Here is a 72,089-nt window from a genome sequence, read left to right as displayed (position 1 = left end):
ACAACCTATCATATCTATATGTTTTTGGAATCAGGAAATGATAAAGAATAAGATGAAATCATTTTTGGATCGATTTCTTAAATTTTAATCGTAAGACTAATTAATCTATTTTCGTAAATTATGATCACATTTTAAGAGTAAACATGACATATGTATATATTTTTAGATTCAGAATGTGATGAAAAATACGATGCAATCAGTTTTAAATCTGTTTGCGAAAAATCGATTTTAATGACAACTTTAATGAGCAAACTCATTAATTAAATTTTAAGCCTCCAAGCTGAAATGCAATACCAAAGTCCGGGCTTCGTCGAAGATTTCTTGACCAAAATTTCAACCAATTTGGTTGGAAAATGAGAGCGTGACAGTGCCGCCTCAACTTTCACGAAAAGCCGGATATGACGTCATCAAAGACATTTATAAAAAAAATTAAAAAAACGTCTGGAGGTACCATACTCAGGATCTCTCATGTCAAGTTTCATGAAGATTAGTCCAGTAGTTTTCTCTGAATCGCTCTACACACACAGACACACACACATACACCACGACCCTCGTCTCGATTCCCCCCTCTACGTTAAAACATTTTAGTCAAAACTTGACTAAATGTAACAAGTCGCGTAAGGCGAAAATACATTTAGTCAAGCTGTCGAACTCACAGAATGAAAATGAACGCACTGCAATTTTACAGCAAGACCGTACACTCGTAGCATCGTCAGTCCACCGCTCGTGGCAAAGGCAGTGAAATTGACAAGAAGAGCGGGGTAGTAGTTGCGCTGAGAAGGATAGCACGCTTTTCTGTACCTCTCTTCGTTTTAACTTTCTGAGCGTGTTTTTAATCCAAACATATCATATCTATATGTTTTTGGAATCAGGAACCGACAAGAAATAAGATGAAAGTGTTTTTAAATTGATTTCGAAAATTTAATTTTGATCATAATTTTTATATTTTTAATTTTCAGAGCTTGTTTTTAATCCAAATATAACATATTTATATGTTTTTGGAATCAGGAAATGATGAAGAATAAGATGAACGTAAATTTGGATCATTTTATAAAAGATTTTTTCTTTTACAATTTTCAGATTTTTAATGACCAAAGTCATTAATTAATTTTTAAGCCACCAAGCTGAAATGCAATACCGAAGTCCGGCCTTCGTCGAAGATTGCTTGGCCAAAATTTCAATCACTTTGATTGAAAAATGAGGGTGTGACAGTGCCGCCTCAACTTTTACAAAAAGCCGGATATGACGTCATCAAAGACATTTATCGAAAAAAAGAAAAAACTTCCGGGGATATCATTCCCAGGAACTCTCATGTAAAATTTCATAAAGATCGGTCCAGTAGTTTAGTCTGAATCGCTCTACACACACACACGCACAGACAGACAGACAGACACACACACACATACACCACGACCCTCGTCTCGATTCCCCCTCTATGTTAAAACATTTAGTCAAAATTTGACTAAATGTAAAAAGGGAGAGCTGAAGAGTGTTCTTGTATTCATATAACCTAAATTCCTGCGTCACCAACTACGAAATATAGGTTTTAAACAAAGGCTGCTGTCCTAGATGTCATACTCGAGCTGTTGATGTTGTTGTTGTTGTCACCGTCGTCGTCTTTCACGGCCCTGCCCAATCCCATCCTCGTCCAATTCATCTTCAGCCACCGCTACTACTACCACTGCTTATGCAGTGAGGCTGTTGACAGCTACTCTGTGCGAATCCTCTGCACTATTACAAGTTTTGCTGTATCTGTTGCCACAACTGCTGAGCTCTTGATGTCAGTAGGAGTTGCAGCAGCAACAACGAAAACAAAAGACTGCCCTTTTCTCCGGTACCTTGATTTGATTCACCAAGAGTCAATGTTCCGAGTTTAGCATCACAAAAGGTGAACAGAGTATTTTGCTGAAAAGGCAAGCCGCATACCCCATCAAAGGCTGTGTGATCGGTCTTCTGTATGATGAAGGACATATTTTTTGCGGAAAATAAGAACAATTTCTGTAGAGAGAAACGCGCACTGGAAGTTCTGATGCAGTTAGATGGCTGATGGCATTTTTACTTTTTGTTTTAAATTGTTTGTATTTATTCGTTTAGTTCAATACATTTTCAGTTAACATTGATGCGTGGCCTGTGAATCGTAATATTAACAGTGCATCTTTTATCCGATTTCAGCCAATATTTGCAGCATCCGAACAAGCCTTTCTCTATATCAAAGAGATGCAGAGCAAGTCAGTCAATCCGATGCTAACGCATCGGTGTGTTAAAAGCCTTATAGGAACGAAAGTCATTCATCTCAGAGAATAGGATTGGCCTAGAACTGTCAAACTGTGTGAAAGCCAATTGCATGAACGGACGAAAGAGAAAAGAATGCAAGCAAGCAAGAGCTAACAAAATTACGCCTACTCCCATTCCAACATTGGGGACAAAAAAGGCCAAGAACAAGGGACACGGGATGAAATGTCAGCCTTACTAAGGAAGAAATGTCCCACGTTTTCCTTGTTTTCAGTAAAAGGTTATGAGGTCAAAGAAAAAGAGAGAAAGGCAATAAATCAAACATATGAGGTGGTGAAATGAATTTAGAAACAGAATTAAATCCTCCCCCCCACACACACACCCCTACCTCACTCCAAACCAACCCCCTCCTTCCTGTAACTTGGAAACAACAAGAAATTCCTCCGAGGTAGGAAAAACACCCCCGTCCTTACCATTCTAACTGCCACCAACTGAGAAGGTTATTTCCCTTTGACCATTAATATGTTCCTCTATAAGCCCTTGTAGAATCTTAATCCACCAATAACTCCATAACCGTGTGTTTGACTGGTCCCAATTTTTGTAAGGACCGTCTCAGGAATGTATAGAACCTGTTCACCAAGTTTGGTGACGATCGGTCCGTTCATTCTTGAGATCTATATGCGAACACAAACACACAAACAAACAAACAAACACATCGACCGAATCCTATACACACCCCTATACCGGGGGTGTAACAAGTCGCGTAAGGCGAAAATACAACATTTAGTCAAGTAGCTGTCGAACTCACAGAATGCTCTTTCTCCTGCTGTCCGCAACCTAGGTGTCACTCTTGACCAGTCCCTGTCCTTCCATCAGCATGTTGCCAATGTCTGTCGCACTTGCTTCTTTGAAATCCGCCGCATCTCCTCCATCCGTCATCTCCTCACCGAGGATGCCACTAAAACTCTGCTCTGCGCCTTTGTCCTATCCCGACTCGATTATTGCAATTCCATTCTATCTGGCTCTCCCAACTACATCATCGAAAAGCTTCAGCGTGTTCAGAATCATGCCGCCCGCCTCATCTTTCGTTCTTCCAAGCATGACCACATCACCCCTCTTCTTCAAACCCTACACTGGCTGCCTGTTCAACAGAGGATTCAGTTCAAGATCTCCACACTCTGCTTCAGAAACTTTGATCTATCGTCCCCTAGCTATCTTTCTGACCTTCTTGATGTCTACTCCCCCTCTCGCTCCCTAAGATCCTCCGCAGACACCCGCCTTTTTAGGATACCATCAGCACGCACCAAAACATATGGCCAGCGCACCTTCTCCTACCAGGCCCCATCCATCTGGAACCAACTCCCGCATTCACTCAGGCACTCCACATCTATGCAATCATTCAAAACCTCACTCAAAACACACCTCTTCCCTCACTAGTCCGTTAATGACCACACATCACCCTCTCCTGCTGGTCCTTGATCTGTCTCTTTCCTTCTTCTTCTTCTTCCCTTTCCAGCTCTATTCTCTCAACTAACTTTATGTATCCAATACTTTATTTATTTATTTACGACTGTTTTTCCGTCTAGAATGCATGTGCCTGTAGTTGGTATGAGTGAGTGCGTCGCGTTCTCGCTGTGCGCCTGTCTGCGAGTGTATGAGTCCTTGTCGATTTGTGTTTCGTATAATGTTCACTATGTATTTTATATTTTGTAAGCGCCTAGGGCTATATTTAGATTAGGCGCACAAATGTTCATAATAATAATAATAATAATAATAATAATGAAACTGAACGCAATGCAACGCAGCAAGACCGTATATTCGTAGCATCGTCAGTCCACAGCTCACGGCAAAGGCAGTGAAATTGACAAGAAGAGCGGGGTAGTAGTTGCGCTGAGAAGGATAGCACGCTTTTCTGTACCTCTCTTCGTTTTAACTTTCTGAGCGTGTTTTTAATCCAAACATATCATATCTATATGTTTTTGGAATCAGGAACCGACAAGAAATAAGATGAAAGTGTTTTTAAATTGATTTGGAAAATTTAATTTTGATAATAATTTTTATATATTTAATTTTCAGAGCTTGTTGTTAATCCAAATATAACATATTTATATGTTATTGGAATCAGCAAATGATGGAGAATAAGATGAACGTAAATTTGGATCGTTTTATAATTTTATTTTTTATTTTTACAATTTTCAGATTTTTAATGACCAAAGTCATTAATTAATTTTTAAGCCACCACGCTGAAATGCAATACCGAAGTCCGGGCTTCGTCGAACATTACTTGACCAAAATTTCAACCAATTTGGTTGAAAAATGAGGGCGTGACAGTGCCGCCTCAACTTTCACGAAAAGCCGGATATGACGTCATCAAAGACATTTATCCAAAAAATGAAAAACACGTCTGAGGATATCATACCCAGGAACTCTCATGTCAAATTTCATAAAGATCGGTCCAGTAGTTTGTTCTGAATCGCTCTACACGCACGCACACACACACACACACACACATACACCACGACCCTCGTCTCGATTCCCCCCTCGATGTTAAAACATTTAGTCATAACTTGACTAAATGTAAAAATGAAACTACCCCCCTTCCCCTCTCTGTCCCACAGACTTGGTTAGGTGATGTGGATGGCTAAGGAAAAAAAAGGGCAAGGGAAAGATGTGCATACTCTTTGATCCTTCTTCTTCTTCTTCTTCAGCGTTCCAGAATGTTCTGGTTACGTGTGAGCTCGTTTACCCATTTGGGTTCCCCACACTATACTCTGAGAGCATAGTCAGCTCACTCCGCTTTCGTTGAGTAGGCATGCTGGGTATTTTCGTGTTTCCATAACCCACCGAACTCCGACATGGATTACAGGATCTTTTGCGTGCGCACTTGGTCTTGTGCTTGCGTGTACACACGAAGGGGGTTAAGTCACTAGCAGGTCTGCACATAAGTTGACCTGGGAGATCGGAACAATCTCCACTCTTAACCCACCGGGCGGCAGCGACCGGGATTCGAACTCACGACCTCCCGATTAGGAGGCCGACGTCTTACCAACACGCCACTGCGCCCGTCTACTCTTTGATTCACACACACACACACACACACACACACACACACACACACACGCCTTCCCCCACACAAACACGCCCCCCTCCCCCTGCACACACACACGCACGCCCCCTCCCCCCGCCTCACACACACATACTTCTCTGCATTCTCATTATCAAAACAAGAGGCGAAGCCTTCAAGGCTCACGTAAGAAATCGACAAACAGTAACACAAACTCAATCACTCCGTCACACATACACACACACACACACACACACACACACACACACACACACACACACACACACACACACACACACACACACACACACACACACACACACACACAGAGTAATATAAGCATAGGTGAAACTGTGCAAGAAAGCGAGACCCTGGATCTGCCAACTAGTCTCGGCCCGCTCACAATAACAATGACCGAGACTTTCAGTAATTCCTTTGCGTGACGTCTAACCCTCTTACGTCATAATGTGACGTCTTCAAATAGTTTCTATCACACACGTCAAACACTTTTGACCGAGACGTAATCTTCTTATGCGAGCTTTATCCATAGACTCGGAAATGTTAAAGTTTCTATCACACACACACACACACACACACACACACACACACACACACACACACACACGCACGCACGCACGCACGCACGCACAGACAGACAAAGTTTATCATCGCATAGGCTACACTTACGTGAGCCAATGAGCAGACATACGCACATAATTATATGAAAAGATGAGACAAACAAGAGGCGAAGCCTTCAAGGCTCACGCAAGAAATAGACAAACTCAATCACTCCGTCACACATACACACCCACACACACAGTAAGCTTAGGTGACACTGTGCAAGAAAGAGAGACACTAGATCTAGATCTGTCTGTCTGCACTACTTACAGGGACACGACTGCCAAATAGTCTCGGCCCGCTCAAAATAAAAATGACCGAGACCACACACACCACGCGAGAGAGAAAGACTACATGATGCATTAATTGACGTCAAACACTGACTTTTGACCGTGACGTAATCTTATGCGAGCTTTATCCATAGTCTTGGATAACCACTCACACATAGACTCGGAAATGTTAAAGTTTCTACCACAGACATACACACGCACAAACACACACACACACACACACACACGCACACACACACGCACACACACACGCACAAACGCACAGACAGACAAAGTTACGATCGCATCGGCTACACTTCGTGAGCCAAAAACACAGTCACAACCAAGCTTGTTGACAAGGTAAGGGGATGTTGCTGTCCTTTGAGAATCAATGGAAGTTTGCCAGAGAGTGAGATTACGGGCATCGAACACAACATACCACGACCCCTTATTTGCCGAATAAAAAGGCTTCTTAATTACTGAGTGTGCACTTTCCGGTCATCGAAAATGTACTATAACAGTTGGCTTAGACTGAGAAACTATTGGGCCAGAATCCGTTGAGAACGTCTGGAAAGACTATAGTCCAGGCATCTTAGCCACTTTAGTGAAGGGAACGTTGAAGTGACAATGACTAGGTTTAAAATGTCCCTTATCAGAAAGTTCAACCTCAGTCCTTTGATGTTTATTAAACACATTTTCATATAAAGTTGGCGCTTCATACGGAAAAATGGCTTTGAAATTGACCCAAATCCTTCTTTGGGCTCTGTAAATGTCGTTTGGGGGTATGGTTGTAAAATGGTATCTACTGGTCACCCCAATGTATAAACTGAAAACTCTTTCTGCACCAGAACACGCAGAAAGGATTGTATCTGCCTGATGTCTGATGCTTTTCAAAATCCCCAACCACTAACACCTTCAAAACGGACTTTAACTGACACTGTTGTTTTTCCCTATATAATCCTTACTATTTTTCCGAGACGTCGTCGTGTTGTGTATTTAGCTTGCCACAACCTCATACATGGTCCTAAAAGTTAAAGTTGAAGAAAATACTAAAGATAAATGAAAAAGCTGACGCAGTGTCATTCGCACCGTGAATCCCCCCATGGGAACATACTAAAGTCTGGTTCCAAATAGGCTCAATTTCCTTCTATTTCTTTGTATTTCTGCCTCGTAGGGGTAGGGGTGTTCAAACCAAAGGCACCTTTAAACCAAAATTCAAATCACACATCTTACAATACTAAGACACTCAGCAGTAAAAGGGTGTCTGCTGGTAAAAAATTCCAAACAATCCTAAAAGTACTTCACTACTAAAAGTGCTTTTAAAAAGAGCCGTTATTTTTCCCTCTATATTCAGTATTGTGTTTTCTGCGAACATGTAGTCTATTTAGATGGTTGTCGTGTGCACTTGAGTTGCTAAAGCGTTTTCAGTTGGGCATATGTCGAAAAGCAAAGAATTAGCCCTTTGAAAACCATCAGAACTGTCACACAAAAATAACATTTACCTATCTCACCAACTGACCAAACATAGGGCTTTTCCTTATGTATTATGTATTGTCGTGTTTTTTGTAGCATACTTGTGAAAACAGCCACCACTGTTGTAAATGATACTTTAAAGAGCATTATTTCATTTTTACAGTTGAAGGACAACCTGGACTGCCGTATATTACAGCTGTTTTACAATCAGCCACAATTTTCTTAACAAACGTATGTTAAGAACAACTCCCATTGTGAAATTGAAGGAAAACAAATTGAAAATCCCCCTGCCATAGAGGAGCTAAAGAATCAACAATAAACGACTGCATGGATAGCTTGATGCACGAATGCATTGCGGACATGTTTGTCTCCAACCAAGAGAAAGTTCCAAAAAATCCCTTTTGTGCTTCTTATTATACAGTGACGTCAAAGACAGCCTTTTCTGCTGTTCATACATTCAGGGGTTATGGTTACACTAAACGACGTAGTTGTAGCCATACTGCCATCCAGATTTATTTTTTCCTTGCGAGCAGTCACAGGGTGTTTGTGCTGTCTGCCAACCGTTAGATGACCCCGCCCAAGTCTGTTAAGGGACCGTTTGACCGTTATAGAACGCGTCTTTTTGATTTTTTGGCACAGTTGGAAACGGTTGATTTTTATCCCTACCATTGTTTCCAAACATTATATAGGAATGTTTTGTGAACAACGGATAATAGCCGCTACTCGCATGTGTAGCAAAAGTGAGCGTACATACTCACCCTGGTCGTACAGCCGTTGTCCGTTGCCCGTCTTTATCTGTCTGTACTGAACATTACCTTTGGATATTTCTCCAACGCTATGAAGTGAAGAAACACCAAATGTTGCAAAATGTTGTATGACCCCAAGAGCTCAAAAAAGATACTTGAGAACCTTGACCTTACCATAAGGTCAAGGTCACAGGGAGAATTAATGTGGTCTAAAAACTGCAAAATTTCACATTGTGCCAGTTTTCTGGAAAACAAATTAAAAACAGCGGGCTTAGTTTTGTATGGTATACAAGAAAAAGAAAGCCTTATCTTCTGATACCATTTTGGTTGACCTCGCTTCAATGTCAAGGTCAGAGGAGCCCTTCAAAGTTGAATTGTAGACATATTTTGATGTGAGCTTGCCCCTTTAACTTTACTATGGACGATATCTCTTACAAACTTAAACACTTAGTGGGGCGTTTGTTAGAATTTCATAGTGAGCCACATCTGGTCACATATCGTTAGGGTCAAGGTCACATTGACCCCTATGAAAAATGTGACCAAGCCGGGTAAAGAAATCCATGTGTCTTGGTAAAAAATCTTAACAAAGCAAAGCCCATGCGACTCTCATGCTTGACCTTTGTCTTAAAGTGACCTTGACCTTCAGGTGACCTTGAAGGTGAAGGTCTAACAACTGAAGCTGGCAAGGACATTGTACACTATTAGAACTGTTTTACAGATTTTTCCTACCAAATTACACATGACCTTTGGCCAAGGTCAAGATCATCAAAGGTCACACATCACAAGGCTATCAATTCAAGACATAGGAAGCATAAACATACTTATTGGCACTTTCTACAAAGAGACATTGTCACTTTTAGTGATTCAATTGCCCGTTTCAGTCACATTTCATAAGGGGCAAAGTGACCTTGACCTTGATGATATGTGACTAAATGTGGCTCAATATCAGTATATAACATGTGCCCCACACAATTATGAAGTTTGAAAGATTTTTTTCATAGTTCAGGGTCAAGGTCACTTCAAAACATGTATACAATTCAACTTTGAAGGACTCCTGTGACCTTGACATTGAAGCGAGGTCAACCAAAATGGTATCAGAAGATAAGGCTTTCTTTTTCTTGTATACCATACAAAACTAAGCCCGCTGTTTTTAATTTGTTTTCCAGAAAACTGGCACAATGTGAAATTTTGCAGTTTTTAGACCACATTCATTCTCCCTGTGACCTTGACCTTAAGGTAAGGTCAAGGTTCTCAAGTATCTTTTTTGAGCTCTTGGGGTCATACAACATTTTGCAACATTTGGTGTTTCTTCACTTCATAGCGTTGGAGAAATATCCAAAGGTAATGTTCAGTACAGACAGATAAAGACGGGCAACGGACAACGGCTGGACGACCAGGGTGAGTATGTACGCTCACTTTTGCTACACATGCGAGTAGCGGCTATTATCCGTTGTTCACAAAACATTCCTATATAATGTTTGGAAACAATGGTAGGGATAAAAATCAACCGTTTCCAACTGTGCCAAAAAATTAAAAAAGACACGTTCTATAACGGTCAAACGGTCCCTTAACAGACTTGGGCGGGGTCATCTAACGGTTGGCAGACAGCACAAACACCCTGTGACTGCTCGCAAGGAAAAAATAAATCTGGATGGCAGTATGGCTACAACTACGTCGTTTAGTGTAACCATAACCCCTGAATGTATGAACAGCAGAAAAGGCTGTCTTTGACGTCACTGTATAATAAGAAGCACAAAAGGGATTTTTTGGAACTTTCTCTTGGTTGGAGACAAACATGTCCGCAATGCATTCGTGCATCAAGCTATCCATGCAGTCGTTTATTGTTGATTCTTTAGCTCCTCTATGGCAGGGGGATTTTCAATTTGTTTTCCTTCAATTTCACAATGGGAGTTGTTCTTAACATACGTTTGTTAAGAAAATTGTGGCTGATTGTAAAACAGCTGTAATATACGGCAGTCCAGGTTGTCCTTCAACTGTAAAAATGAAATAATGCTCTTTAAAGTATCATTTACAACAGTGGTGGCTGTTTTCACAAGTATGCTACAAAAAACACGACAATACATAATACATAAGGAAAAGCCCTATGTTTGGTCAGTTGGTGAGATAGGTAAATGTTATTTTTGTGTGACAGTTCTGATGGTTTTCAAAGGGCTAATTCTTTGCTTTTCGACATATGCCCAACTGAAAACGCTTTAGCAACTCAAGTGCACACGACAACCATCTAAATAGACTACATGTTCGCAGAAAACACAATACTGAATATAGAGGGAAAAATAACGGCTCTTTTTAAAAGCACTTTTAGTAGTGAAGTACTTTTAGGATTGTTTGGAATTTTTTACCAGCAGACACCCTTTTACTGCTGAGTGTCTTAGTATTGTAAGATGTGTGATTTGAATTTTGGTTTAAAGGTGCCTTTGGTTTGAACACCCCTACCCCTACGAGGCAGAAATACAAAGAAATAGAAGGAAATTGAGCCTATTTGGAACCAGACTTTAGTATGTTCCCATGGGGGGATTCACGGTGCGAATGACACTGCGTCAGCTTTTTCATTTATCTTTAGTATTTTCTTCAACTTTAACTTTTAGGACCATGTATGAGGTTGTGGCAAGCTAAATACACAACACGACGACGTCTCGGAAAAATAGTAAGGATTATATAGGGAAAAACAACAGTGTCAGTTAAAGTCCGTTTTGAAGGTGTTAGTGGTTGGGAATTTTGAAAAGCATCAGACATCAGGCAGATACAATCCTTTCTGCGTGTTCTGGTGCAGAAAGAGTTTTCAGTTTATACATTGGGGTGACCAGTAGATACCATTTTACAACCATACCCCCAAACGACATTTACAGAGCCCAAAGAAGGATTTGGGTCAATTTCAAAGCCATTTTTCCGTATGAAGCGCCAACTTTATATGAAAATGTGTTTAATAAACATCAAAGGACTGAGGTTGAACTTTCTGATAAGGGACATTTTAAACCTAGTCATTGTCACTTCAACGTTGTTCTCTAATATGCCTGGACTACTAGTAATTAGCCAGTGTTCATTTACACTAATGTGTGTGTTCGACTTTGCTAGTTACCCACATACAGCTCCTGGGTAATTACTTACATTTTGCTAGATGAAGATTAGGTATATTAACCCGTCGGACATGAGCCACTATTAAGGCCAGTGGTAGACCAATGACGTGCATCGGCTTAAGGAAATCCTTACGTGATCAGACTAATTACTACTAATTATTAAGTCGTCAATGTTGTCTGCTTTTGATTTCACCACCAACAACAGCAATTAGTTATGCGGGGTCTATTGTTACCAGGGGTGATAATAGTCCACGGTGGATATTGTCTTTTTGTTGACATCAGTCAAGAAAAGTGAACTTTCGACCTCCTCCCGAAAATACACAAACCCAACACCCCAGGCAGACCCATCGTTTCTGCCTGCAGCGGTCCAACAGAGTTCATTTCGGAATACTTGGACTTCCTCCTTCAACCAATTGTACAGTCACTGCCAACGTACGTCAAAGACACAACACATACCCTCAACCTTCTTGAACACCTCAACAGCCATCCCAGTTTTCAGCCCCAATTGTTGTTCACGTTGGATGTTGTGTCCCTATACACATCCATACCCCACACTGACGGACTCAAAGCCCTTACATTCTTTCTGGATCGTCGTCCCACTGATTCTGCCTACCCACCAACCACAACACTTGTTCGCCTGGCTGAGCTTGTTCTCACTTTGAACACTTTTGAGTTTGACGGACAGGTGTTTGAGCAGATCAGCGGAGTCGCCATGGGTACGAAGATGGGACCCAGTTATGCATGTCTTTTCATGGGTCATCTTGAGCACCTCATTCTACAGTCTTATTCTGGCCCAGTTCCAGAACTGTACAAGAGGTTCATCGACGATGGTTTGGGTGCCACTTCTCTGTCTGAACCCCTCCTTCTCGATTTCATTCACTTCATCCAAGCATTCCATCCCAGCATCAAGTTCACATTCAACATCTCTTCCTCATCTGTGGTCTTTCTTGACATCTCCATCTCCATCTTGCATGGTCGCTTCACCACCTCTGTCTTCTACAAAGAAACTGACGCTCATTCATACCTTGATTTCAACTCTTCTCATCATCCCGCCACCAAAAGCAGCATTCCTTTCTCTCAATTTCTTCGTCTTCGGAGGCTCTGCTCTGAAGACGACGACTTTCACCAACAGTCCGTCTTGATGACGTCTTTCTTTTTGGCCCGCAACTACCCTGATGCACTCGTCCGTGACGCCCTACTGCGTGTTACCCAGGTCTGTCGAGAGTCCGCATTCAGTCCTACACCATCTAGGGACAGTGACAGACACGTCGTTTCCCTACTATACTGTTTCATTCCCACAACATGGCAATAACTTTTTCTTGCCTGTGTTATTGTTGGCTTCCCCTCGAGTAGCTTCCCTTGCTTCTCTGTCTTAGTCATTTGTTGGTTTGTGCAGTGCAGTTGTTTTGTCAGTTATTCTCCTCTTTATCTGTTCTATCGTCTTTCTTCTTCTTTTTTGTGTGTGTACTTTTGTGTTTTTGTGCCTGAAGAAGACCCTTAGGACGAAACGTCGCTGTTATTCGTTCCGTGTACGTCATTTTAACGTGAGTACATTGCTTTTTGGTCTCTTTATTGTTCCCTCTCACGTGCAGTCGCCATTGTTCAAGAACTTTCGTCCGTTTTAGTTTCCACTGAAGCGATGTCAGAGTATAACAAGCAAACATGAATCCCGAGTCGTTTAAATGGGTGGGTTTCACCAGAGAGTATAATATTTCACTAACCAGAGTACTTGTTACAGAAATGTTGCAGTGGTAACTGGATGTCGGAAATACCATGTTAGATGTGCATACAACAAACATGCGGCACCTTTCCGCATCTTTAAAAAACGAACAAAAAACATTCTGTTGATGGACATGTAGTCCTTATGGACCCATACACTTTTATCACAACCTGTCAAGATGATACTGATCTGAGGTGTATCCCGCAGTGGGGCACTGCGGTTATGAAATAAAGGCCCCTCCTGTTTTTGGAACCGCAGGAGCTTTCTAGTTTGCTGTTAGGTAGATTTTTGGTTCCTCTTTCCTGTCATGCTCTCTTTTTCTTCATGAATTCTTTTCTTTTTTCTGCCTTCTTGCTCATTCACCTGTATTTTTTCCAAAAATCTCTTCTCTTGCCGCTTGTCTCGCGATTCATGTATAGTTTAATCTGTTAGTGTTCTGATGTAAGTCCAGCAGTAGATAGGTTAAGCCTATTTTAACATACTGGAAACTGGTAATCTTCCAGTAGGTATTAATTTAGTTTTACTAAAGCCTGCTGGGACACAAGTAATGGGTTAGTGCATTTGTAAACAGGAATCGCTTGACAAGTGGCCCCCTTCATCCCCCCCTTCCTCGTCCTGATATGGCTCTGCGTAGTCGGCTGGACGTTAAGCAACAAATAAACAAACAAACAAACAAACAAACAAAATCTGAGGTGTATCATAGTCTCGAATGTGTTGTCTCGCCAAACATTTAGATTCTGTGTCACTGACTGCCATGAATTGTGTGCCAACGCAATACTTCTTGCTGAAAGCGGACCGAATGGTATTCACGTCCTATTAGTCATTGTTTGACGCGGAATGTCTCAGCTCTCTAAGATTTCCCAAATGCTTTACAGAATAAATTGATCAATTTTGCTGACGTCTGCCTGCACCGTCTGCCTAGGGTATGTTGCATTTTGTTGTTGTCATTCTTGATGAGATGGAAACCCAGGAAAAGCTCTCCTGTCTGGCTTGGCGCTACAGACTGTTCTTGTTGGTTTCCGGTACAATTTGCAATATGCAATATTGAGGAGAGTACGGTCTGATACCGCAAAGTAGTGTCTTGTATCGAGTGCAAATTATGGTACACTACGTTCGACTGTTGTGTGTTAAAAAGTGTGTGTGTTTGCGCTCTTCTTCTTCTTCTTTTTCGTCTTCTTCTTCTTCTTCTTCTTCTTCTTTTTCTTTTTCTTCTTCTTCTTCTTCTTCTTCTTCTTCTTCTTCTTCTTCTTCTTCTTCTTCTTCTTCTTCTTCTTCTTCTTCTTCTTCTTCTTCTTCTCTCCCCTCCACACCAACACCACCCCTTCTCTAGACTGATTTCCTCCACCTTCCCGCCTACAGAAGTCTTTTTTTCTTTTTTTTTATAATCTTTTTATCCTGTTCTTGTTTATTCACTTGAAGCCTCGCCAAAGCTGTTGACATGTTGAGGGGAATTATTAAGATTTAGTTTATATGTAAGGAATCATATGTTAAATAAGCATGATGATTTGAAAATGGTTTCATTTAAAAAAAGTGTGATATATATTTATTTATTTCTTTTGTTTAAAGCAGAAGTGTTGCTTCAAGCTGCAACGAACAACTCATAGGTGTTTGCTTCAATGGTTTTGTTTACTTTGGTGAATTCTTTGTCTACTATGTACGTCATTCAGAACTGTGGAGTCTGTATATATCGGGTTGTTTGTATCATGTGCAGTGCGCGTGCACATGTGGGATCTGTCGGGTAGCAATGAATACATGGACGTCCGCAACGAACTGTACAACGGCTCTGACGCCATCTTTGTCACCTATGACGTCACCAATGCTACGACATTCGAGGCGTTGGACGGCTGGCTCCGAGAAGCACACCGCTTCGCTACAGGCAATCCTGACATCTTCATCGTCGGCAATAAGGTCGAGAGTGTGTGGCTGCGTAGATGATTAAAGTACTGCGAGTGAAGAAGATTATGCTGGTACTTAGCTTGATTGATAGTCCCTGGACTGTGTTGGGGATGGGGGAGGGGGGGGGGGCATGCGATGGAGGTGAGAGAGAGAGAGAGAGAGAGAGAGAGAGAGAGAGAGAGAGAGAGAGAGAGAGAGAGAGAGAGAGAGAGAGAGAGAGAGAGAGAGGCGGACGGACGGACAGACAGAATGAATCATTAATGTCATACCTCGCACGGAGGATTTTTATTTTTAACCCAGCCATCCTCCCCCCCCCCCGCCCCCCATTAACCCCCGCCCCAACCCCATGAGAGCGACAAGTCCTTAAAAGGTTCAGTTGAAGTGAGAGAGAATGAGACAGACAGACAGTGTGACGGACAGACAGACAGAGTCGGTTGCTTCTCGCACCTAAAACTAATGCAACATCCAATGTCTGATATGATGGGTAACTGTTGCAGACTGACCTGAGCAAGAAACGAACAGTGCCATCATCAGAAGGCAAAAAGTTCGCACTCCAGAACCGATGTTTGTAAGTATATACACGGGGTGAATCTTCTTTTTCCTCAAATTATTCGTCTGTCACTGTCACTTCTTCCTCTTCCATCTCCGCCTCCTCCTCCTCCACTCCTCCCTCATCTGAAAATACGCCGGGCAAAAAACAACAACAACAAACAACAACAACAACAACAACAACAACAACAACAACAACAACAACAGCAAAGCAAGCCAACAATCCGGGGAATAACTATGGTGCAATAAAGATTATTCAACTGCTGACTTTTGATCAACATGATTGGCTTAAAAGAAATAGTTGTGGAATATATATATTTGTTTCTATACGTCAGGTTCTTTGAGACGTCAGCAGCGACAGGGGAGGGCGTGGACACTATGTTCGATCAGATACTACAAGAGATCGCTAAGAAGAGAAAGTCTACGTCGGCCAACTCCAACAAGCGATCCAGATAGCACAACAAGAAAACACCGAACTGAAGAGGTTGCAGAAAGCCAAATAACCAACGTCGGCTAATTCCAACGTGAGATCGAGAAAATATTCATGAATGAGGAATACCATACAGGAAGGGAGGGGAAAATATTTGCATCGGCTAAGTAATACAAACGATCGAGATTGTAGAAAATGGATGGACGGTTGTTTTATTGATCTGACTTTTCTACTTGGTCACAGATGGCTGTCCGTGTTTGACTCGTTGTTGAGTTCATGAATTAATCAACATTTGTTTTAATTGACATGGAAAGAGAGATGGATTGATGGATAGATTGATGGGTGAAAGGAGAAATGAATGAATGAGTGAATGAATGGATTGTTTGGGTATTATTTCAAATAGAGATCGAGACAGTCATGGGTGATGAGTTGTTGCTGTTTCTATGCTTGGTTGGTTTGGCGTGAGAACGATATTGGAGTTTTGTGTGGATTGTTTTATCATAGCACGTGCATTCGTTCGACAACAATAAAAAAAGTAGAAAAAAAGTAAAACTTCTTGCCGCGATTTCTTCAGGAACGTGAACCCATTGATGGATGGATGGATGTGGTATAATTGTTGGAACAAGTGATCGATATAGACTTCTATATATATATACGACTTGTGTCTGTCTGTGTGTGTGTGTGTGTGTGTGTGTGTGTGTGTGTGTGTGTGTCCGCGATGCACGCCCAAGGTTCTCGATGGATCTGTTTCAAATTTGGTGGGCATATTCAGGTAGACCCCGGACACAACCTGCTCGATGAGATATTTCAACACGTGCTCTCAGCGCGCAGCGCTGAACCGATTTTGATTTTTCTCTGGATCCATTCCCAGTAACTCTTCCTTATCTTCTCCAGTGTTTTCAGCGTTTATCTCCCTTCCTTCGTGTGGCGTCAATCCATATTCCCGTTTCTATTTTTAGAAGGTCACTGTCGACAACGCTCAATCCATATTCCCGTTATACTATTTTTACTCTTCTCCAGTGTTTTGCGCGTTTATCTCCCTTCCTTCGTGCGGTGCGCCGGCGAAGCCGGCGTACACCCGGCAAAGCCGGGTCCCCGGCGCAGCCGGGTATTCGGCTTGACTTCTTCCCGGCGAAGCGGGTATTCATCTAGTATCAGATAAACTAGTGATTGTGTTTTCACCTGGCTGGATTTGTCGGAGAATGTCATTCGTGCTGTGGTTGCTTTGCAGAATCATTCGTGTATTCATTTACAAAACAAAAACACCTTTATTTAATTGTTATGTTGAGTCTTGTAGGGAGGGACGCATGGGTGAATGAATGCATGCAGTGATTATGGATTTCATTTCATTTCACTTCATTGCATACGTTATACAATTGGAAATTCGGGTCGCCTTCTCCCAGTAGAAGTTCATGATGAGCAGCAAGAGTCTCGCTACCCATGTGTTTGTGTGTAGAGATGTATAATGAACCATCCGCACTTCTGACAAAATTACCGAGGTCATTTACGTGCCATAATAGTGAAACAGGGGTGGGACATGGATATCGTCTGTGGGTCATCACATGCAGTTGCCCTATGTCCGTTTCGGCCTGGATTCAAACCTGTGTATGGCCCTAGGATCACAAGTCAAGTGCTCTGCCAATTGAGTTAGCAGAACACCCCCACACTCTCTCCCTACATTAGATATTACTGTACTAGTTGGATTTCGAGAAAACCTGCGGAACCAGCGTTGAAAAAACTAGGCCCGTCTGTACCCTTATTCCAAGCTACACACCAAATTTGAGCTCAATCGACCCATAAGTACCAGATATCTAATCTATAAGCCCGGACAAGCAGGGAAAAAACAAACAAGCAAACAAACAAACCAACTAACAAAAAGATAGACAGAGTCCTATTCATCCGCGAACATATGGGGGAGCACCGCAAAATAAGATCCTGCCTGTCTCGCATAGGTCTCATCATGCAGCCACCAGCGTGCTAATTGCATCGGACGAGGAACGCCTACACAAATCTTCGTTCGCGAAGTCAAGCCAAACACTTGGATGGAAGGATGGAGGGATTGTAATACAGGAGATCGGAAAAAGATGTTTTCCAATAAAAAGTGTACACTACATTGGGGTGTGCACGTTAAAGATCCCACTATTGACAAAAGGGTCTTTCCTGACAAAAATGTATAGGCATAGATACAAAATGCCCACCAAATACTCGTGTGACTTGGAATAATAGGCCGTGAAAAGTAAATATTCGCCGTAATGGCTTGAGATTTACTGGCCGATGTGAATGCGTGATATAATTATTGTACAACAAATTCCATCTCACACGGCAGAAATGAATATGTAAAGCGCGAAGAGCACAGTTAATTATGGTTCGCGCTATATATTGTGCACCTTGAGTCGCCTTGTGCTGAGATATGTGGGCCTTATAAATTCTCGTATTTTTATAAAGTCAGTCAGCAAAAATGGCCTTCAATACTTACAAACAACGAGCATCAATGAAGTGAATATTTAACGATGCATACTCCTTTGTTTTTATATATTGATTTTGTGGTTAACAGCTGGCTTAGTTCAGACCTTTATCATAATCAGTTGACGTCTAATTCTTACTCGACAGCAGCACAAAAGCAAGCATGAAAGTGAGTTCCCCATGCAAAGCTCATTGCTTAAAAAAAGCCGTTCTTGTTGAATAATTGTTTTATTTAACTTAATTCCTTGTTTTGTCTTAACTCGAAATGACGGCTACGTAAAAAAACGTGGATATTGTCATATATAGTGAACTAGAGGAATACCCGGCTTTGCCGGGTGAATCGCGAGACAGAGACAGACAGCGTGGCGGTTCACCACAATCACCTTTGAAGGCGAAGTCCTCTGAAACGGGATTGAGAATTTTAGAGCTTATTTCTAAGCCCTATATTAACTGTTATGGCTTCTCAAAGGCCAGAACATACAGACAGAAAATGGCGCCAGACCCCATCACAAACAGAACTCTACAATCCACAGGTGTTGCCTACACACACACACACACACACACACACACACACACACACACACACACACACAGAAGCCGTATATATCTATCTATCTATATAAATATATAGAGATAGATGACAGTGGATTTTTCGATAAATAGATTCGACCTTTGCACTTTTACAGTGAGGACAACTTAGGGGTACATGCAAGGAAAGCCCACAACTTCTAAGGCGAACAACTCTGCAGAGTCTGCTGTGAAGGGCGACGGTAGTATCCCTGTCACACTCGACCCCCTTTGAATGAACTTTGTCCCCAAAGTTCCGAACCATGGACCCGCCAAGCTTAGGTCCCTCCCAGGTGGAATGGGAACAGCACGAAAAGGATTCAATGGCCTGAACATTTCATGTCGAGTCCCATCGCTGTCGACGACGCCAAATGTAACTGAGTGCCGAAACACCACAATCACCTTTGAAGGCGAAGTCCACTCAAACGGGATTGAGAAGAACTGTTATGGCTTCTCGAAGGAAGGCCTGAACATGCAGACACACCAAAAGCCGCCAGACCACATCACAAACTCTACAATCCACAGGTGTTGCCCACACACACACACACAAAAACTTTCAAACACACACAGAAGCCGTATAATATATGTATATCTATAAATATATAGAGATAGATGACAGTGTATTTTTCGCGTGGCTATAAATTGATTCGACCTTTTCACTTTTACAGTAAGGACAACTTACGGGTGCAATCGTGACATTCTAAAAATAGTAACGTAGTAACGGGAATATGGATTGACGCCACACGAAGGAAGGGAGATAAACGCTGAAAACACTGGAGAAGATAAGGAAGAGTTACTGGGAATGGATATAGTGGATCTACAGAAAAACCAAAATCGGTTCAGCGCTGCGCGCTGAGAGCACGTGTTGAAATATCTCATCGATGAGGTTGTGTCCGGGGTGTAGCTGAATACGGTCTCCAAATTTGAAAAAGATGGTTGAAAACGACGTTAAACACCAAATAAAGAAAGAAAGAAAGACCGAGAACTTTGGCCGTGCATCGCGAACAGACACACAGACACACAGACACACAGACACTAGTCGTATATATATAGATATATAAACTAGATGATTACCCGCTTCGCCGGGTACCGGCTTCGCCGGGAAGAAGTAGAGCCAAATACCAGGCTGCGCCTGGGACCCGGCTTTGCCGGGTGTACGCCGGCTTTGCCGGCGCACGAAGGAAAGGAGATAAACGCGCAAAACACTGGAGACCTTCTAAAAATAGTAACGTGCAGTGACCTTCTAAAAATAGTAACGTAGTAACGGGAATATGGATTGACGCCACACGGAGGAAGGGAAATAATCGCGGCTGAAAAAACTGGAGAAGATAAGGAAGAGTTACTGGTAGTGGATCCACACCAAAAAAAACAAAATCGGTTCAGCGCGCACAGCACTGCGCGCTGAGAGCACGTGTTGAAATATCTCATCGATGAGGTTGTGTCCAGGGTGTAGCTGAATACGGTGTCCAAATTTGAAAAAGATCCACCGAGGACTGGCCGTGCATCGCGAACAGACAGACACACAGACACTAGGACAAGATCTGTATTCTCGTGTCATTATTTTCGGTCTTATTGAATTTATTCTAAAAACAGATATTAATAATAACAAGTCGCGTAAGGCGAAATTACTACATTTAGTCAAGCTGTCGAACTCACAGAATGAAACTGAACGCACTGCAATTTGTCAGCAAGACCGTATACTCGTAGCATCGTCAGTCCACCACTAATGTGGCAAAGGCAGTGAAATTGACAAGAAGAGCGGGGTAGTAGTTGCGCTGAGAAAGATAGCACGCTTTTCTGTACCTCTCTTAGTTTTAACTTTCTGAGCGTGTTTTTAATCCAACCATATCATATCTATATGTTTTTGGAATCAGGAACTGACAAGGAATACGATGAAATAGTTTTTAAATCGATTTTGGAAATTTAATTTTGATCATAATTTTTATATATTTAATTTTCAGAGATTGTTTTTAATCCAAATATAACATATGTATATGTTTTTGGAATCAGAAAATGACGAAGAATAAGATGAAATTGTTTTTGGATCGTTTAATAAAAAAATAATTTTAATTACAAGTTTCCGATTTTTAATGACCAAACTCACTCATTAGTTTTTAAGCCACCAAGCTGAAATGCAATACCAAACCCCGGCCTTCGTCGAAGATTGCTTTGCCAAAATTTCAATCAATTTAATTGAAAAATGAGGGTGTGACAGTGCCGCCTCAACTTTTACAAAAAGCCGGATATGACGTCATCAAAGGTATTTATCGAAAAAATGAAAAAATGTCCGGGGATATCATACCCAGGAACTCTCATGTCAAATTTCATAAAGATCGGTCCAGTAGTTTAGTCTGAATCGCTCTACACACACACAGAGACAGACACACACACATACACCACGACCCTCGTCTCGATTCCCCCCTCTATGTTAAAACATTTAGTCAAAACTTGACTAAATGTAAAAAGGACACACATTTCTCTCCATGAATGTCAACTGCACTCTTAAGCTAGCGTAGTGTGTGTGTGTGTGTGTGTGTGTGTGTGAGAGTGTGTGTTTGTGGCCGGTGTGTGTGTGTGTGTGAGCCGTTGTATGTGTGCCTTTGCGTGTGTGTGTGTTATAGAGAGAGAGAGAGAGAGAGCATTTCTTTCAATTTGATTTTGTGTGTGTGTGAATCTTCTGTTTTGTCAAATGACTGGCATACATTTCCGTGTAAGAAACTAAGAGATTTATTTGTAACTAGAGGAATACCCGGCTTCGCCGGGGTGAATCGCGAGACAGAGACAGACAGCGTGGCGGTTCACCACAATCACCTTTGAAGGCGAAGTCCTGTCAAACGGGATTGAGAATTTTAGAGCTTATTTCTAAGCCCTATATTATCTGTTATGGCTTCTCAAATGCCAGAACATACAGACAGACAGACAAAAGCCGCCAGACCCCATCACAAACAGAACTCTACAATCCACAGGTGTTGCCCACACACACACACAAACACACACACAGAAGCCATATATATCTATATCTATAAATATATAGAGATAGATGACAGTGTATTTTTCGCGTGGCTATAAATTGATTCGACCTTTTCACTTTTACAGTAAGGACAACTTACGGGTGCAATGAAAGCGTTCTGGACAGTGCAGTGACATTCTAAACATAGTAACGTAGTAACGGGAATATGGATTGACGCCACACGAAGGAAGGGAGATAAACGCTGGAAACACTGGAGAAGCTAAGGTCCCTCCCAGGTGGAATGGGAACAGCACGAAAATGATTCAGTGGCCTGAACATTTCATGTTGAGTCCCATCGCTGTCGACGACGCCACATGTAACTGAGTGCCGAAACACCACAATCACCTTTGAAGGCAAAGTCCACTCAAACGGGTTTGAGAATAACTGTTATGGCTTCTCGAAGGAAGGCCTGAACATACCGACACATCAAAGCCGCTAGACCACATCACAAACAGAACTCTACAATCCACAGGTGTTGCCCACACCCACACACAAACACACACACACACAGAGAAGCCATATATATATATATATATATATATATATATATATATAAGTATAAATCCGCCTTTAGGACGACCATTGTAAAAAGGGGTTTTATAGCTACCGGTGCTATATCCGTTGTTTTTAAAGCAATATTAATAAAATTTTGTAATTACATTTGCTAATTGACCTACACCCGACTGTCATGAATTGAACGTGAAAATCTGTCAAGATTAAGATATAGGTGTTTTGCATGGTCGCCTTAATGAAAATAATGCAAGAGTGGGGGTTACGGCGACACGCCTTTTCGGGTAGCTTAGGGCAACCAATTTATAAGGTATATTAAGGCGACCAGTATTTGTATATTTTGTTGTTCACAAAGTTTTGTAAAGGGCCTAGAGCCATAGGTTATGCACTTAAAAATGTCCAGTTATTATTATTATTTTAACAATTTTAATTGTCTTCTTCTGCGTTCGTGGGCTGAAACTCCCACGTACACGCGTGTTTTTGCACGAGTGGAATTTTACGTGTATGACCGTTTTTACCCCGCCATTTAGGCAGCCATACGCCGCTTTCGGAGGAAGCATGCTGGGTATTTTCGTGTTTCTACAACCCACCGAACTCTGACATGGATTACAGGATCTTTTCCGTGCGCACTTGGTCTTGTGCTTGCGTGTACACACGAAGGGGGTTAAGTCACTAGCAGGTCTGCACATAAGTTGACCTGGGAGATCGGAAAAATCTCCACTCTTAACCCACCAGGCGGCAGCGACCGGGATTCGAACTCACGACCTCCCGATTAGGAGGCCGACGTCTTACCACCACGCCACTGCGCCCGTCATTTTAATTGTCATTTAGTTATGTGCTCAAACTCTGCAGTTCGCGCTTTCGAAATCGTTATTATTTAAGGTTCCTGATGCTTTGTGTTGAGTGTAATCATGGCTGTTTCATCACTAATTATTCTGTTGGCAGTTTTAATAAACAGTTCAAAACGTGCAATAGATTTTGTGTATGAGTTGTGACAGAAAAAATGATAGATGCTTTCATCAGTGTTGTTCCCAAGTCAGAAATAAAAGGTCACTGTTTGCAAAATTTAAACATATCAATAGGAATGCCTTGTTGTAATGTTAACAGGCAGATGTAAGCAAAGTACATCACAGAAGAAAAACATATAACAGGATGTACATATACACACATTAACACATACAATGCAAACTGCGATAAGTCAACGAATGTGTATTTGTTCAACAGCTCATTTATTTGTCAAAAACAAGAATAAAATTATACACATACACCTTCAGCAATGATGTTTTAATGTGCGCACTTGTTCTTAAATCGCTTCCCTACACTTACCATATTGTTCGAGTCCAAAACCTACTATACTTTGTTCAGTAAGGGAGATTTGACAAAAGGGATGTTGTACAGAGTTGCGAGTGGGACCTCTCTGTAGAGGGTAACAAAAACGGGAAAAAAAGACAACTTACAAGTATGTACAAGAATAAAGTTCTTGCAAAGAATACACTTGCAAAAGGTCTATTGTTTTCAGGTAATGGCAGAAATGCACTCAATGCTGGATTGATCTGGGGCCCTACTACACTCTAAATGAACATGATGGGAATTGCACACACTCACTTATTTGAAACAGTTTGAGAACGGCATTCAAATGTTCTGTTTTGAGAGTTAGCTGCTGTGATCATCTTTTGTGTGCTGAATGAACTGAAAAAGTAAGCTGTTATGGGCTCTCAGTGTGTTCTGCATGATCTGTCAATGTTCTAAATGCAGAACGCTTTCAATAGTCTTGCCGACGTTCTTTCCAGAACAGCACAGTGAAAGTCTGCTAAGATCACAATAAATGCTCTATAGTTTACAGTACACTAATTGAGGTCTTTTTAAATCTCTGCCATGAAACAATTTGAGAACACAAAAAAGTAATTTGACCACTTGCAAGTGTACGGTTCAGATTACCAATGATCTGTTTGAAAGAAAAAATATCGTGTGCAGAATTATGGCACACATATTTTGGTAGTCTTACATTTCACCTAATCATTAACAACATAGAGATCCATATTTAGTATGTTTAAGTTATCTTTCATGTTGAAATCATTGTAAATGTTAGGGCAGAAATGATGTCATAAACACACAAGCTACACCAAGATACCTCAAATTGAAGAAGATTAATGAAGCACAGAAACAACAAATTTTAGTTAAAATTTCAATCAAATGTACACTATCAAGAAAACAATCGTAATTGAGTAGAATCAGAACCAGTGGCCTTTTGGAGAGAGTTACTAAGCCCTCTTCCAAGCATAACATTTTTGGCAAAATAAAGTCAAGACAGAAGAAAATAAATGGCATGCATTTACAATGCAACAGGATTTAATTTACCCCAGAGAAGTGAAACAAATACAGATTAAAACAGAGAACAGTTCTTTGAAATTATTTTGATGTACATGATTGCATAGATTAACTGTGTTGTTTGCAATGTTGATCAATGCCACACACAAATTGACCACTTACAGAATTCATGTACATACATATCACAAACTGGGAAGGAGCGTGATTGACAGTTTGAACTGTGCATGGTATTACAAATTACAATGCTATATTTACTCTGTCATTAGAACTCAGTATTAGAAGCAAAACATAAAACAAATGTCATCGATTTCAAGACACGACTGACAACTTTTAAAGCAAAATGATATAAAATGATTTGAAATTTTCAATGAGAAATAAATGATGACATTATTGTAACCTATTAAAAAAGCTTAATTGTTTTCTATTTATCCTCCAGAATTAGCTTCCCATCAATTGAACATGAATAACAACAACAGGCACTTGTATTGTGGAGAGGAAGTCTTATTATAATACCTTACAACCACTCATCTCAAAAGGTTATGAGTGCAGTCACTGGAGGGTAGTCACATGCTTTGTGCGCCCTTCAATTACTGCATGCACTCAAAATATTACATTTCGTTTTCACCAGTATCGCTATAACATTAACAGCGATCGTTCAGCGATTACTAACTCACAGTACAAAAGAGGGTTTGAATGGGAGATAATGGGCAATGCAGAACTCTTGAATAGATTAGTGACGATCCAAGTGATCAGGCTTGTGTCAGACTGCTTTGATTAGTCTGAGATAGAACACCTGATTGCATTTTCTGCTCAGCTCTGTTCCGGTCATTGCAGAGGTATCTGGCGTCCAAATATTTAGAGTGTACGAGGCACACTTTTGTCGGTCAACATAAAATGTTTAGTGCGTGAACTTTTTACTCTATGAAATAAGCCAAACACGCATACATTTGTAGTGGATTTGACCAAATTTGTTCATAGTACCGGACCTTGCATAATAACACAAACCAGGCCTCGGTCGAGTCTCAAGTGAAATTCTCCTTTATCCGATACTGACAACGATTTTCAAAACACATACTTGATATTCTTTAGTTTAGCTGCCGAGATTGAACCAGTACACATCTGTCATGGGTGATTTTACATACACACATACTCTTTAGTTTAGCTGCCGAGATTGAACCAGTACCACCCAATGATTGCTTTCTGCTTCTTGCCATTCACACAGTGTCAGTCTGGCTGGTTCACCATCCATTCTTGCGTTAAAAAGGGTAAATCCAAAAACAAAGAAACTGCCAGCGTTTTACCACGAAGGGCCATATCAGGGCGGTGCTGCTTTGACATATAACATGCGCCACACGCAAGACAGAAGTCGCAGAACAGGCTTCATGTCTCACCCAGTCACATTATTCTGATTATTCTGACACCGGACCAACCAGTCGTAGCACTAACCCCATAATGCCAGACGACAGGCGGAGCAGCCACTAGATTGCCAATTTTAAAGTCTTAGGTATGACCCGGCCGGGGTTCGAACCCACGACCTCCCGATCACGGGGCGGACGCCTTACCACTAGGCCAACCGTACCGGTCAGAGCTCAGTGACAAGAAGAAAAAAGAGTTGGTGAAATCAAAGGTGTTCAATGAGCAAAAACATACAGAAGGAAGGCTGTTCTCTTAAAACGTTTTATGTTAATGTAAATCCAATAACAAACGTTCCAACAACCTACCTTTCTTGTTTTTTGATTTTAAAAAGGGTAAGCCTGCCCACAATCAAGTTGCGCATTAGAACAAGCAGGCAGCTTCATGGCTGCAGCAACCCTTACTTCATTAGAATGTTTTCTTTGTAAGTGTCTGATGAGCACACTTTGAAATTGGCCACAATATAGGCAAGGTCGTTTCGGTTTCTTGGAAGAAATGTTTGGCAGTCCGTCTGAGGCAGGTGGCAGTCCATTTGAGGCAGGTGGCAGCTCATCTGAGGCAGGTGGCAGTCCGTTTGAGGCAGGTGGCAGTACATCGTGTTTGTCTGGTATTTCTGAAAAAAAACAAAATATGCAAAAAATCCTATTACAAAGTTTTCAAAGATCAAAGCAGCTCTACCCAAGAAAAAAATGAAAACTGAACAACGCTTCTTGAAGAATAACCATGTGATCATATTAGGCATAACCAAAACCAATATCAACGATTATGAAAAGTGATCGCTTCCTGGAAATAAAAGCCCAGGTTCAGATCTTTATGTTCACAACAAAAAGGAGCATGGTAAAAATTTCAAAATGGGGGAATGTTGCAGCAGCTTAACTGAACATTTAGTAACTTTTGCCTGGTCTTTGCAAGACTGGTGAATAACGTGTTTCACAAATATACAATTTCCCTGGAAACCATGGACTCCCAGCATTTTCCTTAGAAACAAATGAAGCTGCATAAGGCAGAGATGCGTGTGTGTGTGTGTGTGTGTGTATGTGTGTGTGTATGTGTGTGTGTGTGTGTGTGTGTTTGTGTGTGTGTGTGTGTGCATGCATGTGTCAGACATGAGGTGAGGAAGCTTTTGAGACCATGTTGCCAGTTTTGGTGAATGCTATTTTTAATTGCTGTCCAGTGTTGTTTTCAAAATTGATGTTTTTTACATTTAGTCAAATTTTGACTTAATGTTTTAACAAAGATGGGAAAATGTAGAGCATGTACAATTCTGTCCACACGAAACTGTTTTCTTGATAGTACACTAGTTGATTGCAACTGCATATGCAAATGTCCTGAACTATAGTCTATAGACAAGTCTTGCTTCTGGCTCAGGAAAGCTGAATTTTAGGTAAATTGGCAAATCATGAAAGGTTGCAGTCATAGAGTCACTACTTCTCAGTTTCTTTCACGGACTTTTACCTTGGCATGTTTTCTTCCTTTTTGCAGGTGGTGACAGCATTGAGTAGTAGTACATGTAGCTTGAAAAAGGTGTGCCATCAGAATCAGAATCACTCTCCGGATCGTAACTGTAGTCTTCATCCTAAAACAAAATATTCACAGTTAAGTTATAGTGATGTCTCTGGCAAGGCGGAACATGCCATCATGTGAAACTCTTTTTTTTATTTTTTATCTAAACATCACAAATGAAAGCTCAAAACGTATTTGTCAGTAGATCTGGAAATCTGGTCATAGGTCCTTTTGAGTAAAACTAAAAGTACTTGGAGGAAGGAGAAAAAATTATCACATTCACACTATTTGACTTGTAATGCGTGTGTGTTAAAGCCCCAGTCCGTCCCAAATGGTTTACAGAACGATTCAAATCTTTTCATGAAAAAGCAGTTCTAACCTTATCGAACACACTTGCAATAGCATTTAGTGAATAGCATTAAATGACACAGTTTTTTTGTTTAGCTCGAGTAAACCACACACCTGTTTTCGTGGTTAATCTAACCCCTGAGCCATCGTGAACCCATGTGATCTACTTTCCCTTTTTTTCTCACAATTTAGTAGTCAGTCCTTGATTTCAATGCGACTCGCTGTATCTGCCATGGCTCGTTATCTAAAACGCAACAAATGGCTGCGAGTCACACGAAGTGAATGGTGTCGGCTGACCGTTCAAAGAAACTGGCGACATGCTGAACATTCGTCTGCTACGAGAAACACGTTTTGCAGGACACGCTTCAGGGCTAGTTTTTAAACTTTAAAATCTTCGAGTTTTACTGATTTTGTCTTAATGAAAAAAGAATTATTTAAGAATATTTGTGTAACAAGCTGTCAATTTATTAGTATAAGTTAGGTCTAGCGCCAAAACGAGCCATCCCATTGTCTGATCAGACAATCCGGCTGGCCACGCAAAAATAAATTCGTTCATAAGTGCTCGCTCTTTTCGGAGGGCACCTACGATGTTCTCAAGTGGTGAGTGTTGAAATGCAAGGGTGTTTGTACTGTGTGTAAAAGCCTGACAGTGTCTGTGATGGTTTACGGGAAGCTGCGTGTGCCTTTAAATTCAACAGGGGACCTAGGTTGATCAAATGTCGTCCTAAAGCTCTAATCATGCAATACTTTTCTTATTTTCAGTCGCCCTAAGGTTTGGTGCTTCTATTTAAATCTCAAATTGCTTAACTTTGTCATAGAGTGAGACTGCAAGTCGCCCACTCGGCCACTATGGTCCCATTAATAGTCGTGTTCAATGTGCTTTTGACACAGATCATCATAATGGTCCCGACTCTCCTCAATTATGCGCTTATCTTGTGTCTTTTCTGGATTACACAGATACTGAAGTAAAATGCAAAAAATCCTTAAAATGTGACCCTCCACCACGAAATGAGTCACATGTCACCTCGCGCGGTTCTGCACTAGGCTTAATATAAGTCCAGGGAGTGTCTGGTAACAGTTTGTGGGTCACCTTAATCACAGGCTTATAAAGTTAAAAAGTCATCCGGAGAGTCAAATTCAGGAAGTAGGTAACCCGTGAGTTAGTTCAAATCGCGAGGCTTTTCGTACCTGTCATCTCCAGATGAGGCTGGTTTTATCGGTACATCTCCAAATGAGGCTGGTGGTAGCGGTACATCTCCAGATGAGGCTGGTGGTAGCGGTACATCTCCAGATGAGGCTGGTGGTAGCGGTACATCTCCAGATGAGGCTGATGAGAAATAAATCAGGTCATCTTTTTACTGACACAAACTTTGAAAGGAATTCCTGTTCACGAACCGCCTTTTTCTTTGTTGTTGTTTTTACATGATGGAAATTGAGCTTTCCACGCTTTGAACAGATCAATACAACTGATCTCGTTTCGTCACTTCATACGAGACTCGCCACGTCATGTCACAAAAGTAGAAACTCAAGAAGTTTAAGAATTGTAAGGCGGCCTTCTGTCATTTTCAAGGGTACCAATTTGAAGCCAATATTTATTAACCAACATGAACCGTAGCCTACCGTACAGTCTAACAGTGTGAAATGTGAATGAGGGTCGCATCAGCAACTTTAGCCTATTCATTTCACCCTCCGGATGGACGGTCTTATCAGACACTGATTTAGTGATAAACACGTAGTATCGATGCAGGCACACTCATTTTCGCAAACAAGCAGTTGCTTCATAAAATAGGTACTTAACAATTGTGCAGCAAGCTGGTTTTAAAAGTGCATGCATGTTCTGCTGTGCAGTGACTTGAATGAGAAGCATTTAACAAGGGTAAAAGATCAAATACGGTGATGCCACACGCTGAAGAATAACATACCTGGAGTCCTGAGCTGCTGCTGAAGGACAGTAAGGTCGGTGGGAAGCTGGACATTGTTGGGAGACGTAAGACGAGACACAGACTGCGCTGGCAACATCATTGCTTGAGGTGCCAAGGCAACGGGGTGCCAACCAGCCATCGAGAAAACCAGACTTTGCTGACTTGTTGTAACCATGCCTGTCAAACAAGTACAATGTATATCACAATGGGCACAAGTCTGTTTTATGTGGGAAAAAGTATAGCCAGTGTTGTTGCCAGCCTAAGAAGACAATAGGTCATTTGGACCTCCCTAAAAAAAAACCAATAAGTCCAAATGTCCTGGCTTTAAAAAAACAATAGGTCCAAATTACCATGCCGTAGTATTATATTGATGAAATTTCCGCTGTTTGCGCCGTTTTCGATAATTAGGTACACCGGCTGGAACGGGTATTTCCGTAAACGCAGCCTCGAGTGTCAATGACGACAAACACAGAGTCAATGACGACAAACACAGAGTCGGCACCGAGTGCATTTTTCACTCGTAGCAAACATGAGCATTTCGATCGGGGTTTGTTTTCCGACTTTGCAACTCCCATTCCATTCATTGCAGACCTTGTCCGCCTTGTACGAATATGTATCGGTCAGTTGACCACCAAAACGTAAAAACTATCGGTCCATCGACCGGACAAGGCTAGGTCCAATGCGTCAAATCAGAAAGGAATGCGTCAGAGACCGAAGACCAAGGCCTGGCAAGAACACTGTATAGCATGTTAAATTCTTTACACAAGAAACTGTTTCCTTGATAGTACAATAAATGATTGCAACTTGACTAGGAAATGTCCTGAACTATAGACCAAGTTGTGGTTTCTGGCTCAGGAGAGTTGAATCTTAAGTAAATTGGTCATCCATGAGTTAAGTAAATTGGTCATCCATGAGTTGTCGCAGTGAGTGAGTTACTACTTCTCACAGTTTCTTTCATTGACTTTTACCTTGGCAAGTTTTCTTCCTTTGTGCAGGTGGTGACAGCATAGGGTAATCGCAGGAAGAAGGTGTGCTATCAGAATCAAAATCACTCTCCGGACGGTATAAGTCTTCATCCTAAAACAAAATATTCACAGTTAAGTTAATGTGATGTCTCTTGCAAGGCGGAGCATAGAATCATGTGGAACTTTTATTTAAACATCACAATGTAAACCCCAAAGAGTATGCGTAAGTAGATCGGAATATCGAGTCAAAGGTCCTTTTCAGTAAAAGGACTTGGAGAAAGTATGAACACATTCACACCATTTTTGACATTATCATATATATACTGTTCAAAAAAAGAAACGCATAGCTTGTAATATTTGGTTAATTTAGTTATATGGCTACAAGGATATCCACCAAACTGCAGAAAATGTTTATCTGGTCGTCGACCTTTCGTCCATTGCCACAAGTGAGCTCTGCACGTGACGCATGCGTTATCAGTGGCTACAATGTCAAAATTGCTCATTTGGCATGACCACTCGTCATGCTTCAGTGTAATCTCGTGAAACTCGGGGAATATTGAGCTCTCACCATGTCTTCCAAAACCCATAAAAGCGGATTGTTCGCCACAAAGAAATCAGACGACAATTCAGCGACGAAAGATGGCCCGATTGAGCAGAGAAGACCGCCAAATTGCATTGGGTCGTTTACAAGCAGGCCAAAGTCAAAGTGCAATCGCCAGGCACTTCCACGTGTCCCAGGGCACCATCAGTAGACTGTGGGTCAGGTTTCAAGCCACTGGCTCCGTTGCTGACTTGCCACGAGCGGGAAGACCAAGGGCGACAACTGCTGCTCAGGACCGTTTCATACGGCTCCGCCACCTCCGGAATCGTTTCCTGTCGGCCTCATCTTCTGTCCAGGCTCTCCCCGGGCCACACCGATTATCGGACCAGACCGTGCAGTACCGCCTGCATAAAGCTGGTTTGAGAGCTCGCAGACCTCACAGAGGAGCTGTCCTCACCTGCCGCCATCGCCAGAACCGAGTGCAGTGGGGCAACCAGCACCTTCGCTGGACCGTCCGGAATCACTGGAGACACGTGTGGTTCAGCGACGAGTCCTACTTCCTGCTCCAGCGACATGATGGTCGGAGGAGGGTCTACCGGAGAGTAAACGAACGTTACGCGCCCAACTGTGTGGATGAGGCACCCATTCATGGTGGTGGAGGCGTCATGGTGTGGGGGCGATCAATACCGCTGGAAGGAGCACCCTGGTGCACGTCCAAGGGCGCATAACTGCCCAGCGATACGTGGAGGAAATTCTGCGCCCACACGCCCTTCCTCTTCTGGCTGACCAGGATGCCATATTCCAGCAGGACAACGCTCGCCCGCACACAGCACGACTCACCACCCAGTTCCTCACCGACCACCATGTCCAGGTGCTTCCCTGGCCATCCATGTCGCCAGACATGAACCCGATAGAACACCTCTGGGATGAATTGGACAGACGTGTGCGCAGGCAAGAAGAAGCGCCAGCAAATCACCGCGATCTATTGCAGGCACTTCAGGAGGAGTGGGACACCATCCCACAGCAAGATATCCGGCATCTGATCCAGTCCATGCCCAGAAGGTGCCGGGCAGTTGTTGCTGCTCAAGGCAGTCACACCCCCTACTGACTTGACAGCCTCGGCACCCAATCGTATTGATTGACTGATTGATTTGAAGATGCAAATGAACTGTGTGTGCATTCAACTGTGTCCATACCAAAATTCAAACAAATAATCTAAATATTGGATTTTCTGTTATTTTTTTCGAAAAATAAAACAAATTTGGCAAGTAGCAACTATGCGTTTCTTTTTTTGAACAGTATATATAATATGCGTGTGTGTCAAATTCCACAGGGGAGCTAGGTCGAACATATGTCATCCTAAAGCTCCAATTCAGCAATTGTACAATACTTTCAATGTATTTTCTTTCGCCCTAAGGTTTGGTGCTTCCTTTCAAATCTCAAATGTCATTTTAGTGACAACCCAGATCCAATTCACCAAATGTCGCCCTAAAGCTCCCATTATACAATACTTTTGATTAGGGCGACCAAAAATATAACATATATTGTGCTAAATCCTACAGGGGAGCTAGGTCGACCAAATGTCGTCCTAAAGCTCCAATTGTACAATACTTTCAACTTATATTCTGTCGCCCTAAGGTTTGGTGATTCTTTTCAAATCTCAAATTTCATTTTTACTGACAACCCAGATCACATTGCCTATCAAGCAGACATACAAGCTAATGTCGACACATGCTTCCAGACAAATTTGCAATAACAATAGAACCTTTTCCCATAATACCATGGCAGCTTAGTACACCTGCCTTTCCTTGAGTCTCCACAATCATCATTCTGATTATTCTGAGACTATGATGCATGCTGGGTGTGTTTCTGCGGGTTGCATTGACCCGAGTTGGACATTGGCGTCAGGATCAAGTCCAAGCATGATTTTGAGGGCATATGTACTCAGAATACTGAATAGACCTCAGTTTAAAATCTCATCCCAAAGAGTAGTGAGACACCGCCCTCCATGTGGGGTCAAGTTAACAGCAGTGTACAACTCAGACAGTCACTTATCCAAGTACTGCCTAGGCTCGGCATTGCTTAACTTTGTCATTGAGTGAGACTGCAAGCCGCCCACTCGGCCACTATGGTCCAATAAATATTCGTGTTAAAATAAATGTGATGCTTTTGACACAGATCATCATAATGGTCCTGACTTGCCTCATTTATGTGCTTATCTTGTGTGTTTTTCTGGATTACACAGGTACCGTAGTTAATGTCCAACTATCCTAAAAATTAACAGTTTCTTGGTGGTGAATGCAAGTACGTGTAAGAATGTTGTGCCTTTTACATACTTTCTTTTTATTCTAAATTCAACCAATATACATGTGTATGTGTTAAAGCTTACAGGGGAGTTAAGTCGACCAAATGTCGCCCTAAAGATCCCATTATACACTACTTTCCACTTAGGATGACCATAGTATTTGTGCTTCCATTGGACTGACAATAATTACCCCCGGGGGGGGGGGGGGGGGGGGGGGTGTGGCGGGGCCCAATTCCCATTTCCTGTGAAAAGTTAAAAAAGTCATCCGGAGAGTCAAATTCAGGAAGTAGGTAACCCGTGAGTTAGTTCAAATCGCAAGGCTTTTCGTACCTGTTCATCTCCAGAAGAGGCTGGTTTTATCGGTACATCTCCAGATGAGGCTGGTGGTAGCGGTACATCTCCAGATGAGGCTGGTGGTAGCGGTACATCTCCAGATGAGGCTGATGAAAAAAAATCAGGTCATCTTTTTACTGACACATACTTTGAAAGGAATTCCTGTTCCCGAACCGCCTTTTTCTTTGGCCCAGCTGAGGATCCACCTCTTTGTTGTTGTTTTTGCCTGATGGAAATTGAGCTTTCCACGCTTTGAGCTGATCAACGCAACTGATCTCGTTTAGTCACTTCATACGAGATTCAAAATGGCCATAGTAACAGGTTGTTTTTTTACACTAACTGAGTGAACCGAAAGTAGAAACTCAAGAAGTCTAGGAATTATTTCTCTTTTTTTCCACAGACCGTATCAATCGTAATTTAGAAAATCAAGAGTACAAAATATGGCAAAATCTTACGGGTTCCCTTTTCTGTACTATAAATAGCAATAAAATGATCACAAGATCAAGAAGGGGCATTTACAGGCTTCATGGCCTATCTAATACTAATGTACATTTGAAACTTAGTCAGGTATAGATTACATTCAAAAAGCAGAGGGGTGGACTTTTTCTTGGGTTCCTACCATTGTAAGTTTTTGTTAAAACTTTAAACAATTAAAGTAAAGGTTAATGTATTGGCAAAACAAAGACGAGAACCGAAAAATGCCACACTATGAAAATAAGTATGATAAAATGAAGTCGCAGTAACACTAAGCTTTCAGTTTTATGGGAAAAGTATATATTTCACGACGTTACAAAAACATATTGAACGGAATTGCCACCACCAAGGAATATGATAGCCATGCCTTCAACCCTATTCAACGAAGAGGAAATCTGTATCTGTCAAGTCAATGCTGGTGTCTTGATTACCGCTTTACTGCTTTAAAGAAATGTGCCAACCTTGTGTTTTTTCTTCTGTGACTCGACGGCCTCCAGCTCCTCTTGCAGTACCACAACTCGTTTGGACAGCTGCTAGTTGCGGAATGACAGACTGTCGACCTCCTGCTGGTACTTTCTGTTCCATTGTTCCTTCTCTTTCAGGTGCTCCTATACAACAGGCACAAGAACCAATTGTATTTATGGTCAGTTGACAAAGCCATCTACTTTCAGTACATTTGACACTTTTCAACAATTTAGTCTTATGGTATGAATATTCTTCAAATGGCAAACAATTTTCTAATTACATTCAAAGTTATTCTTATAATTATCATATGTTAAAAGGCTTTTCTGGTTAATGTTAATTGTAATTCAATCAAGTTTGCGTTTTAATGAAACAGATCCTGTGATTGGTCAGAATGCCCCAACTCATTAAAAATTACCGGTCATTAAATAGAGCTTAAACAATGACCACGAGTTGATTAGTGGAAAATAAACCACGAGTGGGTATTTGCAGCCTCTTGGTAATTCACGAGTGTGCGGAGCAGGTTGTTAATGAATTTTTTAGCTAGTGGCTATCGACAATTAGTCACCGGTAATTTGTAATGAGTTGGGACATTCTGACCAATCACAGGATCTGTTTCATTAAAACGCAAACTTGATTGTATTACAATTGTCGATAACCACTCGCTAAAAAATCCATTAACAACCTGCTGGCGAGGCGTATTGATACAGCCTCAACTAGTCTCGGTTAGCTTTGAGGGTCATTTTACAAGTAGGAAATATGAAGGCCAACGAAATACCGAGACCATAAGGTATGCGAAGTGATGACGTTGAGTACGTGACGTAAGTTAATGCATGAATTCTTCCGGACTACGTCAGTCAATTCCAAAGATCGCTTTTGTGATGAAAAGAATTTGTTTTAGAGTTTGCTGTCCAGAAACCCGTCAAAAAAGAAGGGAAAATGTGTGTGAAAGAAAACAAAACAGGAGCAGAGTGATACGATAGGAATACAGAGACATTTCTTGGGACTTGACCCTTGCAGGTAGGTGGACTGAAAGTAGTGTGTGAACAGAACAGAACCAATTCTGTCTGTTTACAACCGCATGAAAGCAGGAAAGAGATTGTCGTCAGATTCAATTACAATAACATTAACATGCTTCCATTTGAAACTTCTCGGTCTTCATCGTGGATTGACGCCCTCCCAAAGTCGTCAATCCCCGATGAAGACTTCGAAGTTTCAAATGGAAGCATGTTAATCACTTAATGTGTAACTGAACAGGTGGGGGCCTCATCAGATCAAAAAGCTGTGTCTGGCAAGAACCGTAGTGAAGGCATTACATCCGCATCAAAGCGACGAAGGAAAGTGTCCATTCTAGCTCTGCCCTCTAAAGTCAAACAGCAGTAAGTCCACTCATAATAAAGCCAAAATGAAGTATTGCCAGTCATAATTATGATAATATGACTGGCAATACTTCATTTTGGCTTTGATTTTTGTTTGTATGTTTGCTTAACGCCCAGCCGACCACGAAGGGCCATATCAGGGCGGTGCTGCTTTGACATATAACGTGCGCCACACACAAGACAGAAGTTGCAGCACAGGCTTCATGTCTCACCCAGTCACATTATTCTGACACCGGACCAACCAGGCCTAGCACTAACCCCATAATGCCAGACGCCAGGCGGAGCAGCCACTAGATTGCCAATTTTAAAGTCTTAGGTATGACCCGGCCGAGGTTCGAACCCACGACCTCCCGATCACGGGGCGGACGCCTTACCACTAGGCCAACCGTGCCGGTTTTTGGCTTTGAAGGGCAGGCTAAAGGTAGTCACTTTGATTAACTGGAAATAATTCATGCAAGTTTTTGTCTTAGCTTTTCTTACCTGAATTATTGCGTAAAGCCATGAGGACCACTCATCCTCCTACCTCTGGTGTAATGAGGGTAGTAGTCCATTTTTGCCGCAAGTACCTGGATAAAAAAAAGCATACACAATAAAATATTTTGTGTTGCCTCAACGTGCATGTCCACCCCCCCCCCTCCCCCATGTGACCATCTTATCAAGTTGCAGATATTGCTAGTGGTCAGTGTGTTCCCAACACAAATGTGACAAAGGGGTGCTGGTTTTTGTTTTATTAGGTTGAACTTGAAGAATTTTGTAGTAATGAATGTTTTTTGTTCACATCAATTTTGACTCGGTTTAAAGACTTTCATCTGGAATGTTCATAGATCAACCCATAAAAGTTTATCAAATTCCCTTACCAATAAATACACTTTAATTTTCCATGACCAGTGGCTGAACTTCTGTAACACTGACATTCAATTACAATAACATTAACATGCTTCCATTTGAAACTTCTCGGTCTTCATCGTGGATTGACGCCCTCCCAAAGTCTATAGTAATTGAAGCCCTCCGTCGCTTCGCTCTGTCGGGCTTCAATTAGCTTTTGTCGGGCGTCAGTCCCCGATGAAGACTTCGAAGTTTCAAATGGAAGCATGTTAATCACTTAATGTGTAACTGAACAGGTGGGGGCCTCATCAGATCAAAAAGCTGTGTCTGGCAAGAACCGTAGTGAAGGCATTACATCCGCATCAAAGCGACGAAGGAAAGTGTCCATTCTAGCTCTGCCCTCCAAAGTCAAACAGCAGTAAGTCCACTCATAATAAAGCCAAAATGAAGTATTGCCAGTCATAATTATGATAATATGACTGGCAATACTTCATTTTGGCTTTGATTTTTGTTTGTTTGTTTGCTTAACGCCCAGCCGACCACGAAGGGCCATATCAAGGCGGTGCTGCTTTGACATATAACGTGCGCCACACACAAGACAGAAGTCGCAGCACAGGCTTCATGTCTCACCCTGTCACATTATTCTGACACCGGACCAACCAGGCTTAGCACTAACCCCATAATGCCAGACGCCAGGCGGAGCAGCCACTAGATTGCCAATTTTAAAGTCTTAGGTATGACCCGGCCGGGGTTCGAACCCACGACCTCCCGATCACGGGGCGGACGCCTTACCACTAGGCCAACCGTGCCGGTTTTTGGCTTTGAAGGGCAGGCTAAAGGTAGTCACTTTGATTAACTGGAAATAATTCATGCAAGTTTTTGTCTTAGCTTTTCTTACCTGAATTATTGCGTAAAGCCATGAGGACCACTCATCCTCCTACCTCTGGTGTAATGAGGGTAGTAGTCCATTTTTGCCGCAAGTATCTGGATAAAAAAAAGCATACACAAAAAAATATTTTGTGTTGCCTCAACGTGCATGTCCACCCCCCCCACCCCCCCCCCATGTGACCATCTTATCAAGTTGCAGATATTGCTAGTGGTCAGTGTGTTCCCAACACAAATGTGACAAAGGGGTGCTGGTTTTTGTTTTATTAGGTTGAACTTGAAGAATTTTGTAGTAATGAATGTTTTTGTTCACATCAATTTTGACTCGGTTTAAAGACTTTCATCTGGAATGTTCATAGATCAACCCATAAAAGTTTATCAAATTCCCTTACCAATAAATACACTTTAATTTTCCATGACCAGTGGCTGAACTTCTGTAACACTGACATTCAATTACAATAACATTAACATGCTTCCATTTGAAACTTCTCGGTCTTCATCGTGGATTGACGCTCTCCCAAAGTCTAAAGTAATTGAAGCCCTCCGTCGCTTCGCTCCGTCGGGCTTCAATTAGCTTTTGTCGGGCGTCAATCCCCGATGAAGACTTCGAAGTTTCAAATGGAAGCATGTTAATCACTTAATGTGTAATTGAACAGGTGGGGGCCTCATCAGATCAAAAAGCTGTGTCTGGCAAGAACCGTAGTGAAGGCATTACATCCGCATCAAAGCGACGAAGGAAAGTGTCCATTCTAGCTCTGCCCTCCAAAGTCAAACAGCAGTAAGTCCACTCATAATAAAGCCAAAATGAAGTATTGCCAGTCATAATTATGATACTATGACTGGCAATACTTCATTTTGGCTCTGAAGGGCAGGCTAAAGGTTAAGGTAGTCACTTTGATTAACTGGAAATAATTCATGCAAGTTTTTGTCTTAGCTTTTCTTACCTGAATTATTGCGTAAAGCCATGAGGACCACACATCCTCCTACCTCTGGTGTAATGAGGGTAGTAGTCCATTTTTGCCGCAAGTATCTGGATAAAAAAAATCATACACAATAACATATTTTGCAGGGTTCCACATCACGTAAAATTGGAGGTATTATACCCTCTGACCCCCCCCAAATCACGTACGAGACGCTCTTTGAAAGGGTGTCGGTAAGTAACAATTATTTTGCCAAGAGGTATAATAACGTACGACTTGAAAGGCAAAAGGGTATGACTTTGATCGTTTTACAAACGGTACGACTGGTTATGCGACGCTCGAGGTTTTTTTGGTTTTTTTTTTCGCGGGAGACTAATTTCGGAAAGCTTCACCGGCGATCTCGACACGTGTTTTACTGTCTCCGGGAAGTCGGCGCTGTCAGCGTGACCAGAGTTACTTCCCCTCCGCTATTTTCGGTTCTGTTGGTTCCGCGAAGACCGCGAGCGTGCAAGTTTGCAGACGATCAGTTTTGTCACTGACTTTGTGTTTGAAAAGGCCACGACCAAGAAAGCCTGTTGCAGTTGATCCAAAACAACGAACTTTGACGTTTGCATTTTTGCGATACCTGATTTTAGCATGCTTGGTGACATTCTCTTGACCATTCCAATCACTTCTGTACCCTGTGAGAGAGGCTTTAGTCAACAGAACCGGGGGAAGTCAAAGCTAAGGAACCGACTCTCAGTGGAGAGACTGGCCTAACAAAATGATGATTAAACACGTAGGCACTGACCTAAAGCGTGACATCACTGGAAGGGCGGCATTGCAAGTGCACGGAGCCATGAGGAAAACTAAGGAAATCTGTTGACAGTGGCTGTGACTTGCAAAACAAAACACCAAGACTTCACCCAAAGACTGAGTTACAGAGTAATAATTATTAGAGCCATACAGTTGCAACGCCCTTTCAATGATGCCACGCTTTAGTGTGTTGAAACTTAGATTGAACTGTTGTTGTGGAGAGACACAGTCACAAGTGTGTTGCAGATGTGAATTTCAACAGGCACTTGATAGGTGTGTTGTTAATTTGTAACCAACAACTGAACAGGCAAATAATTTCAAACTTATTGATACTCATAATAATATTCTTGTTGTTGTGGAACTGAACTGACTTTTCATAGCATTACCCTGAATTTTGGGGGAAAATCAATCAATCAATCAATATGAAGCTTATATAGCGCGTATTCCGTGGGTACAGTTCTAAGCGCTTGTCGAAGAGTTGTCAACACAGGACTAACAAAGAAACTAACATCTTCAGACGGACACGAACCCTATCACACACTAGCAAACCCTGGTAAACAAACAACTGTTTAACAACAATGTACACATCAATAGCTAGGTCGAACAAAATAATATTAAGCACAAAGAAAACACCTCTCACAGAGCACAGCACAAGAATGTCTTTTGGGGCACAGCACATCACGTCGAGCATGAAAGTCGCAGCCAGCTACGGGAAGAACTGAGTCTTCAACCTACTCTTAAAATAACTGTGGCACTGCACTGGTAAACTCATAATTGTCAGTTGGTGGCTGGGTTCTGGGTTATTAATAAAAGTTTACTGTTCAGAATTTCAAGCCAGTTTACTTGTTCGTTTTGTGAAAGCTCTCAGCCTCTGACTAGTGTTTTGATACCGCGGTAATTGCTGTAAATGTTTAAGTGTTATCATAGACCTGTATTAGATAAATGGTGTTATTCACTTATTGTAATGCTACAAGCAAGAATTTACACATATGACATTTCCCAATGGTCATAAATTATTTCCTTTATTCAAAGCACTCTCAAATTGACAATGCAATCTGCACACATTGACATCATGCACATGCAAGAACCTGGTAAAACAGCAAAGCAATACACAGAGTCGCCGACAACATGCCATACCCTTTGATCAATCAGGAAAGGGTATGAAAACCCTTTACTTTTATGGTGAAAGGGTATGAATACCCTTGACCTCAGAGCCTGTGTGGAACCCTGATTTTGTGTTGCCTAGACGTGCATGTCCACCCCCCCCCCCCCCCCCATGTGACCATCTTATCAAGTTGCAGATACTGCTAGTGGTCAGTGTGTTCCCAACACAAATGTGACAAAGGGGTGCTGGTTTTTGTTTTATTCGGTTGAACTTGAAGAATTTTGTAGTAATGAATGTTTTTGTTCACATCAATTTTGACTCGGTTTAAAGACTTTCATCTGGAGTGTTCATAGATCAACCCATAAAAGTTTATCAAATTCCCTTACCAATAAATACACTTTAATTTTCCATGACCAGTGGCTGAACTTCTGTAACACTGACATTATAGTGACAGTCAGTGTCACTGACAAGTCAGCATGCAGCTCAGCACTCGCTGCACTGTGACCTGAGAGTGAGAAACTATACTCTATAGACCCAAATGAAACACAGCACTCTGAACGTTTTCACACGACATATTTTACTCGAATTTGCAAATGTGTTCTTCGGGTTGGTAGACTAAACGCTTACAATTAAGCTTACATCGAAAGAAATCGATGCGCAGAAAGTTCACCTTCGTCGCTTCGACAATGTTCAGAATCAGAGCACTCAGCACTGACTCGACTGAGTTGTGGAGAGAGCGATGTGGAAAGTAAAAATCAGGCTTATGATCAGCATTGTATTTCAAATTACTTACGTATATATTTTACATTGCAAAACAATCAAATAAAGTCATCAAAAGTTGTTTACCAGCAGAGCACATCAGAAAAAATGGCGTCCTTTCACATCTCCGATGAGGGCGGCAGGTCAAATTTCGTCTGACTGTGGTCGAACCATTTGAAGATCAATGGATCCGTGATGGCTCATAGTGTGAATTGTGTATCTTTTCACAAAAGACAAGTTTCGCAAAACGAGAAGAAGCACGAATGGGATACGTATTTCATTATTTCGAGTAAAACAAAATTCCCACAAATCTCATTTTTTTTACAAGGAACACTCTCAGATAAAAATATATTTGACAATTTATCATAGTTGCCCTAAAGACCCCATTTTCCAAAGGTCGACATAAGTCTCAAAATTACTTTTTGATTTTTTTCCTAAACGGTAAATCCCAAATTGATGCCATTTACAGACAAGACACTTTGGGCACTGTCTTCTCGATAGCGATAGGGTCGATGCTGTCAGTCCAATGGGATTGCAGAAAAGGGGCCAAACCTTAGGTCGACCGATTTTCGGTCGACCTAAATCGAAAGTGTTGTAAAATGGGGGCCTTAGGTCGACAATTGGTCGACCTAAGGAGGCTTTAGGATTTATATATATATCTATATCTATATCTATAAATATATAGAGATAGATGACAGTGTATTTTTCGCGTGGCTATAAATTGATTCGACCTTTTCACTTTTACAGTAATGACAACTTACGGGTGCAATCGTGACATTCTAAAAATAGTAACGTAGTAACGGGATTATGGATTGACGCCACACGAAGGAAGGGAGATAAACGCTGAAAACACTGGAGAAGATAAGGAAGAGTTACTGGGAATGGATCCAGAGAAAAACAGAGAAAAACCAAAATCGGTTCAGCGCTGCGCACTGAGAGCACGTGTTAAAATATCTCATCGATGAGGTTGTGTCCGGGGTGTAGCTGAATACGGTCTCCAAATTTGAAAAAGATCGACCGAGAACTTTGGCCGTGCATCGCGAACAGACACACAGACACTAGTCGTATATATATATAGATAATGTTGAGGATTTCTGTGGAATCGTTTTTACCCATGCGTAGAGGGGGCGGGAGGCTCTATACAAAATGAATATTATAACTTTGTAGTAGCTGGGGCTCTCTCACGGATACTATTTTTGATCAATACGCCACTTCTACGGCGGCAAACGACAGCTTTGTTGCACCACACTTTGAAGTAATCCCACACTTTGAAGTAAATTACTTCAAAGTGTGGGTATGTGTGCCACACTTTGAAGTAAACCCATTTTTTACTTCAAAGTGTGGGGGGATCTTCCCACACTTTGAAGTAAACTCAGTTTTTACTTCAAAGTGTCGGGGGATCTTCCCACAATTTGAAGTAACTTACTTCAAAGCTTGGGACTTTTGCATCGCCTGTTTGAGCCTGATGATTTTGTCAACAAAAATGGCAAAGTCTTTTGGATGAGTGAACAGAAAAAGTGAGCGAGCCAAGAAACATAGTGATGTTTGTTATCAGGCTTTAAGCAATGCCCCATTGTTGAGTGTGACGAAAACTCGTGGTGACGATTTTAAAACATGTTGGGTCATGCGGAGACTATCTGGGAACAATTGGGCTAATTCGGCACGATTTTACAAGCATGGGCTCACTGTAAAAAGCCCCCCTACGACATTTCTCCACAAAATGTCCCCACTGTCACAATTTCCCGCCAAATGTTCGCAACTGCGATAATTCCCCGCCAAATATTCCAACTGCGACAACTCCCCGCCAGATGTCCCAGCTACGATAATTCCCACCAAAATGTCCCCACTACGACATTTCCCCGCAAAATGGGCTCCACTGCGACAATTCCCCGCCAAACAGCCCATCTACGACGATTCGACGCCAAATGTCCCCACTACGACAATTCCCCGCCCAGTGTTCCCCACTACGACAATTCCCCGCCAAATGTCCCCACTACTACAATTCCCCGCATAGTGTCCCCCGCTGCGACAATTCCCCGCCAAATGTCCCCACTACGCCAAACTCCCTGGAAAATGTCCCCACTGCGACAATTCCCCGCCAAACGGCCCCACTACGACAATTCCCCGCCAAATGTCCCCATTACGCCAATTCTCATTTGGCGGGGAATTGTCGTAGTGGGGCCATTTGGTGACTAATTGTCGTAGTGGGGCCGTTTGGCGACGAACTGTCGTAGTGGGGACATTTGGCGGGTAATTGTCGCAGCGGAGGACACTTGGTGGGGAGTTGTTACAGTGGGGATATTTTGCGGGGAATTGTCGTAGTGGGAACATTTGGCGGAGAATTGTCGTACTGGGAACATTTGAAGACGAATTGTCGTAGTGGGGACGTTGGGCGGGGAATTGTCGCAGTGAAGGCCATTTGGCGGGGAATTGTCGTAGTGGGAACATTTGGCGGGGAAATGTCGCAGTGGGAGACACTTTGTGTGAAATTGTCGTAGTGGGGACATTTTGGCGGGGAAATGCCGCAGTGGGAGACACTTGGTGGGGAATTGTCGCAGTGGGGGACATTTGGCGGGTAGTTGTCGTAGTGGGGAACTTTCGTGGTGGGGACATTTTCCAGGGCGAGTGGCAACATTTCGCGGGGAATTGTCGCAGTTGGGATATTCGCCAGGGAATTATCGCAGATGCAGACATTTGGTGGGAAATTGCGACAGTGGGGACATTTGGTGGGGGAGTTGTCGTAGTGGGGACATGTTCCAGGGAGCCCATGCTTGTAAAATCGTGCCGAATGAGCCCGAGTGTTCTCAGATAGTCTCCGCGTGACCCCACATGTTCTAAAATCGTCACCACGTGTTTTCGTCACACTCAACAATAGGTCATTGCTTTGGGTTGATAATAAACATCACTGTGTTTCTTGGCTCGCTCACTTTTTCTGTTCACTCATCCAAAAGACTTTGCCATTTTTTTGGACAAAATCATCAGGCTCAAACAGGCGATGCAAAAGTCCCACGCTTTGAAGTAAGTTACTTCAAAGTGTGGGAAGATCCCCCGACACTTTGAAGTAAAAACTGAGTTTACTTCAAAGTGTGGGAAGATCCCCCCACACTTTGAAGTAAAAAATAGGTTTACTTCAAAGTGTGGGGCACATCCCCACACTTTGAAGTAATTTACTTCAAAGTGTGGGATTACTTCAAAGTGTGGTGCAACACAGCTTTCTGCCAACAGTTATTAGAGACATTAAAATCGCGCATCCGCAGAACGCGTACACCTCATGGGCGATGGGAACGCGTTAGAAAAAGAACTGAAAAACAATGTTGTCAGTTGCGCGACATTCACTAACGCGACATCCACTAGCGCGACTACCACTAGCCACTATAGCGCGACATCCACTAGCGCGACATCCACAAGCGAGACAACCAGTAGCGCGACATCCACTAGCGCGACAACCATTTGCGCGACATCAACTAGCGCGACATCACTAGGGCGACACCCACTAGCGCGACATCCACTAGCGCGACATCCGCTAGCGCGACATCCACAAGCGAGACAACCACTAGCGCGACATCCACTAGCGAGACAACCACTAGCGCGACATCCACTAGCGTGACAACCACTAGTGCGACATCCACCAGCGTGATAACCACTAGCGCGCTATGCCACGGGCACTTTACCAAATTAAGCTACCAGCTGGATGGCTAGTTCAACGGTTTTTGAGGTACTTAACCCATTAAGTTATGTCTCGTAAGACACAGCTACCACTCTATTGGATGGTTCTCCTTGTTTGAGATCGCGAAACTATGTTTTACTAGTTGATAAAGTTGGGACCTCTTATTTGCTTGGTCTATAGTATTGAGGTAGCGAAACCATGTTTGAATCGTGAGACAATTAAAAACTGCCAAGCGGCTGGCTTTTTCGACATTGGAGACCGGTGTCACGAGCTGAAGCCTCTGCCTGAACAATCCTTCTCATTGCGGTCAATGCGCATGCGCTAACATGGGGAGATTAATCAGGTCGTGAACAACCTAACCCTAATCCTAACCCTAACCCTAACCCATGGTTCGTTCGGTCAAAGGGTCGCATTTTTTAAGTCCAAGATTGGCGCATATGCGCATTGACCGCAATAATAATAATAATAATAATAATAAGAACATTTATATAGCGCTAAATCAAAAACTTTCGTTAAAAAGGCTTGCTCTAAGCGCTTGACATCTAAACTAAAACGTCATGCACACTCTTTACAATGATGTACAAGAACTTCATGTCACACTCTTTCATTCAGTATAGCACCATTCACACAGTTGTTATTCTGTACAAGACAATAAGTTAGTCTAACATTTAGAATGTTCATAAGATGAAAACAAGAAAAAACCAGACTGATTAAAACAACTGCTTAGTGCTAACAAAGCATGAATCTTAATGATAACGTAATACATGTTTCACTGTTAAGACCATAAAAAAAACCTATGTGCTAAAATAACTTCAAACTTTTAAGAACTTCTTATAAGATACACAGCACATCTAGATAAACACCAGAATGATAAAACAAAAGGCAACTCGTTAAAACTATTAAATGCATCAATGTCTAAAACACGAAAGACTCAAATATAAGATACACAATTCTCTAGAATTGTTTATTAAAAAAACTGAAACCGACCTGCTCAAAGTAAACCATACCCACCCCCTCCCTACCCACCCCCAACCCTCCTCCTACACTAAATACTAATTATTTCTACTCTTAACTTTCCAACTACACGTTATCCATAAACTATGCACAGGAACATGTGTGTCAGCATTATGTGGCACCGACATGACTTGTGCATATCTAGCTTACAGCTAAGGGTTAAAGTTAAAGGACTACTGCAGTGAAAAATTATATTTATAATAATTTAAAACAAAGACAAAATAACAAGCTGAATAGAGATGGAACCGTTACAGAACAGGATGGCAAAATGTTGCGACTTTAGGAGTTGTGTTTCTGGAAGAGGTGAGTTTTGAGTGCTCGCTTGAATGACTGTACTGACTGAGAGTGGCGAATGTGAGAGGGGAGAGAGTTCCATTGAGTAGATGCGCAAAATGCAAAAGTGCGTTGTCCATATGCTTTTGATTTTGTGTGTGGGATGACTAGGGTGCGGCTATCAGAAGAGGAGCGGAGTTGTCTAGCAGGAGTGTATACAGTGAGAAGTTCAGAGAAATAAGCAGGAGACGAGGCAGAGAAGAAGTGAAAGCAGAGAGTGGACAGTTTGTATTCAATGCGGGCTTGGATGGGTAACCAGTCAGGGCCGGACTAGGCGAAGAGGAGGGGGGGGGTTGCCAGTGGTGGCCCAGGGGGATGTCCCCCCTGGCGGCAGGGGCGGATCAGTTCATTTTATGACTGGTTTTTTTCAAAAGTATATTGTGAAGATATGGGTGTGAAGGCGCGAAGCGCCGAGCCGACGGCGCGAAGCGCCTAGCTTGCTAGGGGGGTCCGGGGGCATGCCCCCCCGGAAAATTTTGAAAAAAAGGATGCAAAATGGTGCAATCTGGTGCATTCTGAGGATGATCATTACCAGTTTCAGGCAGCAGATTTTGTCACTGATTAATACCCCAAAAATTGAAACTCAATGTAAAATAAAGAAATGCATACCTCATTCAATATTTTTATTTTTTGGCTGGGGGGGGGGGGGGGTCCGGAAACCCTAGAACCCCCCCCCCCCCTCGTTGTGGGGGTCAGGGGGCGAAGCCCCCTGAAGCTGACGGGTAGGTCATATTCTGAGATAGGACAAAGGTCGCTCCTTGCATGAAACGGCATAAAATAAGCAATAATAAAAACAAAATTAAATAAGTAAGGTACATGTTTAGGCTGGGGGGGGGGGGGTTGCGCAACCCCCATAACCCCCCGGTAGTCCGGCCCTGCCAGTGGAGTGTGCGGCGAAGTGGTGTGACATGATCTTTTTTTCGTGCTTTGAGGATCAGGCGTGCTGCAGAATTTTGAACTTTCTGTAGTTTGTGCAGGAGGTAGAGTGGACAGCCAGAGAGAAGAGAGTTACAGTAGTCAAGTTTAGAAAGAACAAGAGAGCAGACTAGAGTGTTTGTAGTTTGAACGGACAGAGTATGGCGGATGGTTGCGATCTTGCGGAGTTCAAAGTATGCGGACCTACAGATGTTGGAGATGTGCTTGTTGAGTGTCATGTCTGAGGAGATGGTGAAGCCGAGGTTTCTAGCTGAAGAAGAGAAAGAGATGTCGGTATTGCCTACTTGGACAGACGAAGGTTGAGAATTTGGGAACTTAGTGGACTTTTTCATGCACAGAAGTGCCTCTGTCTTATCATCATTTAGTTTTAACTTATTTTCTACCATCCATGACTTAACATCTAAGATACAGGTCTGAATGGTCTGGATGGCGGCATGTGTCTCAGCGGGGGAACTAGGCTTATACAACTGGGTATCATCAGCAAAAGACTGGTTTGAAACGGAATGAGAAAGATTGTTCAGCAGAGGTTTTAGTTCGTGACACCGGATTTGATTTGTGGAAGGGACATATATATGGCATCCACAATTGAGTAATGAAACAAAGCCAACAGCTGACGGAATACCTGCGCTTGATTAAGATGCCACGCATTCTCCTTGGTCCTTTCTTCGGCGTACTGTTAGGCTTACTTGACCGCTGGTGACGAACGACGGTCGATGCGACGGGGAAGTATTTCCTATTCATATGAAAGCGGCAACATTTCTCTGCTTACGCCTGTCGCCTTCAGCTTCCCCTTTGCTGTCACGCCCGAGACGCGTGGACAAGCCCCATGCATAGAAACCTTTCTGTCGTGGTCAAAGGGCTGATCTTCAGGGTTGATTACAAGCTCAGAAACAAGCTTCTATTGATCCACGGCCCGGCGACAGGCTCTAGCACTCAGACCAGCTTTATAATAATATATCGGAAAGACACGAACGCTTCTTTGTCTGAGCATTGGTTTTGCCGCAGAAAAACTGTTACAAATTATTCCGAAGAAAAAGTGAAAGCAAAAAATGCCACGGGAAAAGCTCTAAACAGTGTGGCCGTGTGGCGATTTCATGTACTGTTGTCCCTCTCTTTTACTCCCGGTCTATTATCTTCCCCTGACCCAAGTTGTGTCTCCCGCTAGGATTATTGATGGCCGCAGGAGCGGTCATCTATTGCAATGCATTCGGAGAGGTGACATGTCTCGTTTTGTTACCGTTCTCACGAGATCAGTTACAGTTTTCTCTCTCTCTCTCTCTCTCTCTCTCTCTCTCTCTCTCTCTCTGTCTCTCTCTCTCTCTGTCTCTCTCTCTCTCTCTGTATGTATGCCTTTGTCTGTGTCTTCCTCTGAGTCTCTCCGCTTCTGTCTTTCTATGTCTGTCTCTGTGTATGTGTGTGTGTGTGTGTGTGTGTGTGTCTCTCTCTCGCTCTCTCTCTCTCTCTCTCCCTCTCTCTCTCTCTCTCATCCGACTCCTGGCACACAGGTCAAAGCAGAGGTTAACTTGAGTGCACGTGTACCTAGCAGGAGGGGGGTGATTCGGGTCAGAAGTGGGGTAAAGCACTTTGGTCTTCAGTCTTTGGGTTATAGCTTTCAGTGGAGAAGATGCCAACATGAAATTGCACTATGCTCTACTATTTATTGTCCTTTTCTATCGGACACGAAGAAGGGAAGCTACAATCGCCCCAAGCCATATATACTCTTTGTTTCCTGAGCCTGGACCATTGAGACGGTTACCTCATAGATCTGTTCATTCTTCAGTTTGTCGGTGTCAAAAGTTATACCCCCATTCCACACAACCGTTCTTTGCCCCGTTCCCGTACCAACCAAGGAATGCTGACACCAATGGAACGCTGCGCAAACGCGCTGACCATAGTGGCAGCCGTCCTTGGTCGGTAAGGGAACGGGACCTAGAACGGATGTGTGGAATGCGGGTATGACAACTCAGTGTGTGAGGGCGCTACCGTTGCGTTACCGTTGTTTTAAGTTCCTTTAACGATCCAAGCGTTCCGTTACCGATGGGTTGAGGTTCCATTACCGTTCATTCTGATCGGGAGGGGAACGGCTAAACATTTGAACATGCAGCCCAAACTCAGCCGTCCCTACCGACCCTACCGTTCAAAGCAGTTCCGTTAACGATCAGTTACGTTCATTGCGGTTCTGTCCCGATCCCTCCCGTGCCCGCACCGAGTGGAAAGGGGGTATAAGACTCGACCACTTGGCTTATGGTGGAGACAGCTGGAAGATCTCTGGATATAATTGAAGAGGAGTAGTCTTCCTTTTAGAAAATGTGTACTCTGCCTTGCAGATTACAAATTTGTGCTGTCGGGGCTGGGTAAAGGGAGTGGAGGGTAATGGGGTGGGGGGAGGGGTGGGTAAGCGAGGGGTAAGAGAGATGAAAGAGAAAACTGGACAGGGAAAAGTCACTGCCTGAAGTATTCAATAAAGCCACACACACAAAAAAAGAAATTACCACATATGCAGGTTTTCAATTCATATTTTTGCAAAGTATCTGCACAAGCATGTGTGCCTCTGTGAGTATGTTCGTGGCTGCTTTCAGGGGGTGCCTGTATCCTCAGGAATTTAAGGATTTCTTTTATCTCTCTTTTTTCTGACAACGTTGATTTAACGTCATTTTTACAGGACAGTTTTTTTCCTTTCAGTTATAAGTTGTAGTGGTTTGACCTTATTGTTTTAGGACAAGTAGAGCTCGTTCACCAGTAGCAACGACTCACTCAGTCCGTCAGTGTGCCTGCGTGTGTGTGATGGGGGGGGGGCTCTCCCGTGACCGGCCACCTGCAATGTACGGACAGGTTTGCACTGGCCCAAGGGTGTCCGGGACTGCTGTAACAGCAAAACTAGTGTGAAACATAAGTAATCAATTTATCCACTTGACTATATTCCCAACAGGGACCTATCACTCATCTTTGCATGTTTTTATGTCTACGGATTTTCAAATACTCTGCAACACATGTAACCCAAATTCAACATGTGCCCGTACAATACCGCTGCTTTTATGAAAACATTGCTTCGGCCATGTTGATTTTAATCAACCAATTTTCTTGTTGTGTGTTGTAGCTAATTGTAGGTGTGTATGGAGGCTGGTTTCTTATTGGTTGATTGTTTGAACGGGTGCGCGCGTGAGTCAGAATAATAGCGTGGGCTAGAAGAGTACCCGGTGTGATTTCGAAGTGTGAAGACGTGTCAGTGTGCGTATCTTGGATTGTGATGTTTTAGTTGTAGTTGAACGATGTTTGTGTTTCTGTAATAATCAATGCAAGTAGTGTAGTTTGGGCTATTATAACTATATTTTGGCGAAGGAGGGATTCGAGGATTGTTTAGAGAGACTTTGTGTGTGTGTGCAGTTGAACAAACGTTTTAGAGCTGGGTTTATATCAGCGAAGTGACTTTCGACCGGGATCGTAATTCAAGTTCCGACGAGTTGTGTGCGGCTGTATATTGAGGAAGGAACTACACTGCTTTCTGGTGTCTGCTTTCTGGTGTACGTTAATTAAAAGTCACGTTATCGCAACCTCTGTCTTGGCGTCTCATTTATGCTTCCTGGCCTATTTTCCCCCTTCCACTCCACCCTATCACATTTGGCGCTACAGAGCAGGATTCAGGAAGTAGAGACGCCGTAGTTTAACATCAGAAAGCAGTGTAGGAGATACTCGGCGTATTCAAGATGGTGGTCGACGGGGTTCCTAGACCCCAGTGGCAGATGTTCTCCCCTCCCAGGCTTCCCCTCTTCACTAGCAGCAAAGATGGCTGTCCGCTAGACCACTACGTCACAGAGGCTCGTCGCATCATTGCCCACTTCAACCTGGAGGCGCTGGGCGGCGAGGCTGCTGAATGGCTGATCCAGTCACTTGCTGGGCCTGCCAAGAAGGAGATCAACCTGCACCCCCCTCAGGCGACTGCCACTGCCAACTTAGTCCTGAACATCCTGCAGGACACGTTTGGGGACCACGCCAGCATTTCCACTCTACTAGCGTCGTTCTACAGCATCTGCCAGAGTCAAGAAAAGGGCATTCTCTCATATGCCCACAGGTTGCAGGCTCTGCGGGACAAGATGAATGGTTGTGTTGCCGGTACAGTTACCGATGCTGCACTTCGTGATCGATTCATGCACGGACTGTTCTTGCCTGCAATGAGACGGGACCTTGTGCGCTTTGTGAGAGGGCGTGAGGCTGTCACTTTTGCGGCAGTCCGTGCAGAAGCTCTCGGGTGGATGAGGGAAGATTTTGAGGTGGTGGCGAAGCAACAAACGGCTGTTTTTACACAGATGGGTGCAGAGTCAGGCAGACTGTAGGTGAATGTTAGCGAACTCGCCGTCAAGTCAGCAGAGCTACGCGCTGCCCTGCACCAACACACGCCAGTTGCCTCACGACAACAAAAGCCATCCGCGAAGCCACGTTGTTGGCTTTGTAACCGCCACGGCCATCTACAGAGCAGGTGCCCTACCAAGCGTCATGGAGGTCAACAACCGCTGTCATGGAGACAGCCAAGTGAGAAACGCGTGAGTCATCAGTCAACATCCATCACGCAACCTCTCCGTGAGCAAAGCTGTCAGACAGAGGAACAGCATCGGTTGGCGACAACCCCCGCCCCCGTGCAGCTACACGACTCTCAGCTGATTTCATTTTGGGATTCGTTACTTAATCTTGCCCCTGTACCCAAAGTCCCTGCTACCCCAACGTTCCCCGACCGAGGCACGGTCTGCATCGCACGTCCTGTCTTCCCCCCACCCATCCAGCCTCATCCGGTGCAGCCAGCGGCCCCAGCACCTGTTCCTCAGGCCCAGGTGCTTCCAGTGCCAGTACTGCGAGTCCAAGACCAGCCTCTGGCTAGAGACCCAGAACCTCTGGTCCCTCCTCCAGCTGCTGTGTCTGTGCGCCGCTCACAGCGTATACGGCAGAGATAGTCGTCGTTCTGAGCAGTGTGTGAGTAATAAGTGTGCCGCTGTCATGTCCCCGCCATCCGTCTACAGTGAACAGTCAGGTTGACAATGTGCTGCTGTCATGTGGGCACTGTGTCATTTGTGAGACTGTTCGTTCTCTGCTAAGAGACTGTGTGTACACTATGATTATTGATTGCCTGTTGTATTGTGTCTTGTATGAATGGGTTGGGTGACTGTGCGGTGTCATCCGTTACCGTTTCTGATTGTATTAGTTGTTTCACTTGGGTGAACTTGTGTTTGTTTTTGTGTTTGATTAATAGATGTCATTTTCAGCTAATCCCGAGGCGTTGTACCTGCGAGGACGCAGTTGGTATAGAGCTGGGGGGGGGTGTAGCCGTGTGGCGATTTCATGTACTGTTGTCCCTCTCTTTTACTCCCTGTCTATTATCTTCCCCTGACCCAAGTTGTGTCTCCTGCTAGGATTATTGTGTGTTGTAGCTAATTGTAGGTGTGTATGGCGGCTGGTTTCTTATTGGTTGATTGTTTGAACGGGTGCGCGCGTGAGTCAGAATAATAGCGTGGACTAGAAGAGTACCCGGTGTGATTTCGAAGTGTGAAGACGTGTCAGTGTGCGTATCTTGGATTGTGATGTTTTAGTTGTAGTTGAACGATGTTTGTGTCTCTGTAATAATCAATGCAAGTAGTGTAGTTTGGGCTATTATAACTGTATTTTGGCGAAGGAATGATTCGAGAATTGTTTAGAGAGACTTTGTGTGTGTGTTCAGTTGAACAAACGTTTTAGAGCTGGGTTTATATCAGGGAAGTGACTTTCGACCGGGATCGTAATTCAAGTTCCGACGAGTTGTGTGCGGCTGTATATTGAGGAAGGAACTACACTGCTTTCTGGTGTCTGCTTTCTGGTGTACGTTAATTAAAAGTGACGTTATCGCAACCTCTGTCTTGGCGTCTCATTTATGCTTCCTGGCCTATTTTCCCCCTTCCACTCCACCCTATCACAACAGTATTCCGCGGGAAAACTGTTTTGCTTCGGAAAAAACGATGCTGCCGTGGATGATGGAAAACTTCGGTTATTCCACGGAAAACTCCGTTTTGCCGAGGCATTTCTGTTTTTCCGTAGAATAACCGAATAAAGTCATCATCCGCAAAGGATAACAGGTGCCATCAAAGATCAGAACTAATCCTCCTGGACGTACTCGGAGAAGACTAATACTAAGCCCAGGGAGTATTAAGCTGACTTACAAGAGCTCAACGGACAAGAACAGGTAATCACACGTGGGCTCCACGCTGAGAACAACAGGCTCAACAAAACGCAATCGCAAACCTGAAATTAGCGTTGTTATCGTTGTCTGAAATGAGTTAATGTATTTAGTCCGCCATCATGTTAACCTTTGTTATGTACTTACCAGGATTACTTAAAATAAGCATTATATGCTTGAGTTAGTAATCATAGAAAACATGTGTAATTGTTTTTGTCATGATAAAAATTGAATACAGTTTTGTTTAAAGCAAATTAGCGCCCCCAAACCTCCCCTCTCCCGCAGCCGACCCCGGCTACCTGAGACCTCTACGGGAGGAGACAGCACGTTTGACAATTTGACGAGTCTGCATACCACCTAACACACACACACACACACACACATACACACACACACACACACACACACACACACACACGCACACAACACTGTTACATGTCAATGTCAAGATATAGGATTAAACAAGTCAGCTGCCATCAGTCATTGCTCTTTTGAAATCCTTCCCCTGTGGCTTCAGACGTAAATAGAGCGGGAACCTCCCGAGACTCGTGAAGAAGCCCTTACTTACGTTTTGCACGCTGGCTTTCTTACTGAGAAGTGGATTTCCTGCTCTTGAGTAAATATATGGTGTTTGCTTTTAATGTTCTAGCGTAAATATGTGGTGTTTGATTTCGATAAGCACTTCCCAGCAGAGTCTTTTAAAGTGGTCCACATGTCTCACAAACTGATGGCGGGGTCTTGAAGATGTCCACAACGGAACAAACAACTGCGAAAGACTAACCTATTCGAGGTTGCACCAGACTGACACCTTTATGTTTACCTTCCCTAGTATGGTATTCACGTCTCTCTCACATACTGATCTTTCCTATTACTTTCAGCATTAGCGATATATACCTTTTGTGCGTCAGAATGTACAAAAACCAAGATTCGGAGTTACAGCTTGTACCGGAGAGAACAACGTGTTCGACCATATGTGTTAGAAGAAGGCAGTATATGCTTCATGCATCTTAGCAACACACATTTATATTTATAACATGCACGCAGATACAGACAGAGTTGATGTAATGATTTCATTTATTTCAACTGCGAATACAGCGAATTTTAGAAGGAATATGCCTGCAATTCTTGGGGACAAGTGTTCAAGTTGACAAGGTACTTTAGAATAGACGATGATACCCGCGGTGGCGATCACGTTCATCAAAAAATTATATTTTGTCATTATTAACTGAGGAGAATGCAGACTTTTCGATCTGTTCGTGATAATGAACAGCCACACACCTGACACAAAAAGAGAACTAATTAAAACAAATATGAGGAAAAACTGGGTGTTGTTTGTTTTTCTGACAGAGGGAACGTGGCAATTCTGCGGACATTATTAACAGTACTGTGATTGATGATGATTGCTGTAAGCTGATATAGAATGAAAGGGAAGTACATAAATCTGCCTTTTCATTATAGTACAGAAAGATGATCGAATATCTACAGAAGCTTCATTTGTCACAGTACGCAGACACGAGGACGCTGTAACAAGACTTTCTGCATCGGTGTGTGTGTGTGTGTGTGTGTGTGTGTGTGTGTGTGTGTGTGTGTGTGTGTGTGTGTGTGTGTGTGTGTGTGTGTTGTGTGTGTGTGTCTGTGTGTGTCTGTGTGTGTGTGTGTGTATGTTTGTCTGTATGTCTGTCTCTCTGTCTCTGTCTCTCTCACTCTCTCTCACTCTTTTTGTTTTTTCTCTCTCTCTCTTTCTTTCTCTCTCTCTCTCTCCCTCTCTCTCTCTCTCTTTCTCTCTCTTTCTCCCTCTGCCTGTCTGTCTGTCTGTCTGTCTGTCTGTCTGTCTCTCTCTCTCTCTCTCTCTCTCGATCTCGATCTGGCTCTCTTTCACTCACCCTTTCTCTCTGTGTCTTATCTTATTATTTGCATCGCTCTCTCTATATATATATATCTTTCTCCCCCCCCCCCCCCCCCCCAACTCCGCCCTCTGTCCCTCTCTCTGTGTCTCAATCGCTTCCTCTCTTTCTGTCTCTCTCTATCTCTCAATCTGTATCTCTCTCTCTCTCTCTCTCTCTCTCTCTCTCTCTCTCTCTCTCTCTCTCGCTCTCTCTCTCTATCTCTTTATCTCTATCTTAATCTCTATCTCTGTCACTGTCTCTCTCTTTGTCTCTGTTTCTGTGTGTGTGTGTGTGTGTCTGTGTGTGTCTGTGTGTGTCTGTGTGTGTCTGTGTGTGTCTGTCTGTCTGTCTCCATCTCTCTTTCTCTCTCTCTCCTTCTCTCTCCCTTTCTCCTTCTCTCTCTCTCTCTCTCTCTCTCTCTCTCTCTCTCTCTCTCTCTCTCTCAATCATCAAAGGACACTTCCACCCCTCTTCGTGACACATAGTCCACATAATACATACATCTTACGGCCGATTCTATATAGAATTACCATGACTACTTCAAATGTTTGCAGTCGGGGAGGGGGGGGGGGGGGTCAGGTTGAGATAGACGTGTATTGACCAATTATCCAAAACATATAGTTTCTGAGAGTACTCTGTGAGACCCTTTCTAGACACCACGGCCTAATGTCTTCATTTGGAGCAAACACTAGGTTCATGCAAAGTGATACTTGACCTACCTTTGCGTATTTTCACCCCAAAATCAAAGATTTGCACAAGTGGTAGCATATTCGTCGTTTGTGTCAATCTGTGTGTCTGTCCGTGTGTGGTGATGTACGTGTCGCTTGTCGCTCTGTGCCTGTCTATGTTTAAAGCAATGCAGTACACTACAATACAACAAACCGTAAATGATCTCAATAAAGATTGTTAAGAATTTCATTTATTGTTGAATAATTCGACTCATTAGAATCGATGACAACACTCAACACACCCCCATAACAAACAAAAAACTCTCACACGAACATGCGGTACTATGACTGGGGTGTATCACCGAGTTATACAGTATATAACTGAAGAAAGCATCGGTTGTTTAGCCTGTCGCCATCAATCAGCCATTTACATCGGCCTCTGGGCCCCGTTGTCTCATATCTGTACACATTTACTATTGCAATTGGCTCTAGTTTGTGTGTGTTATATACGTCTAGGTTCATTCAAATATGACTAGAACGCAGCTTCAGATACATACCTTTGCAATAAATAAAATCAGGACTATCGCTAATAGTGTACTTTCTCCCCCCTCCCCCTCCCGCCCTACCGACACCCTCTTCTTTTTATATTTAGTCAAGTTTTGACTAAATATTTTAACATCGAGGGGGAATCGAAACGAGGGTCGTGGTGTATGTGCGTGTGTCTGTGTGTCTGTGTGTCTGTGTGTGTGTGTAGAGCGATTCAGACTAAACTACTGGACCGATCTTTATGAAATTTGACATGAGAGTTCCTGGGTATGAAATCCCCGAACGTTTTTTTTCATTTTTTGGATAAATGTCTTTGATGACGTCATATCCGGCTTTTCGTGAAAGTTGAGGCGGCACTGTCACGCCCTCATTTTTCAACCAAATTGGTTGAAATTTTGGTCAAGTAATCTTCGACGAAGCCCAGACTTCGGTATTGCATTTCAGCTTGGTGGCTTAAAAATTAATTGATGACTTTGGTCATTAAAAATCTGAAAATTGTAAAAAAAAATAAAAATTTATAAAACGATCCAAATTTACGTTTATCTTATTCTCCATCATTTGCTGATTCCAAAAACATATAAATATGTTATATTCGGATTAAAAACAAGCTCTGAAAATTAAATATATAAAAATTATTATCAAAATTAAATTGTCCAAATCAATTTAAAAACACTTTCATCTTATTCCTTGTCGGTTCCTGATTCCCAAAACATATAGATATGATATGTTTGGATTAAAAACACGCTCAGAAAGTTAAAACAAAGAGAGGTACAAAAAAGCGTGCTATCCTTCTTAGCGCAACTACTACCCCGCTCTTCTTGTCAATTTCACTGCCTTTGGCTGCCATGAGCGGTGGACTGACGATGCTACGAGCACAGGAGCTTGTATCAAATCGCCGGTCGATCATTATCTACAGTCCACTACTACGACATACTATAGTAGTAGTATGTCGTAGTAGTGGACTGTAGATAATGATCGACCGGCGATTTGATACAAGCTCCTGTGGCTACGAGTATACGGTCTTGCTGAAAAATGGCAGCTACTTGACTAAATATTGTATTTTCGCCTTACGCGACTTGTTTTCTCTTCTGTAGATTCGTTTGTTCCTATTTAGTTCCCCATCCCCATTCTTTCAATTTGTTCTTCTGATTTATTTTTGTTATGTCCACCATTATGAAAATGTGTGTAATTTAATATTGTTCTGGTCACGTACTATAAGCATTTGCTTGAGTGCGTGTCCTAGTTGTACGTGTAACCGAGTGCCGAAACACTACGATCACCTCGGGAGGCGAAGTGCAATCAAACAGGATTGAAAATGTTAGGGCTAATATCTTAGCCCTATAAAAACTGTTATGCAAACCCGAAGGTTTCCATGAACATACAGACAATCGGAAACCACCAGACCCCATCACAAACAGAGTTCCACAATCAACCGGTGTTGACTTAAAGGCCAACAACTCGGGTGCAGAGTCTGCCGTGAAAGGAGCGGTAGCCTCCCCTGTCACATACGTTTTGAATTGATTCATGCGAAGACATTCTGAATAAAATGTTGTTTAAACCAATAGTGCCGATGACTGTAAGGAACAGAGAACAAGTCGCGTAAGGCGAAAATACAATATTTAGTCAAGTAGCTGTCGAACTCACAGAATGAAACTGAACGCAATGCCATTTTTCAGCAAGACCGTATACTCGTAGCATCGTCAGTCCACCGCTCATGGCAAAGGCAGTGAAATTGACAAGAAGAGCGGGGTAGTAGTTGCGCTAAGAAGGATAGCACGCTTTTCTGTACCTCTCTTTGTTTTAACTTTCTGAGCGTGTTTTTAATCCAAACATATCATATCTATATGTTTTTGGAATCAGGAACCGACAAGGAATAAGATGAAAGTGTTTTTGAATTGATTTGGACAATTTAATTTTGATAATAATTTTTATATATTTAATTTTCAGAGCTTGTTTTTAATCCGAATATAACATATTTATATGTTTTTGGAATCAGCAAATGATGGAGAATAAGATAAACGTAAATTTGGATCGTTTTATAAATTTTTATTTTTTTTACAATTTTCAGATTTTTAATGACCAAAGTCATTAATTAATTTTTAAGCCACCAAGCTGAAATGCAATACCGAAGTCCGGGCTTCGTCGAAGATTACTTGACCAAAATTTCAACCAATTTGGTTAAAAAATGAGGGCGTGACAGTGCCGCCTCAACTTTCACGAAAAGCCGGATATGACGTCATCAAAGACATTTATCAAAAAAATGAAAAAAACGTATGGGGATTACATACCCAGGAACTCTCATGTCAAATTTCATAAAGATCGGTCCAGTAGTTTAGTCTGAATCGCTCTACACACACACAGAGACACACACACACACACACGCACACACGCACATACACCACGACCCTCGTTTCGATTCCCCCTCGATGTTAAAATATTTAGTCAAAACTTGACTAAATATAAAAATGAACACCCTGAACAATAAAAACCGCACCCAATACACTTAAATTGTATAATAAAACACGAAAAAAGTGGCAACTAACTCTTCTTCAGTTGACTTTTATGATTACGATAGGATAAATGTAAAATTATTACAACACCCTTGTCACTTTTTTTTAAATGAATTGTTTTTGCTCTTCGCCTGTCGTGCATCTCCCAATCTATAATGTTACTAAAGCGTAAAAGGAATGTGGGAAACAGTAAAGAGTGAAATATAATGAAACACACACACACACACACACACACACACACACACACACACACACACACACACACACTGGGCGAAAAGTGGCGTTTTGTATCTTACAAAACTACTCAAAATCCCAACAAAACTTCAAGTTTCAATGGGTTTATCACATTTTGGTGTTCACGACAACGCCAGATTTTGATTGGATTTTGTTGAAGTTATCGCTGCGAAATTGCCTGGAATTTCAGCGCGTTTTGCGACGGTCAAAACATCATGTTAAACCATGTTACAGCATGTCTGTAACATGCAAAAATGTCAAGTTTTGATGGGATTAAAGCTTTGGTTTAACGCCAAGTAACATCATGTTATCGTAGACTTAACTTGCAAAACTGCTTGTTTTGGTGGTGTTACAGCTTGCTTGTAATGTGATTAACATCATGTTATTGCTGGTTTAACATGCAAAACCCCATGTTATGTTGGTGTTAAAGATTGCTCAAATGCCTATTAACTCCATGTTATGTTGGTGTTAAAGCTTGCTCAAATGCCTATTAACACCATGTTAGTTGGTGTTAGGCTTGATTATTAATGTAAAAAAACACCATGTTATGACGTTCACATAATTGTTTTCACCTGGATGGAATTTTGTGGAAAAGAAAGCATGTTGTTTGGGAATTGTGTGCGGGTTTCATGCTTGGATATTGCACTTTGCTGACTTGTCACAGGTCAATTTACATTTAACAATATTAGTTTTCAAATGCATCATCCTTCACACATTATGTAAACATCTTTAACATTAACACTTTGGTTGTAAAATGATTGCACTTTATTCAAACAGGACAAAAAACAAAAATGCTGATTCACAATGTACAATAGCAAAGGACTATTTTGAGTGGAGACAGTGTTCATCCACACTATAATTGGATAAGCTAAAATAAATTATAATGCCACACGAAATGAAAACACACCATCAGTAAATTACTTCCCTTGTGAGTAAGAGCGTCATACCCATAAGAGCCATGTAAGTTTTATCCCATGTGAGTGTGTGTTGGGAGGGGAGGGGGGGGCAGATGCCCTGTGAAAACATTGGCCATAGATACATATGTGAATTACTTCCCTTGGGTATGAACATTTATGAATGAATTTTTTTTTATTTATGGGTGAAAGAAGGCCACACAAAATGAAAATCAGTAAAGAACTAAATCACTTCCCTTGTGAATAAGAAGAGTCATACCATGTTCCAACTTTTTGCTAAAAATTCGCCAACAATGTGACCTTCAAAGTTGAAAAGGGGTAACTGAACTTCATTTTTGGATGTCATGGAGTCGAACATGTCAGTAAATTTTGAAAGCCCTAGATTCATAAACATCTGAAAACTGCTCAACGTCTTTGCATCACGGCACATTAATAAAAGTAAGAGTTAGTAAGACTGGCCTAACTGCTATGGTGAGGCAGTAATAACTCGTTGATGAAGAATTATTTGAATTCTGAATTTCGAACAAACAAATACAGTGTCCTTCCAACCCCCCTTTTCAGGCCTCCAAGAATAAAAAAAAAAGCTTGTCTTAAAAAGGAGGAAACCTGCTTAATATGTAGGTAAATGTACAACAGGTTGTGAACAGAAAATCCAAAAATGTAAGGTCTTAAAAGCGGGGAAGTTTGAAAAAGGGGGAGGGGGGGACCTAAAATATGGCGATCATAATTTATCTAACAAAGTTCATTCTGAAATCTTCTTCAGCGTTTGATTATGGAGAGACTAAATCCTCAGTTCAGATGTGGTCTTAACTCCTTATCTCCCAGGAATGGATATATCCGTACCCACTCATATGGCTCTATCTGACCAGGTATGGATATATATCCATACACACAGTCACTATGTACATTGCATCTGTTATTATTCGGCACATATCCGCATCCTGCTTAGACTGTTAGCTTCAGTCGCTTCCTGTAACGTTGATCTAACGCCAGCATTCTAGCCTGTTGATACAGTTTTCTACAATTCTGAGTGACCTGCTGCAGCACAGCTGGTCTCGGCTTAAAAAATCTTGGTCAACATAGATGGGGTACAAAGTGTTAAAATAAAGCGTCCTTCCAAAGTTGATGACAGGTCCCCAGAGTATTCACAAAATTATATGGTACTGGAAGCCTTGCATGGTGACGAAAAAGATGTCCACGCCTACATGAAGAAGTATCCTTCATGGCTTCAGCGGAAACAGTCGGCTGGGGATGAGGACAGCAGCTAATCGGGAACCTATGTAAAAAATATAGACAAGAACAAAAATATATGTCAATGGGAAAACAAAGAAACAAGTAGAGAAGGACCTCCCCACCTTTACACAGTGAAAATGAAAAACACATGTGAATCACTGAATGTACTTATGTTTTAAATCTCCCCCCCCCCCCAATTAAGACCAATTATCCAAGATATTTTTCAGTCCTCAAAGGAGAATTTCACTGTTCTCACGGAACCCTGAAGAAAACTGAGCTGCGCTAATATATTATATAACTGCAAACATCCCTCAAATTCAATATTGCAAGCCACTATACATTCCTCATAAAGGCACATTCCTTCATGCTCACGTGTGAAAACTAACATAAGTTTACAAGTGTGTATCTATTTATAATAATAATAATAATAATAATAATAATAATAATAATAACGGGCATTTATAAAGCGCCTTATCAGAAGTTCAAAGCGCGTGACAACAATACATGTATAAAAAATTCATACAATCACTGTCAGATTCAAACAACACATCATGCACCTAAGGCAAAAAAAATATATATATATTCTGTTTACGGTATCCCGACCGACCCTATTTTTTGCGCGACCCTAGACTTTTTTTGGGCATTTAGGGGAAATAAAAAATAAAAAAACAAGAAGAGCAAACGCTCGATCGAGTCACTTTCGCAGTTCTGAATATTATATGAGGCATCAGATGGACAGGAAGAAATTGCTATTCACAACACAATGAGTCACGTTCACATAAAATTTGAGCCCGGTCACTTTTATAGTTTCCGAGAAAAGCCCAACGTTAAGTTGTGTGTTGCCGAACAGAAAAGGCTAGTTATCTCCCTTGTTTTTCTGATAACGTTCGTAAAAGGCTACAGATGTAAATACTTTGATGTAAAGAATAATCCTACAAAGTTTCAATCACATCCGATGAACTTTGTCAAAGATATAAAATGTCTAATTTTTCCTTTGACGCTGACCTGTGACCTTGAAAAAGGTCAAAGGTCAACGAAACCATCGTTAAAGTGTAGAGGTCATTGGAGGTCACGACTAAACAAAATATGAGCCCGATCGCTTTGATAGTTTCCGAGAAAAGTCCAACGTTAAGGTGGTGTCTACGGACGGCCGGCCGGACGGCCGGCCGGCCGGCCGGCCGGACAGACTAACACTGACCGATTACATAGAGTCACTTTTTCTCAAGTGACTCAATAAAAGCATATTGTTAGCTGATAAATGATTTGATCAAGCAAAACCGTGTGGTATTTTTGTAATAAAATATTTTGTATACCCCGCTAATGCAAAAATAATGTACTTATTTACTATTAGCATTAATCTTAGCTGGTCATTCAAACCAGAGCTTGTTCTAGAATTCCACAATACAGATCAAAACAATATTATTATTAGCCTCACCAAGGGTTGACGTCCCATCAAAATGAATGACGGACTGAATCAAACTTCAGAGACATTACAATTTTTCACAACGATTTTTCAGCAAACAGCCATGTTTACCTGTACAAATGTATCAGTGATATAACTATGAGTATGACAGTATGACAGTGTGGTAAGCGTACCGACGATTCGTTCAGTATAGTCTTTCTATGTAAGTAGTGGTCCAGTAGTGATACTTTCCGCCTGTGGTTCGAGACAGAGATTAAGTTGAAACATAATTCGAGAAGCCAAACACTGACCAATACTTACGTATTTTGAGCAAAACCCACGCACGTCGACCACAAGTTGATGTCTGCTGGAGTACGTAATCATAACGTAGAGGACAACAGATTCACTTGGCTGGCTTCGGTTATTCCCACATGTATCTGTTCCTTGCTGTTCTCCAAGAGACACCATGGTGCAGCAAGCTGAAGGGTGTCCTGTCGTATTTCCTCGAAGTTGTAGTAGGCAACCAGGTCAGGAGCAGGAGGTGGGGGGGCGACTGACCTGCAGCAGAATTCAAATCAATTAGTCAAGTCACTATGACATATCTTTAATAAAAAAAATTTTTTTTTTATGTAAAACAAGAGGCGAAGCCTTCAAGGCTCACGTAAGAAATAGACAAACAGTAACACAAACTCAATCACTCCGTCACACATACACACACACACACACAGTAAGCATAGGTGACACTGTGCAAGAAAGCGAGACACTAGATCTAGATCTGTCTGTCTGCTTGTAGCCTACTTAAAGGGACACGACTAAGAGTAATACCTAATATTCTGGACTCGCAATGAAATATTTTCAAACAAATGACAATGAACAACGCTTCAACCTAATGGTCTTCGACAGGTTAAAAAAAAAAATGAAAACAACAATATAAATATCAAAACGACTTATCAGAGAAGATGATGTCCTCCAAGCGCAAAAGAAGGGGGAAAGGGAGATAAATCAAAAAGAAAAATGAGCAATGAAAAATGAAACCAAAACGAAACAAACCAGAATAATAACGCTTGAACTTGAACGGCCTGAAGTTGAAAGAGAGAGAGAGAGAGAGAGAGAGAGAGAGAGAGAGAGAGAGAGAGAGAGAGAGAGAGAGAGAGAGAGAGAGAGAGAGAGAGTGTCAACAATCTACGACACGACTGCCAACTAGTCTCGGCCCGCTCAAAAAACAATGACCGAGACTTTCAGTAATTCCTTCGCGTGACGTCTAACCCTCTTACGCCATAATGTGACGTCTTCAAATGACGAAATGTTAAAGTTTCTACCATAGACATACACACGTACAAACACACGCACAAACGCACAGACAGACAAAGTTACGATCGCATAGGCTACACTTCGTGAGCCAAAAAACGGAATCGCACAAATAAATCGGATGGCCCATTGAAAATAATCGGAAAAGTCGGAAAAAACGGAGAATTTTCATCCCTGCTTTATTGTTATCGCCACACCAACCCTAAATTTTTCCTACCATACTGTATTTGTTATCCTGAGAGAGAAAAAATCCATGTTGCAGACTCAACTGGAAAAATTCCCTTCTCCATCATCTAGTGGACAGAGCTCATATGATTTCAAACAAATCTTTTTTTAAAGTCACATACTTTGTGCGACAGTGTTAGTTTACTGTAACTGTAATTTATAAATAGCAAATTAATAAATATCACTTATCAGATAATCAGCTAAATGCCTGGCAGATGACCCTCATTCAAAGTGAGTCGTGGCTAAACCATGAAACTAGAAAAACAGGTTATACCACAATATAAATCTCACACTGACAGCGGACAAAAACTGAGAAAACACCCAGTATACATGTACCGGTACTCACAAAAGAGTTACAAGTAGCATATTATCACTATCATTATCACTAATAGCATACTATACTGGGCAAATAACAGCAATTTTTACTCACTGGGGGTTTCCTGGCTGGAGTCTTTGGTGTTTCTACTGACTTCTGTAGCACATGGTTGGTTGGCAGACTTCCTGGAATGAGTGCTCGCTTGCCTGTAGGCCCTGCAAAAAAACATGCAAAGAAAATGTTCAAAATGCCGAGTCGAAATTATAAGTTAAATTAACTAAACAGACCTATACATTTAGATTTATTGAAATGGAAACAAGATTTAGTAAAACACACTACTGCAAATATGTCAAGAATGAACAAGACTGACTCAGTGACCGAGTAAAACAACAAAAGAAATCTAAACCAGAAGTTTACTAGAATCTATTCAAAAACACATTATCACAAGAACAAAGAGTGGTTTTTTTCCCCATTAACCCTTTGACTAGCAGCACTCAGAAGGAAATTTCCCCAAATCTGGGGTACTTCATTAGAAAAATCTTATTAATTAATCTAGACCAGTCAGATGCATATAACTTATAAGTATCCATAGGTCCTAAATCAACAGTCACTTTCTGCGACCCTATCATGTCTAGCATATTCACCACGACCTCTGCTTTGACCACGACCACGACCACGACCACGCCCCCTCGGTACTGATGTACTTGTCGAAGGTATATTCTCCTCAGAGTAGTCAGAAATCAGACTCACCGTTGTCACTGTCAGTGTCAGGTTGTTCAACATAACCATTGCCTTCTTTCGTCGGAACCGTGTTTTCCTCATCGCTGACATCTCCATTACCAGCCAGGAACATCAAATATAAAGCGATGAACGTCTTCCACATCATACCTACGCACAAACCTCGACGCCATCTTGGATCACATGAAAAAATCCCGGAGAAAAACCTCAAAATACACACTTTAAAATCGCTTTTCAATAACACATGGATGATGGAGGCAGCCATTTGTAGTAAACTCACGTGACTAACCGTGATAAAAGTCATGTGATTTGATCATGTGACTAGCGTGAGGGCTGTATTTAGAACAGTGACCTCACAGCCGCGCGTTGATGCGCGGCTGCTAGCGAAAGGCAGCGTTCACTCTAATGTGCTGCCTAAACTGACGGACTAGTTTCTGTCCACAGCCAAAGCTTTTATCACACAAAAATTGCTATATATGACAGCTAAGACCGCATTTGTTACATTTTAGCAGTGTTGACCCCAAGTTTCTACTTCAAACAAAAAATCAATAGCAAAATCTCAAAGTAGGCTATGTGCGAGTCCCCTAATATGGACCACCTTCAACAAATCGAAGAAAAAGAAGCTAAAGGCTTTTTTCATTAATTCATTAAGAAGCTTGCTGGAAATAACCTATTACTAGCCCTCGAGATCAGTTTAAAGAAAAATATAACAAAAAGTCTTCTTTTCAATCAATCAATCAATATTATTATTATTATTATTATTGTGATCATTTTTATGCGCCTAATCTAGATATAGCCCTAGGCGCTTACATATTAATTTCTGCCGTTTGAAATGGAAGTTTTTACAGACAGACAGACAAACAGACATGTTGTACACACAATATATAACGCATTCACATCGGCCAGTAAAGCTCAGTAGCCTATTAGGCGAGCATTCACCTTTCACAGCCTTTATTCCAAGTCAAACGGGTATTTGGTGGACATTTTATCTATGCCTATACAATTTTGCCAGGAAAGACCCTTTTGTCAATCGTGGGATCTTTAACGTGCACACCCCAATGTAGTGTACACGAAGGGACCTCGGTTTTTCGTCTCATCCGAAAGACTAGCACTTGAACCCACCACCTAGGTTAGGAAAGGGGGGAGAAAATTGCGGCCTGACCCAGGGTCGAACACGCAACCTCTCGCTTCCGAGCGCAAGTGCGTTACCACTCGGCCACCCATTTCCTATGAGGCTTGTATCGCGCGTATTCCGTGGGTACAGTTCTAAGCGCAGGGATTTTTTTTTAAATGCAATTTATATCGTGCACATATTCGTGGAAGTTGATAATTTTACTTATTTGCACTCTGTTTTTGATAAGCTTGTTTAGTTTCCTGGTGTTCTTCAAATAATGCTCTCATCAACCCGAAACAGATCAATCTAAATCATATTTGAATTAGTCTGACACTAAGTTGTATCATGCTATTTTGAAGTATACCAGGGGGCTTTTTTTAACAGTGATTCGTGAAGGCCGCTTCACTGGTACATATTAGGCGCCCAGGCTCCTAATATGTACCATTTGTGATTTTGTATGTATTTAATTTTTGCTGAATGTCTATCAAAGCTATTTCACTCTAATTAGGCCTAACGGTTAACCTAAGAGAGAAGGACTACCAAACACAAAATGAAACTTCTTCGCAAGAAAACAAGCTAGTTATCAGCATGAAACAAAAAGTGGTCCATATTAGGAGCCCTTCCTAACTGTCTGTGTCTGCGTCGAAGATGTTACCGTGAATGTGTTTTTAAAAGACATTTGTCAGGGCGGCATTCAAACCACACGCACCAGACACGAACCGACGAACAAAATACTTCTGACAACAACTTAAATGTAAAATCAACAAGAGTGTAGCAGGGACCTATATTAATATAGGTCTATGAGTGTAGTAAGAGTTCCAAATTGTATTCAGACCACAATCATAAAACATACATGGGATTTTTCATATATATATGTGTGTGTGTGTGTGTGTGTGTGTGCGTGTGTGTGTGTGTGTGTGTGTGTGTGTGTGTGTGTGTGTGTGTGTGTGTGTGTGTGTGTGTGTGTGCAGTGATGATAATTAGTTTTAACGTCCTCTTAGAACTGCAACTGGCTTTAGGACAGGTAGAGTTAATATGCGGCTTTATGTGGGGACAAGACACTGAACAAACATGCAACCAGAGAACACATATGGTCGTGTTATAATCATATCTGGAAGTCTGTTGCGATGTTTCAAAATGGGGATGGAAGTGAAGATTGTGTACGCAGAATATGGTTGGACTGGAGCGGTTTTGTAGGCTTATTTTTTTTATTTTTTGTTATGTGGAATATTGTTATATTTGTGGCTGAATAGGTAAGTAAATACATAACTGGAAAAATAATACAATGAAGAAGAAAAAGCTCGGCGTGAGAGAGTATTGAGGGGTGGGAAGGAGGAACAGAGATCAGGGTTTTTAAAACAGATATCCTATTTCAGCCTTATATATTGAGAGACACAGGGTGTATGCTAGCTTCCATTGAAGCGTGCAATGCCGTTTATCTAAAAAAAAAAAAACCTCATGGGGTTTCAGTTTGTGTTCGTTGACAAGGGTGTGTAGCACAGGAGCTATTGTGGTGTGTAGGTTGCGGAAGTCTTGTTGGAGTGATTGGCAGCGGTCAAAGAGGTGTAAAAAAGATATAAACTTTCCACATTCACAGAGACGGGGAAAGCACTTGTGAGCGCATCCATCCGTGCGATTGCTGCGAAGTAATTTAAGGAGGGAGGTGGGGAGTGTAGGCCTGTTTTGTTTTGTTTGTCGGGGCAGAATAAGCCAACCATGAGCATTGCCTTTTATTTTTAATTCTGTTTCCCAGTGACGCCAGGCAACTTTGGCCATTTTGTGTTTTGCTCCCGTCTTTGTAAATTTTATGTCATGAAATGCTGCTTGATCTGTAACAGCCTCTTTTGCTTCTCTGTCAGCCATATCATTGCCTCTGATCCATGTGTGAATGATTGATTGATTTGTTTTTTTGGGAGATCAAAGATGAGTTAGAGTGCAGCCATTTCGGCTCTTTAGTTTTAGATTCGATTTGTGTGTGTGTGTGTGTGTGTGTGTGTGTGTGTGTGTGTGTGTGTGTGTGTGTGTGTGTGTGTGTGTGTGTGTGTGTGTGTGTGTGTGTGTAGAAGCAGGAAAAGATAGCACAATAATAGCAAACTAAAGAAGGGGAAGGAAAACGAAAGGGAGGGTAAAAACCACGCACTTCTTTACTCAAACTTCATAAAACCGACTGTAAAACTAACACCGGCTATTATACTTTCTCAATCATTATCAAAATCGATCCTAAAACAAAACAAGTCGCGTATGGCGAAAATACAACATTTAGTCAAGCTGTCGAACTCACAGAATGAAACTGAACGCAATGCAATTTTTCAGCAAGACCGTATATTCGTATACGTAGCATCGTCGTCAGTCCACCGCTCGTGGCAAAGGCAGTGGAATTCACAAGAAGAGCGGGGTAGTAGTTGCGCTGAGAAGGATAGCACGCTTTTCTGTACCTCTCTTCGTTTTAACTTTCTGAGCGTGTTTTTAATCCAAACATATCATATCTCTATGTTTTTGGAATCAGGAACCGACAAGGAATAAGATGAAAGTGTTTTTAAATTGATTTCAAAAATGTAATTTTGATCATCATTTTTATATTTTTAATTTTCAGAGCTTGTTTTTAATCCAAATATAACATATTTATATGTTTTTTGGAATCAGACAATGATGAAGAATAAGATGAACGTAAATTTGGATCGTTTTATAAAACAATTATTTTTTTTACAATTTTCAGATTTTTAATGGCCAAAGTCATTAATTAATTTTCAAGCCACCAAGCTGAAATGCAATACCGAAGTCCGGCCTTTGTCGAAGATTGCTTGACTAAACTTTCAATTAATTTGATTGAAAAATGAGGGTGTGGCAGTGCCGCCTCAACTTTTACAAAAAGCCGGATATGACGTCATCAAAGGTATTTATCGAAAAAAAAAATGTCCGGGGATATCATACCCAGGAACTCTCATGTAAAATTTCATAAAGATCGGTTCAGTAGTTTGGTCTGAATCGCTCAGTCTACACACACACATGCACACGCACACACACACACACACACACACACACACACACACACGCACACACACACACACACACACACGCGTACGACACTCGTCTCGATTCCCCCTCTATGTTAAAACATTTAGTCAAAACTTGACTAAATGTAAAGAGACAGTATGTATTGCATCTAAACACGAGCTAAGTAAAACATTATCAGAAAAGGTAGAGCAAGAGAAATCCCAAAACTCAAATTCGAGTCACTGCAGTTCGTACTGTACAAGTTGAGAAAGTTGCAAGTCCAGTCAACAAGTAGCCACCATCTCGGACGGATGTTTCGGGGAGGGGGGGGGGGGAGAGAGTAGAACAAAGACCTATCTGTGGTCCGTTGCCGCTTCGAATTCCTTACAGGTCCCACACACATGGGAAAACGATTAACTCGGCCAGTAGTCTACCCCAGCAAAAGTGCAAAGGAATATAGAAGAAAACTAAAATCTGACCGCGCTAAATAGTCAGCTCAGAATGACCTACTTTCTCTGCTCAACGCACGGGCAATGCAGTCTCTCGTGTACACTGTACTGTGACAAGGCTCATAATTATAGAGAAAATAAGAGATACCCCCCAAAATGTTTGTGCACTGCACTTTTTTTCACATGTATAAACTGATGATCAGTGTGTGTATGTGTGTGTGTGCATGTGCATGTGTGTGTGCCGTGTGCAGTGACAGTGTGAATGTGTGTGACGGTGTGTGTGTGTGTATGATGTATGTGCAGTGTGTGTATGTGTGTGTGTGTGTGTGTGACCGTGCTGAGAGAGAAACTAGAGAGAGAGAGAGAGAGAGGGAGCCGATAATCGTCTGATTCTGCAGGTTCGGCACCAGGCTGATGAAAACGCAGAATAATCCATCAAAACAACACTCTAACATCAAGTTTTAGAAAGCAGAAAAACTTATCGTAACTCCATAGGTTTCGTGGTGTTTTGCGCACTGCTGAAACGCGTTTAACACGACGTGAATCGCCGTGCGTTAATGTAGCGAAAACGTCCAAAACGCAGACACCAAAACTCGATGTTTTACTGTGTTTTGCACCTCGCTAAAATCCCAGGGATTTTATTGCGTTACGGCAGTTTTTCTAACTTGATGTGAATCGCACAGGTATAATGCCACAAAATTCAGTTGATTAACTTCATGTTTCATGTTATATGCCACGTTATAGTGCCAAAACGTGACTTTTCGCCCAGTGCACACACACACACACACACACACACACGCACACACACACACACAGAATAAAAAGCGTCCTCCTTATTCCACTGCAATCCCACACACTCACCCAAATCCCCCAGTATTCGGTTGAAGCACACTAATTTCAGTCCCAGACATATACTATTTCAACAATAATCACACAGATCAAGTTTACGGTCGCTCATTGACCAAACAATGTCAAAGAATAGGGTCAGACACGGGGAAGTAAATCATTGTATAAGTGATCGAAAGTTAATCACGTATGTATGTATCTGTTACTAGAGGAATACCCGGCTTCGCCGGGTGAATCGCGAGACAGAGACAGACAGCGTGGCGGTTCGCCGTCTTAGAGCACGTGTTGAACATTTTCATCCACCAGTTTGTGCCCACACAAAGGAAGGCAAGAACATACAGAGAGACAAAAGCCGCCAGACTCCATCACAAACAGAACTCTACAATCAACAGGTGTTGCCTGGCGAGCTAGCTATAAATAGCTCACAACTTCTAAGGCGAACAACTCTGCAGAGTCTGCTGTGAAGGGCGACGGTAGTCTCCCTGTCACACTCGAACACCTTTGAATGAACTTTGTCCCCAAAGTTCCGAACCATGGACCCGCCAAGCTTAGGTCCCTCCCAGGTTGGTGGAATGGGAACAGCACGAAAATGACTCAGTGGCCATAATGCCATTCCTGAACATATCATGTCGAGTCCCATCCCTGTGGTAACGCCA

General features: G+C 42.1%; 2 protein-coding genes and 1 long non-coding RNA gene across 7 annotated transcripts in view; 1 reads left to right on the top strand and 2 right to left on the bottom strand.

Annotated features, from left to right (window-relative positions):
* Positions 1-16,510, top strand: part of LOC138959545 (ras-related protein Rab-4A-like) — a 27,724-nt gene extending 11,214 nt beyond the window's left edge. For all 4 annotated transcript variants that reach the window (XM_070331064.1, XM_070331063.1, XM_070331065.1 and 1 more), the window contains 3 exons: positions 14,929-15,125; positions 15,611-15,681; positions 15,998-16,510. In XM_070331064.1, coding sequence (XP_070187165.1) covers positions 14,929-15,125; positions 15,611-15,681; positions 15,998-16,118 — 389 coding nt within the window. In that variant the 3' untranslated portion in view covers positions 16,119-16,510. The remainder of the gene's footprint in view (positions 1-14,928; positions 15,126-15,610; positions 15,682-15,997) is intronic.
* Positions 16,511-23,852: 7,342 nt separating this feature from the next.
* On the bottom strand, positions 23,853-34,440 carry LOC138959546 (uncharacterized). The gene is made up of 6 exons (XM_070331067.1): positions 34,298-34,440; positions 31,125-31,233; positions 30,157-30,333; positions 29,423-29,561; positions 27,839-27,959; positions 23,853-26,996 (listed from the first exon to the last, which is right to left on the bottom strand). The coding sequence occupies exons 2-6, from the start codon at positions 31,162-31,164 to the stop codon at positions 26,784-26,786; spliced, it is 690 nt and encodes a 229-aa protein (XP_070187168.1). The 5' UTR covers positions 31,165-31,233; positions 34,298-34,440; the 3' UTR covers positions 23,853-26,783.
* Positions 34,441-59,922: 25,482 nt separating this feature from the next.
* LOC138959538 (uncharacterized) lies at positions 59,923-67,948 on the bottom strand. 2 transcript variants are annotated; one of them, XR_011453741.1, is made up of 4 exons: positions 66,043-67,948; positions 65,407-65,507; positions 63,765-64,001; positions 59,923-62,084 (listed from the first exon to the last, which is right to left on the bottom strand). It is a non-coding gene; the product is annotated as an uncharacterized lncRNA (long non-coding RNA). The 2 variants fall into 2 exon arrangements; XR_011453740.1 differs by lacking the exon at positions 66,043-67,948 and having other exon boundaries at positions 65,407-66,036.
* Between the last annotated feature and the right edge of the window lie 4,141 nt (positions 67,949-72,089).

Source organism: Littorina saxatilis, linkage group LG2 (genome assembly GCF_037325665.1).
Source record: "Littorina saxatilis isolate snail1 linkage group LG2, US_GU_Lsax_2.0, whole genome shotgun sequence".
NCBI lineage: Eukaryota > Metazoa > Mollusca > Gastropoda > Littorinimorpha > Littorinidae > Littorina > Littorina saxatilis.
This window is presented reverse-complemented; position numbering and strand designations above follow the sequence as displayed.

Bases quoted from the DNA above. Each gene is read 5' to 3' on its own strand.
- LOC138959546 (XM_070331067.1), bottom strand. From the start codon at position 31,164: ATGCTGTCACCACCTGCACAAAGGAAGAAAACTTGCCAAG. The intron at 30,334-31,124 runs GTAAAAGTCAAT...CTTGTTTGACAG, and splicing joins AAGGAAGAAAACTTGCCAAG to GCATGGTTACAACAAGTCAG. The intron at 26,997-27,838 runs GTAAAAGTCCGT...GTTTTTTTTCAG, and splicing joins AAGGAAGAAAACATGCCAAG to AAATACCAGACAAACACGAT.